This window comes from Neofelis nebulosa, chromosome 6 (assembly GCF_028018385.1).
Source record: "Neofelis nebulosa isolate mNeoNeb1 chromosome 6, mNeoNeb1.pri, whole genome shotgun sequence".
NCBI lineage: Eukaryota > Metazoa > Chordata > Mammalia > Carnivora > Felidae > Neofelis > Neofelis nebulosa.
Genome location: NC_080787.1, coordinates 127,424,856 through 127,496,944, shown reverse-complemented (window position 1 = coordinate 127,496,944; position 72,089 = coordinate 127,424,856). Strand labels below are relative to the sequence as shown.

At 41.2% G+C, this 72,089-nt stretch overlaps 1 protein-coding gene and 2 long non-coding RNA genes across 8 annotated transcripts; 2 read left to right on the top strand and 1 right to left on the bottom strand.

The window, feature by feature from the left end:
• Positions 1–35,379: 35,379 nt before the first annotated feature.
• LOC131514925 (uncharacterized) lies at positions 35,380–36,650 on the top strand. Its single transcript, XR_009263345.1, has 2 exons — positions 35,380–35,565; positions 36,260–36,650. It is a non-coding gene; the product is annotated as an uncharacterized LOC131514925 (long non-coding RNA).
• On the bottom strand, positions 35,930–45,028 carry LOC131514924 (uncharacterized). Of its 6 annotated transcripts, XR_009263343.1 has the most exons (4): positions 40,422–45,028; positions 38,292–38,353; positions 38,062–38,147; positions 35,930–37,107 (listed from the first exon to the last, which is right to left on the bottom strand). It is a non-coding gene; the product is annotated as an uncharacterized LOC131514924 (long non-coding RNA). The 6 variants fall into 6 exon arrangements; XR_009263340.1 differs by having other exon boundaries at positions 35,930–38,147; XR_009263342.1 differs by lacking the exon at positions 38,062–38,147.
• Positions 45,029–45,176: 148 nt separating this feature from the next.
• On the top strand, positions 45,177–67,182 carry IFNGR1 (interferon gamma receptor 1). Its single transcript, XM_058735414.1, has 7 exons — positions 45,177–45,723; positions 56,235–56,349; positions 57,052–57,215; positions 58,999–59,168; positions 61,298–61,484; positions 64,005–64,132; positions 66,046–67,182. The coding sequence occupies exons 1-7, from the start codon at positions 45,192–45,194 to the stop codon at positions 66,604–66,606; spliced, it is 1,857 nt and encodes a 618-aa protein (XP_058591397.1). The 5' UTR covers positions 45,177–45,191; the 3' UTR covers positions 66,607–67,182.
• The last annotated feature ends 4,907 nt before the right edge of the window (positions 67,183–72,089 follow it).

The following is a 72,089-nucleotide window of genomic DNA, read 5'->3' as shown; positions in this document are numbered from 1 at the left end:
AAATTCATCCCATTAAAATGTAAAACTCCATGGTTTTCGTAGATTCAGTGTTATGTAACCATCAAATTCCAGAAGGTCTGATTTCAGAGCACTTCCATAACCACCAAGAGACAGCTTGTACTCATTAGGTCTTTTTTTTCCTGATGATTTTTTGACAAATCTAATTCTTGACAACTTCTTCTTTTTTCACATTAGTAAAACCACCACTCTGTCTTGAGTTATATGCTTATTCAAAACTAAAGTGCGTTCAGGCAACTCATTATGATTCACCTTGTCTCTAGAGAAATCTTAAAACTTTTTCAGGGAAGTGGTCAATTATTTTCATAGAACTGAAAAGTCTGTGCTTCTCAGCATTTGAAACACAAGGTTCTCCTGTATCTTAAGATTGCCCAGGCTACATTGCAAACCTATAATTGTGGCTCTGTATTTGAACATCTACATTTCTGAAGAGTTTGGGAAATAAAACAATTTGACGTGGGTCTGTATTCTTTTTTGTCTCTCTTTTACGTAAGAATTCCATTAACAAATGATTCCCAAGTGTATTGTGAGAAAAACGAATAAAAGTAATGTAAGCAAAGTGTATCTGTACTCAATTCTACATCAGTAATGAATAAGCCTCTTACTCATCTCGTTTGAAAACACTGCTTGGAACTTGGCTGTAGAAGCTTCTGACTTGCATCAGTGGAAGCTTTGCCAAGAACAAACAAAACAATGAGCTCAAAATTAGGGAATGTCCTACTTTCCAATTATTTTCAAAGCTATCAGAAGAACTCTGAATCTCATCATCACATGGAAGTATAATAGCAAAACTTCAGGATTTGAAGTTAAACAGATCTGGCTTAGAATTCCACCAAGCAGCTCTGTTACCTTGGACAATACCAAAAAACAAACAAACAAACAAACAAACAAAAAAACACAAAAAAACCCCGAAAAAAACCAAAAACCAAAAAACAACAAAAAAAAAGAAAAAACAGACCTATAGTCTGTGACCCTCAGCTTCCTCATCTATGCTTGTAACCTGATTTCATCCAGGCCTCCCCAGTTAGACATGCAGATGAGTTCACATCAACAGTAATGATACATACTTCCTTGGCGATCGTCCCCTCCAGCTCACGCAGGATTTCTGGTTCCCTGTAAAGTTCATCTTCCTCATGTATTTCACATGTGCTTACTTGAAAAACAGTTCCACTCACACCCTCAAGAGCACTGTCCCTTCTCCACATTGTACTATGGGTGCCAACCTGTTCTTCTGCTCCCCTGGGTCCAGAACGGGCCCTGCTGATGCTTCACCAGTGAATACAGGATTGCCTAACAGGGTGAGGGTTGCCAGGTACCTGAAATTATTCTCATACTTGAGTCTCAAAATCTCTACCCGGATCTGAGTTTCTATCTGGAATCACTACCCTATCTGAGTTCTAAGGGCAGGAAGTCCGGGCAAAGCATCTCTAGATATGTGCGTTTCCACCCCCAAGGTGCGTAAGAAATCAGCTGATGAATTGTTGAAAATGCAAACTCCTAACCCCACGCTCGGTCTCAGTTGAATTTCTGTGTGGAAGGTCCACAGACCACTTGGAAAACATGCCTCTGTGTATTGCTGATTTGAATAATGGCAGTCCCTCTGAAATGTCCACAACATGTCTTCAAAGTCGTTTCTGCCTCTTCCCTCTTGCAACAGGGTGCTGTCCACAATCCAGCTGAGTCTGTGAAGAAATGTAAATCTGTCACCCCATTTCTCAATCCCCTAAAGCATTCATCCCCCCAAACTGCATCCAAGATCCCAATATATTTAACCGTTAAAACCGAAGCCACTCAGCTGAAGGAGACTCCTATGATGGGTTGATGGGAGCAGGCTTCCATGTACCCACTCTGCCTCCCTGTATCTACCCCACCTCTACAACCAGCATTGGCAGTAGCTCTGAGTTATCTTCATGGAACCACTGGCCTCCACAGAGCACAATTTGAAAAATTCACCTCTAAAGGATAAATTTATAATTTCTTGCATGGCAAAAAAACGCCTCTAGGAATCTTACCCCCACTCCTAGCCCCATCTCCTCCCATGATTCCCTCAGAAATAACCCCACGCTCTGTAGCTGTGCTGATGATGTTGGTAATCACTGGTCACATGGAACTCTTTGAATTCAGGTTAAGTAAAATTAAATCACATTAAAAATTTAGTCCCGTTGTCAATTAGCCACATCTGGAGTACTCAAGAACCACACGTGGCCAGTGGCAGCCATGATGGACATTGCAGATATGGAACATCTCCACCATCGCAGAAAGTTGGATTGGACACTGCTACTCTTTGGATAGCAAACAAATTTCAGTTCCCCAAACTCTGCACGTTTTCTCACAGTCTAGAACTTCTGTACATGCTGCCCTCTCTACCTAACATTTTCTCTTCTTTCTTGTCTATTTGGTCAATTCCACGCATTTTCTTTAAGATTCTGTCTGGGGAAGCCTCCCCTATGGAACCTTCCCCTACCTGTACAATTTCCTGTCTCATTCAGGGACAGTTTGACACTGTTTCCTCATTGATCTCTTTGGACCCAGAAATTCTTTTAACACAACACTTTCACGTGGTTTTGTAATTATTTGCTTGGCTGTATATATTTTATATTAGGCTGTAAGCAGCAATATTTTAACTCGTCTTTGCAACCAAAGCAATCAATATAATGAATGAGTTGATAAAAAATGGAGAATAATCAGATTGCTGTATACATCTGGGTGAAAAATGGTAGTTGTGGTAGGCCAGCATAGTGCCCCTCCCCGAGAAAAGTTGTCCACATCCTGATGTCAGAATCGGTGAATATGTTACACGCAAGAGGGGCTTTGCAGATGCTGATAAAGTTAAGAACTTCCAGATAAGGAGGTTAAAATGGATTATTCAGGTGGGTCAATGTAATCGTGATGTATTCCTTAAAAGTAGAAGAGGGAGGGAGATCAGAGTAATTCAATCGGAAATCATGAATTTATCCACCAACCCTGTGGTTGGTGCCCTTGAAAAGGCAGAAGAAAGCCATACACTAAGGACTGTGTGTGGCTGTCAGCCGCTGGAAAGGCAAGGGAACTAATTCTCCCCTGGAGCCTTCCAAAAGGAGCAGAGCCTGCCTCTACCCCTTGCTTTTAACCCATTGAAACCCACTTTAGACTTCTGACCTCCAGAACTACAAAATCTGTGCTGTTTTAAGCCACGGTGTTTGTAGTAATTTGTTAGAACACCAAAAGAAAATGAATACTGTGGAGTTGGACAGGGAAGGGGGTTAGTACAGAAAGAAAATATGTTTACCTGGGGTGACTTCCCAGCCCCAGGGCCCTGGAGCCCAATGGAAAGAGAAGGGCCCACCGCACCAGAGTAAGGACATCATCACTGACCCCAAGGCAGCAGAGAGGATGTGTCCCAGATTCTGGCTTTTATCTGAGGAGTATAGTCAGGTGTGGGAGGGTTTTAATGGGAACTCGGAGTTAGTAATTTAGCACAGGCAGGAAGATAGATTCTGTAGCCAGGCCCAGTGGTGATACCATTTAGTCCAGACTTTATCCTCTTTGAGAGTGTAGAAAATGACAAAATATTTCTTTAATCCCTGTGGCTTATCTATTTTATAACTGGAAGTTTGTATCTCTTAATCTTTTTCACCGATACTTCACCAAATATACTTTTTAAAAGCCCACAAGTGTATAGGCCATTACATCAATACAACAAATATTTACACAATGACATATAAAAGACACTGCACACGCACAGTGGAAATTTTATTTTATACCAAGTAAACAGAAGAAGTTGCATTATATCTACACAAGCAATGGAGAACCTTCTATTCAGAGAAACTATAAATATTTACTATCTATTTCGCAATTAGTTTCGGTATGAATTGAATAGTTTTCAGTGTTTGTATTTTGTTTTTGAAAAAGCACTTATCCAACAAATATGCTTATTCCAGGAAGCATTCCCTTGGACACAGGAATGAAAAACCTGGTCAGAGGCTAGCAGGTGAGGACAAGGCCGCAAAGTATTGGCCGAAGTCTTGAAGTGTTGAGGGCATGCTGATCACCATGTCATACGTACCCCCGGGGAGAGGTTTACGAAAGGAGGTGGTGATTAAACCATATCTTGAGGGATAAGGAAGTATCTGCCAGGCAAAGAAGGCAGGGTGGGGTGGCTCTGGGAGCATAAGGGAGGAGGGTGGCATTGGGGCCAGATATTAGCCTGAGCCATGATTGCAGGCGTGGCTGATTCAGGAAACTGCAGCCATTCTACTCTGCAGGATCACAGTGTGAATGCAGGGAGAGGAGGAAGTGAGAAGAATGTTTTTAGAAGGAAGGTGAGGAGTCCTGTCTTCCCCCAGCCCCCCCCCCAGATCGTTTTAAGCAAGGAAGCAACGCAATCAGATATGTACCCTAGAAAAGACAAGCTGACGGCCATGCACCCGACAGAATGCTGGGTGGTATTATGAGGAAACCATGTGAATGATGTCAGAATTTATAAGAGATGGAGGGAAGAAGTCATATGCCCAAGACGTTAGCGAGGCATGGCTAGATGGGTAAAAGCTCCAGAACTTGGTTATCAGTTTGCTTAGGGAGAGTAATGGAAAGGTTTTCCATCTGAATGACAGGAGCATGGGGGATGCCATGGAAGGAACTTGATTGTAGACAGGCTGGGCCACAGATAGATTCATGTCTGGGCATCCTAGCAGAGCGTAGCACTGGCGGTCAGATATCTGTGCTGGAAGTTCAGCAGAGAGCCCTGAATTAGAGCTGTTGACTGGGGAGGTACCAACAAAAAGGCGTCACTCACGCTCTATGCTGTATAATAACTTCTACCAGTTATTACCTTCCTAAGTACCAGAAACTATGAGGAAGCCTTTATGTCCACTGTTGAGTGTCATCTTCATAACAGTCATGCAATGTGCATGCTGCTATCACATTTCACAGCTAAGAAATCTAATGTTTAGAGAGTTTAAATCACCTAACCTACCCAAGTCACAATGCTTGCAAATGATAGAGCTGGAATTCAAGTCTAGAAGCGTATTCACTTCAATGTTAGACAGCATTGTCTATTATAATTGTCATCATCATCGTCGTCGTCATCATTATTATTCTATTTTAAAGATATATATTCTTTGTTTTTAAAATTCATCCAAGGGGTGCCTGGGTGGCTCAGTTGGTTAAGGGTCTGACTCTTGATTTGGGCTCAGGTCAGGATCCCAGGGTCATGGAATCGAGCCCCACGTTGGGCTCTGCACCGAGCGCGGAGTCTGCTTAAGATTCTCTCTCACCCTGTGCCCCTCTCCCTCACTCATGCTCTCTCTCTCTCAAAAAAAAAAAAAAAAAAAATCATCCAAAATGCAGATTTCAAATCAAGTAATTAAACATTGGAAGTAAATAAGACTTCCAAAGAGCATGGAAAATGAAAATTGTAATGGGCCATAACAGTAAGTAAAGAATAAAATAATGGGGCGCCTGGGTGGCTCAGTCGGTTAAGCATCCGACTTCAGCTCAGGTCATGATCTCACAGTCTGTGAGTTCAAGCCCCGCGTCGGGCTCTGTGCTCACAGCTTGGAGCCTAAAGCCTGCTTCAGATTCTGCGTCTTCCTCTCTCTGACCCTCCCCCGTTCACGGTCTGTCTTTCTCTGTCTCAAAAATAAATAAACATTTAAAAACATTTTTCAAAAGAATAAAATAATGAAGAGGAAGAAGACGAGCTTACAAAAGATTCTAAGAATGAACAGTTAGAGATGCAAGAGAAGAAGAGAGACATCCCTCCAAGTCTGATACCCTCCTAAAATTATTCAATTAAAAAATCCAAAATTAAAATTATATTAGACTATCTAGAGTAAGAATTCCACCTGCTCACTTGAAATTGTTCTTTCCTAGAGATTGCTCATTCACTGTGCAGTTAAATCACAATGAAAAGACTTAAATACGGAAAAATGACAAGATAAAAACAAAAGGAAACAAGTCCTGGGGATATAATATACAAAATGGTTACTATAGTTAATATTTTATTGTATATTTGAATGTTGTTACAAGAGTAGATTTATTTTACACATTTTGCTGGATTCTTTTTAAAGTTTATTTATTTTTGAGAGAGAGAGACAGAGTGTGAGCTGGAGAGGGACAGAGAGAGGGAGACACAGAATCGGAAGCAGGCTCCGGGCTCTGAGCTGTCAGCACAGAGCCTGATGCGGGGCTCTAACTCACAAACCGTGAGATCATGACCTGAGCCGAAGTTGGGCACTTAACTGACTGACCATGCAGGTGCCCCAAGAGAGTAGATCTTAAAAGTTCTCATCACAGGAAAAAAAGTTAACTATGTGTGATGATGAATGTTACCTAGACTTATTGTGGTGATCCTCTTGCAATATATACAAATATCAAATCACCATATTGTACACTTGAAACTAATATAATGTTCTATGTCAATTATATCTCAATTGAAAGAAAAAAAACTGACCTTGCATCTAATGCAAATGCTGTCTTAGATAACTGACAGTTGAGTTTCCAAAGGTAGTTTTTGAAATACATCTTTCATCCTTAACTCAAAAGCTTCATCCCTAAATTTTTTCTACTCCTGCCACCTGGAAGCGATTTCTCCCCTAAACAGGGTCTGAACTCCCAAAGCTGTATGTGTAACTTCCAGCTGGGTAGCACATTTCTTTTTTTTCTTACTATACAATAAACTATTTAAGGCAGAGGATCTTTTTCATAGATTTTTTTAGCTTTCCATAGTGCCTTTCACAAAGCACCTAGTAGTTGCTCAATAAGTATTTGTTGAGTTCATTTATTCATTCACTCAACAAATAGATGTTAAAGTGCCTCCTCTATGTGGGGCATTGCATAGACAGCAGGAATACAACTGCAGGCCAAATATGCATGAACCGCACCTTCATGGAACTTCCAGGTCACTGGCAGCACAGACATTAATCAAAACATCACAGATGCAAATATAATTAGAGTGTGATTTGTAATGAAAAGTCAAGGTGTGGTGCTATGAGTGCCTAAAAGGGGCATTTCCCAGCCAGAGAGATTTGGGAAGATGTCCCTGAGTGAGTTATTCTTTAAGCTGAGGTCTGAAGGAAGAACGGGGGTTAACGAAGTGAGGGCCATGAGGAAGCATACCAGACAAAAGGAACAGCATGCAAAGCCCTGAGCGAGATGGAACAGGAAGGAAACATGACTGACTTCCTCTCCTAGAGCAGGTTGGCCCATAGGGAAGAAGGTCAGGCCTTGTTCCTCTGCACTTTCCATCACCACTTCCCCACTCTTTCGCAACCTTGGTATATCACCTATTAGATGGCAAATATCCCTACGTTAAAATAGCATAGAAAGTTTGGATTCTTTAAAACATTTATTTCAAAATTTCTCATCCACAATTCATGAATTTATATTGCAGATATAAATCAAGAAACAATCAATGCCCCAAGAATCTGCTAAAAAGAAACAGTTCCAAAATGGAGTCATCTGTGCCAAACCCACATCACCAAACCAGGGCTAAATACCTAACTTAAATTGCTATTTCAAGAATGGAATGCAATCTTAACTGGTCAGTCTAGAATTTCCTGGTCAGCACCAGTGAGGTAATCTACCTAATAAGACTCTGTTAGGACTTGCCAGAAAATAATCCTTTTTGCTTGTTTGTTTAGGAGTTCTTTGTCCTGCCTTTAAAAACCTTTCTCTTTCTGTGGCGCCCTAGAGCTCCTTTTTACTTGCTGGATAGGTTGCTGCCTAATTCATGAATCATTCAATGAAGCCAATTAGATTTTTAAATTTTACTCAGTTGAATTTTGTGAGGTTTTTTTTTTTTTTAACAAATCAAAAGATCTAGGTTCTAACTGCTGTGTGATCTTGGTTACTCACTTCACTTCTCTGGGTCTTGATTTCTTTCTTTTTTTTTTAATGCTTATTTATTTTTGAGACAGAGAGAATCAGAGTGGGGGAGGGGCAGAGAGAGAGAGAGAGACAGACAGACAGACAGACAGACAGAATCCAAAGCAGGGTCCAGGCTCTGAGCTGTCAGCACAGAGCCCGATGCTAGGCTCAAACTCACCAACTGTGAGATCATGACCTGAGCTGAAGTCAGACACTTAACCAACTGAGCCACCCAGGCACCCCATTGGGTCTTGATTTCTTAAGACTGCATGCTGTGTATGCTAAGATTAGACAATAGACTGCTGCTTCCTGCTCTAAGTCTTATACATTTATGTGGGTTTAGGTATTTAAGGCTCAAAGGGGCACTGGCACATTATAATAAGAAATAGAACACATTATGACATTGTTCACACCCCAAGTGTACTACTGAATAGCTGTGTTACATTGGGCAAATGACTTAACCTTTCTAATCCACATTTTATGAATATAATAATATCTACCCTGCAGAGTTATAAAATACACACACACACACACACACACACACACACACACACATACACACATGTATATATAGCAACTGGCTCACAAAAGTTGCTAGTACAACTAAGATCCACTATTTTAATACTGTGATAGGTCCTATGTCCTCTTTTTAAAGGAAATTATAAAATAATACACAAGAGTCTCAAGAAAAATGAAACTTTGTTTCAGAGTTTTTCCAAAGACAGTAATAATGGTTCATCCAAAGATGTAGGGTGGTATTATTCATTAGTGTCACTAACTTAGACACACCCAGTTAGGTAGGAAATTATATTAAGTACGCATTTGGCCTTTAGCCGAAAAGACCATTGAACTTGAAGACTTGGGAGGCCTTTTTTTTTCATCAAATAAGGGGCAAAAAGAGAAAAGAATTACTACCAATAGGGAATTTACATCTGCAATTTAATATTTTTTGTTTGTTCCAGCTTCCATCCTAAGAGGCATTGTCATTAAGATTAAGGAAACAAAAATGTGGGAAGTAAACCCATCAACATGACAGGCTGTGAGAATGCTCACTTCGGAGAGTTTTGCTATTAATTCAGTGCAGTTTTAGAAAAATTGCATAAGGGAAATAATTTTCCCCAATGTTGTATCCACAGGACCTGGCCCTGAAATTCCATGAAAGTATAAACCCTCCCTCTTTTCTGAATAATTGACATTATAAGGCTATGTCTTCTAAGATAGGTAAATTGGGTTTTTGAAGACATAGTCTTTGTTCATTACAAAACAATGGTTAAAGTTATTTTAAATTTTTAAATCAAAATATTTAAACCAAAATTTTTCATTTCTTTAGTTCATTGCTTTTACTGAAGTTTTTGAAATATCATAATATTTTTCCACCTCCATTTTTGGCCAAATAGCATATTACCTTTTATAAAAGAGGAAAAATAATTTTCCCTCTACCTTCCTAGGTTCTTGACTAAAACACTCCAGTAATAAAAGACAGATTAATAGGAGAAAAACAAACAGAAGTTTAATAACATGTATACAGGAAAAAAACTAAGTAACTCCCCCCAATGTCACAAGCCATCAACACCTTAAATACCATCTCCAGATAGAGACAAAAGAAGATTGGAGGGAGGTGAGCTGGGAACAGGTAATGGGAGGTTATCAAGAAAAGTTCAATAAACAAAGACACAGGTTTTTATGCAGATTTAAGTCCCTGTTTTCTCATTGGTGATTTTGTAGAGCTGTAATCATCTATCCTCTTCCTAGTACATAGAGGAAGACACACTTACAAATGGAGATTTCCCTTTTAAATGCAAATTTCTCTTACAAAAAGGAAACTTGTGTTTTTAGAGTTTTTCCTGTTTCTTTTTTTTTTTTCCTGTCTCTGTTTTTTCTTAGAAATTATCTTAAGATACTAGGATAATCCTTATGCCAAAGAGGCATATTTGGGGGTAGTATATTCTGCTCCCCTTCACTATATAGAAGAGAAAAAAATTCCCAGTGCAAAACAGTTATATTAAAATTACACTAAAAACATTTATTCATTTATTTTAACTGTATATTTTTCTAAGTTTTATTTTACTTATTTGAGAGAGACAGAGACAGGGCGAGTGGGGGAGGGGCAGAGAGAAGGAAAGAGAGATTCCCAAGCAGGCTCCACACCGACAGCTCAGAGCCTGACTCAGGGCTTGAACCCATGAACCATGAGATCACAACCTGAGCCAAAACCAAGAGTCAGATGCTTAAACAACTGAGCCACCCAGTCGCCCCTAAAAACATTTTTTTTAAATGAATGGTTGTGATGGGGTTTTGGAGTGGTGGAGGTCCAGAGCTGATGGCCAAGAAAGAATTCTTGAGACATCTTTGGTGCAAAAAGGTGATTTTATTAAAACACAGGGACAGGAGCCTTGGGCAGAAAGAGCTACCTCGGACCTTGAGGAGAGACTGATTATATACTTAGGATTTGGGGTGGGGGAGGGTGGCGGGTAAAGGCTAGAGGAAATTTCCAAAGGTATTTTCACATGCTGAAGAAGACTCACAGGGTCCTAGAGGCCTTGCTATTGTCAAACTAAGGTTGTTGTTCCCTCTAGCAAAACATTAACATCAAAATAGTAGGGGTTCCTGGAGAAATGTTATAGTCTACCTGCCTCCAGTATTTATCAATGGGCTGAAGGTTATAAGGAAATTTAATGTTATCTGCCATTTCCTTCCACCTTTGTTTCCCACATCAGTTGGACTTGTGGGACAGTAACACAGTCCTTACAGCCCCCAAACAATGGAGTTAAGGTGGTATTTATGCTGAGAGTATATTGCTAATCCTGGTGGCCCAGGGCATATAGTCTGGGGTTCAAATTAATCAGATTGAAGCCCCCAGCATAAAGCATAAAGGGAGGCTAACTGGGGGGAAAAACCATTCTGCAGAGCTAGATGCTAGGGCTAATTGCCACTTATAGCTGTGGAGCAGGAAGGAGAAGGAAGGAAGGAAGAAGGAAGGAAGGAAGGAAGGAAGGAAGGAAGGAAGGAAGGAAGGAAGGAAGGAAAGATGGAAGGAAGGGAGGGAGGGAGGGATAGAAAGCTTAAAGATATAGGAAAAGAAAGAGGATGTAAGGAGAAAAGAAGAAATGAGAAAGGAAAGAGGAAGAGAAGGGAAGGGAAAATAAAGAGGGAAAAGTCTCTTTGGAAAATTCCTACCCTGATACTTACATGAGTTTGAGAATTAAAATTCAAATATTTCCAGTAACCCAAGCAGAAAATTTAGTTAAAAATCTCTAGGTTGGTAGAATACTAAGGTTCTTGGCAGAGCTAAGGATAAATATGCTCTCAGAGACTGCACTTTAAATCACGACATCAAGGAATTTCCACAAAAAACTTTCCAGTGGGCATGATTCAACAGTCCTGACTGATGCGGAAATGTTGGGGTTCAGAGCCAACAGCCAAGAAAGGGTTCTTGAGCCACCTTGGGTGCAAAAAGGTGGTTTTATTTAAGCACAAAGACAGGACCAGTGAGAAGAAAGAGTTGCACTGGGGTTGTGGTGGGTGACTGATTATATACCTTAAAGTTGGGAAGGGGGACGGGATAGTGTAAGTCTCTAAGGAATTTTGGAAACAAGCTTTCCAGGACTTTGAAGGAGCTCGTTGCTATTAGGAAAACGTCATTTATTATTGTCTAATAAAACCTTAGTCATGAGACAGCTTCAGATGTATATCAGTGGGCCATATGCTTGGAGGATGATTGCTAACCTATTTGGGGGATAGAGATAAAGGAAGTTTCAAAAGGAATTTTTGCACATTACAGTAGACTTACAGGATCCTGGAATGTAGGGCTAAGATTGACTTTTGCCCTTAGCAAAGTCAACATTGAGGCAGCTGAGTTCCTACAGTAATGTCACTCTGCCTGTTTCAAAAACTTGTCAATATGCTGTAGGCAGTAAGGAAATTTAATTTTTTTGTTTGCCTTTGTCTCCCACATCACTGACCCCAGGCCATCAAGAAACCAAGCTACTGTATGCAAGAGTCAGCAGGACTAGAACACAAAATGTCTGGTAATAATGGCATTATTGAATACAAGAGAGCAAATAAGTATGTTCACTATGTTATAAGGAAATAATAGAAGGAATTAAAAATAAGATGAAGAAATACAAAGTTATGAAAAATGAGCAAGCAAATTTGAGAATAACCAAATAGAAAATGTAAAATTTTAAAGGTAATATTTGAAGTTAGAAACTCAATGGATGGACTGAACAGTGGATTAGACACAGCTAAAAAAGATTACCTGAACACAGCCAGAAAATGATGGAATGGAAATTATGAGAGAGAGGTTGAAAGTTTCAGGTCATAGATGAGAAAATATAAAGTATATTGAATCAGTTTTGCAGAATGAGTCAATAGTTGAGAAAAAAAAGAAGAGATATTGGCTAAGAAATCTTTGGAACTGATAGAGAAGAACAATTCTTGGATTGAGTGAGTTTAAGGAACTTTCAGCAGGATAAATAAAAAGAAATCTATATCTGTAGAAAATGTACTGAGGGGTGCCTGGGTGGTTTAGTCAGTTAAGCTTCCAACTTCAGCTCAGTTCGTGATCTCACAGTTCATGGGTTCTGGTCCAGTGTCCAGCTCTACACTGACAGTGCAGAGCCTGCTTTAGATTCTCTCTCTCTCCCTCTCTCTCTGCAACTTCTCCACTCTCTTTCTCTCTCTCTCCATCTCTCTTTCCCAAATAGATAAATAAAAACTTAAAAAAAAAAAACTAAAAAAAATATTGAAACAAAAGAACACCAAAAATATCCAAAAGTAGTGAACAAAAAGGTATTTACCTATATCTTAATAATACTAAAAAATTTTATACCCAGTTAAACTATCTTTCAAGAACAAGGGTTAAAAAATTACACAGACAAGCACAGATCGACTTTACTAATAATAGAACTTCACTAAAGAATTTCTGAAGTATGGGGGCACCTGGATGGTTCAGTCAGTTGAGTGTCTGACTCTTGATTTCAGCTCAGGTCATGATCTCACAGTTCATGAGTTTAAGCCCCACAATGGGCTCAGTGCTGGCAGTGTGGAGCCTACTTGGAGTCTCCCTCTCTCTCTGCCCCTCACTGCTCATGCCCTCTCTCTCTCAAAAATAAATAAATATTAAAAAAAAAAAAAAGAATTTCTGAAGTATGTTCTTTCAGAAGGAAAATGACCCTGTTTCTAGGTGAAATGGAAAGACCTTAGGACCTGAGGCCTCAACCTAGCTGGTTCCAAACACATTGCCAAAGGTTATTGGTCTTTACTTGAGAAAAACATGACACAGTATACAAGTGAGAGATTTCAGGGGTGCCTGGGTGGCTCAGTCAGTTAAGTGTCCAACTTCAGCTCAGGTCATGATCTCATGTTTCATGAGGTCAAGGCCTGCATGGAGCTCTGCACTGATAGTGAGGAACCTGCCTGGGATTCTGTCTCCCTGTCTCTCTGCCCCTCCCCTGCTCGTTCTCTCACTCTCTCAAAATAAATAATAAATAAACTTTAAAAAAAGAAAAACAAGTGAGAGATTAAAGTGAAAGTGAAAGTATACTCTTGAGATGTAAGAGCTGGTGAGTTCAAGAGAGAAAGCTGTGCATTCTGGGGCATGGGTTGCTATCTTTTATTGACAGTAGGTAACTAGGGGGTGGAATGTTCAGTACTTGGGGTAGGGATTTCTTGGAAGCAGGGTTTTGTGCCTTTTCTTTTTCATTTGATCAGGGATTTCCTGTCATGGCACCTACCATCTTGGGCTTGTCTGATTCAACGTGGCTTCATGTGGAATGCTGCCAGGACGGGTTTCTGACTTTCCCAATAGCTGGCCATGACTTCCTTGTCCTTGGCCTCCAGGTATTCTGTTAGAAACTAACTAGCTGCTTACTCTAACAATTCCAGAGGAAAGATCTCAGATGCATGATGGAATGGTGAGTGAGGAAAATAACATATGGCTAAATCTAGAGACTTATTTATTACATAAAATAATAAAATCGACAATGTATACTTTCTCCAAGTATAAAAATAAGACAGAACCAAAATACTGGATAAAAATAGCATTGAAATTGGGAAAACAGTAATCAGGGGCCAAGCATTCTAAGATACTGGTGTTTAAAAGGAAGGTAAAGGTCTAAGTTGACTAGTCAACTAATTGACTAGTTAACTAACTTTGTGAAATTAAATATGAATGTTAAAATTTATAGAATAGCTACCAAACACATAAAAATAGGATGTATAAAAAAGAAAATGGCCCTAACTGGAGTCACTTATGTTAAGTCCCACCAAGACATAATGCCTAATCTAATTGTACTTTCAGCCTCTTTCAAATGTGGAATATTAAACCAATGAACCTCGAATTTCCTATGAGCACTAATAAGATAACCTGCATGATAAGATCCCCTGCTTTTCCCCCAGGAAAGTGACCTTGCCTGAAATAATCTTTGCTTTTCTTTTTCGCTAATAACTTTCTTGTTTCACCCCACTTTTGCCTATAAAGTCCTTCCAATTTGCACCACTCCTTGGAATTCCTTTCTAGTTCCTAGACAAGTACGCTGCCTGATCCATAAATTTTTGAATAAAGCCAATTAGACCTTTAAATTTACTCTGTTGAATTTTGTTCTCTAACAAATTTATGATTTCCAAATTAGCAAAGAGCAAAAATGGAACATGGTAGAGGGAGACCTTAAATCAATACATTTCCATAAGTTAAAAAGGCAAAACTAAACTACATATATATATATATATATATATATATATATATATATATAAGTTTATTTATTTATTTTGAGAGAGATGGAGACAGCACAAGTGGAGGAGGGGCAGAGAAAGAGGGAGAGAGAATCCCAAGCAGGCTTTGCACCGTCAGTGGATGTGGGGCTCAGACCCACAAACCCACAAAGCATGAGATCATGACCTGAGCCAAAACCAAGAGTTGGAAGCTTAACCACTGAGCCATCCAGGCACCCCTAAACAATATATTTTAGCCTATATACATGGCAAAACTGCATCTTTAAAAGGCAAGGAAATGGTGAACACAAGAGCTGGTTGGCCTTAAAGGAAATAGACGACACACTCAAGTTAATTTGAGGGGAAGTTACTAATGGGACTACTTAGAAGGTAGAAGCGGTGTGTAGAAAAATAAGTTAATGCAATGTCCATTGGCCAAAACCAACTGGAACTTGGAAGGCAATAGAGACTATAGGTGGAGGTCATGCAAGTCAGCTAGAGCACAGAGCATGTGGGACAGAGTGAAGCAAGGTCAAGGTGAAGGGCAAATTGAAGATACCCATTCAGTAAAGCTTATTTCATCCTCCTTTTAAATCCATATTTATACCAAGTTGTGTACATGATACATTTTAGAACTTAAAAGTAGGGGGAAAATACAACAAAAATAATGTTGTTGTTGTTGTTGTTTCCCAACCAAGGATTATTTTAAAGATGTCTTAAAAGTAGAAATGAAGAGGGGCGCCTGGGTGGCGCAGTCGGTTAAGCATCCGACTTCAGTCAGGTCACGATCTCGCGGTCTGTGAGTTCGAGCCCCGCGTCAGGCTCTGGGCTGATGGCTCGGAGCCTGGAGCCTGTTTCCGATTCTGTGTCTCCCTCTCTCTCTGCCCCTCCCCCGTTCATGCTCTGTCTCTCTCTGTCCCAAAAATAAATAAAAAACGTTGAAAAAAAAATTTAAAAAAAAAAAAAAAAAGTAGAAATGAAGAGCAAGGAAAGTAAGAAATGTTGAAATGACTAGTAATAGGCATTATTTTCCCTTTGCTGTTAGCTAGCTCCTTGACTGCTATTTTTCCTCATTTGCAGAGAAGACAGTAAAATATTTTAAGTTGTCACTATCTCAGTTATCAGATCATCTACCCAAGAAATAAAGGCAATTTCCAAGTTTCTTACTGGGAAGAGTCAGGGATAACTCTTGTCATTTTCAGGGAGGGCAATATATTGGCTCAAAAGTAGCAGATAGGGAAAAAATTAGATGCCATTTACTGTGAAAATGACATATAATATAAATAAAAATTAAATACACAGAAAAAGTTTAAACATGAAAAAGATCAGCCATCACAGAGATGGTGATTTTTTTTTTTTAGTTTTAGCTCTCTGATTATTACAAAATTATGTACAAAAGCATGATTAAGCAATAGTAATAGCCAACCATTACTGAATGCTTATTCTTTGTCAGGGAGTGTTATAAGTGCTGTGCACATATTAAGTCATTCAATCATTACTGGCAACCCACAGGGTAAGATTATTAGTACCTTTTCACCGATGAGGATACTGATAAAAACTTTATTTTGTTAGAAAAATCAAATCACTGGACAGTGGAGTTGAGCTCATGTACACTGTGTCTGTGTCTCCAGAGCTGCCCCAGTTGAGTTATGAGAATGTGCAGCCACAGTTTCATTCCTTCCATTTTCTCTCCTAGCATCGGGGCACCCTTTGCAAGGGTGTGGAGAACTCCAAGTACTACAGGAGACAGTCTGAAACTTACCTACCAACTTAAAGAGTGGGAAGCACATAAGATTATTTGAGGGCATGTCAGAATTTAGTCTTTCTTTCTTTCTTTCTTTCTTTCTTTCTTTCTTTCTTTCTTTCTTTCTAATGCTTATTTAGTTTTTAGAGAGAGTCAGAGACAAGCAAGGGAGGGGCAGAGAGAGAGGGAGACACAGAATCTGAAGCAGGCTCCAGGCTCTGAGCTGTCAGCACAGAGCCTGACACAGGCCTCGAACCCATGAACCATGAGATCATGACCTGAGACGAAGTGGGACGCTTAACTGACTGTGCCACCCAAGCACCCCTTTGAGTGTTTCATTTGATTCGAGATTTCCTTAAAGTCATAAAAACTGGGAAATAACAAGGCTTACACTGGGAGTTCTTGACCTGTGGTTCATTGCGAGCTCTGAAATCAAAGGTTAACTGTTGCACATGCGCGTCACCTAAATGTCCCAGACATGGGACACGAAATCAAGTTTCCCTTGAACTTCCCAGTCAGGAATAGTTGAGTCCCCAGCCAGTCTTTTTCTGGCTTCCTGGCAAAAGGATTCTTGGAATTACCAGGCAAGCTTACATGTGTCACAAGTACATCCCAGTTGTACCTTGTCACCTCATGTAAACTCCTGGCTCTAGAGTGTTTTTCGTCCCTTCTGCAGATCACCTCTAGCCAATTTACAAGAATAGCTGATTCCTGGAACCTTTGCCTTAGGGAGACTAAGAAGCGTAAAACATTGCAAAACAAAGATTAAGGACATAGACTTCAAGATCAAACAGGCCTGGGTTTGAATCTTGTGTCAAGCACTTAATAGCTGTGGGCAAATTGCTTAAATTGGCCTTGTTTCCTCAACTACACAGGGAGAATTATAATATCCACTCAGCAAGTTTATAGTGAGAATTAAATCCAGTAAAGCACGCACCTAGAACATGCAGTGTGCTCTTTGAATGGTAGCTCTTGCTAGATTATTAATCTCTTGCAACAGAGACTTCTAAAAGCGTGCAGAAATCTGAACTCCCTAGGACCATTTCTCATATCAACAGTCAAGAATGCCAAAGACAGCAATATTAAGTTATATTAGTAAAGGCAACTTTACACAGAATTACATTAATTCAGACCGGATATTTAATTTCTAGTGATCTAACTGGATAAAAGGCTAGAACTGAAACCTTACAAAGGATAAATTGTCAATATTTTCCTTAAACTGGTATGTTTTCACGTATCAGGTACCTGAATGACATTTTTTTGCCTGAGTTAACTAGCTCAACTCAAAACTGAGCTTTCTGGTGAAATCATAGGATACAGACATTCTCTGTTGTTAACTGAGAATAGATCCACAGATTTAAGGTAGCAGATGTGTACAGGGCAAATCTTACTCCTTATTGGGAAGTTAGGGAGTACGGTTTGTGTGCCAAATAAATGAAGACTTGGTCCACTCTCTCAAGGAGGTGGAAAACAAGGGTAAAGAAAATTCACCCCCAGAGAGCACTTCTCCTTTTTCTTCCTAGAATATAACCAAGAAGGTCATGTGAATTTTCTTTAAAACAGGGTGAGCGAGTTTTTGCCTCATGATCAAAACTTCTGCATTCAATATTACAAAGCTCACTCAAAAACAATCCGTGTATTTTGGTCCAAACTGAGAAGTTAAAATGTCTTTTTTTAAAAACATTTTTATTTATTTTTGAGACACAGAGAGAGACAGAGCACAAGCAGGGGGAGGGGCAGAGAGAGAGGGAGATAGAGAATTCGAAGCAGGCTCCAGGCTCCAGCTGTCAACACAGAGCCCGACGCGGGGCTCAAACCCACAAACTGTGAGATCATGACCTGAGCTGAAGTCAGATGATCAACCGACTGAGCCACCCAGGCGCCCCAGAAGTTAAAATGTTTTTACAATAACAAATCCCAAACTACAACCAAGTGTGCTAAAGGATTTGGTCAAAATTCACCTGAATTTGATATGAGGTTTCTTTTCTCTAAACAAAGCACAACAGCTATGGTGTTAGGAAATAGTTCTGTAATAGTGGCATGCAACTTACTCATATTACTCATCTAAATTAATATTTAGGGGTTATTTACAAAGTAGTTATTATGTGCTAAATCATACTAATTTAAGTACAGTGTATTATATATAATATATATAATGTATAATGTGTATATATAATATATAATACATACATTATATGTATGTAAATATATATATATTTACATACATTTATTTTTGAGAGACAGAATGAGACAGAGCATGAGCGGAGGAGGGGCAGAGAGAGAAGGAGACACAGAATTTGAAGCAGTCTCTAGGCTCTGAGTAAGTGGTCAGCACAGAACTTGATGGAGGCTGGAACCCATGAACCGTGAGATCATGACCTGAGCCAAAGTTGGACACTTAACCCACTGAGCCACCCAGGCGCCCCCATTTTTTAAATATTTTTGAAACATACTTGGTCCTCATAATGAACTTGGGAGTTAGGTGAAACAGTGCAGGTCAATATTGCTGCAAACATATCTTAAGCAGTTGCGTACTATCTGTAAGGAATTAAAGATGTCTCAGGAATTCTAGTTCCTCAGAAGATGATGAACTAATGTTGAATGCCATCACTCCACTCCAGACCGAGCCCAGAAGGGCCCTAGTGAAAAGAGAGATGAGATGAGAACAGAAAAGACTTGGGAAAATCTCAGGCAATACAGAAGAGGAAGGATCCTAGCTTTGGAGCAGAAGAGACCATGGGCCACAGAGCAGGGAACAGGCTGCTGAGACCTTCCCTGTGGCCCCTGTTCTCTGCCCCTCCACCCTTGGCTGCATCATTACTAGTCAGCGTCCACAGCAATTGTCAGGAGCTGTGGTGTCACATCAGGGCAGCCGGTGTGAGATAAATGGCAGCAGGCACAGGCAGACAAGCTGCCTCCAGATCATTTATCTTTCAGCCCTGCCCCAACATTCTTGGAGGAAAGGAGATGACAGCCCAGAGGAGGCAGCTCTGGGAAAAGGGCAGTGCTGGTCTGAGGCTCAGGGAAGTCCCCCAAAATATGGGGTAATGGGAGTTGGGGACACAATAAATGAGACCTCACACAAGAACTCCCCAGGCTGAGGAAAGTGAGTGTGTGGGCACTCACCCTTTAAATGTGCTTGGAAGGGGAGGGGTTCCTGGGGGGCTCGGTCAGTTTGAGGTTCAACTTCAGCTCAGGTCATGATCTGGCAGACCGTTGGCTCAAGCCCCATGTCTGGCTCTGTGCAAACAGCTCAGAACCTGGAGCCTGCTTCGGATTCTGTGTCTCCCTCTCTCTCTGCCCCTCCCCCACTTGCACTCTCTCAAAAATAAATAAACATTTAAAAAAATAAAAATAAAAATAATGCACTTAGAAGGGCAAAAGCTAAGGGCTGAGCCTTTGTCCCTTCCCCCAGGTACGCCAACCAGCTAAGGGCAATATGTTAGCTTCCTGGGCAAATAATAAGACGGTAAGCTCTAAGCTCTTCTCCCAAATTGATCTATTGTTCCCTTATATATCTTGACATTAAATTGATTGGTGCATGTATGACTGTCACATCTTCTTGATCTAAGGTTTCTTTTTCCCATATTAATGTCTCTGGCCCTCAGGATGTTTGTTGTCTTAAATTCTGCCTCAACCCAAGATGGTTACCTCAGCTTCCTTTAAGTTCATGTTTTCCTGGTGTATCTCTTTCCATTTACACCTTTCAACCTTTCTGTATCCTTCTTACCAGAAAATGTGTCAGTTTTGACCCATCAGTTTGACTCTTTTAAGTGTATTGTAGTTATTGTATTATTGTATTTCTGTGTTGTATTTCACACTTCCTATTGGCCATACTTTTTATTTCCTTTTTTTCCCCTTTTATGCTTTTTCCTTAGTATTTCAAACTTCCTTGTTCTAAAATGTGTACATTTTTTTGTCTACCCAGGGAGCACCCCTTATATTCTAAGGTGCATATTTGTGTTTCTGTTTATTTTTCCGCATTCAACTATTTTGTCAAGATCCATTTGTTTCCCTTGAACAAGGCATCCTTAACCTTCTTCGGGTTCTACTCCTTACATCCTACTATGTCTCACCACATTGGTTTTACCTAATATTTTAGTCAAGGATTGTTAGAGATTTATTTGTCCAGGGAAGGGGCAGTCTCTGTTGTTTTCTTTTAAGACCTCAGCTATATTTAAGGGGATTAATCACGATATATTGGTCATCACTTCATACACGACCCCCTTCAATTTTTAAAAACATGTATATGAAAAAAAATAAATAAATAAAAAAAATAAAAAAAATAAATAAAAACATGTATATGTCTTCATATATACATTTTTAAAAATATAATGAATGCCCATGAACCCATCATCCACAAATTAGAACATGTAGATTATGTAAATCATCTACATCTTCCAGTTTGCTCTTGCCATATCTTATCTCTATCTTCCCCCCGAGGGAATAGCTAAGGCTGCACAAGGCTGAACCACGGAGAACCGTTTCTGGAGTCATGGAGCTAGAGGGAGCACAGGTATCCGTTACTGGTGGAATGGATGGATACGATACGCTGGATGAGTGTGAGGGAAGGTTACACGGCAGAGGTGAAACAGATGAATTTTAAACATTCCGTACCTACCTACTATTTTTTAAGAAATCTCAGAAAACTGAGAAGATAGAGAATTTCCTTAAGTGAAAAAAAAAAGATTATCTAGCAAAAACCTTTAACATATATCCTACTTAGTGGAGAAATTTTGGGTGCTTTCATGTTTGAGGTCAGGAGCAACACCCTCTATCACAGCTTCTATTGGACCTAGTATCAAAGGCCTCGGCAAACATCCCAGGATAAGGAACACAAGTTTAAAGACTAGAAGGAGGATGGTGAAACTGTCATTACTTGCAAGTGATATCATAAAAATATTCAAAAACCTACAGAGTCAATAAATGGGGGCGCCTGGGTGGCTCAGGTGGTTGACTGTCTGACTCTCGATTTTGGCTCAGGTCATGATCATGGTTTGTGAGATCGAGCTGGGCAAGGAGCCTGCTTAAGATTCTCTCTCTCCCTCTACCTTTGCCCCTGCCACACTTGTGCTCATACGTGCACACTCTTTCTCTCTCAAAAAAATTTTAAAAGATAATCAGCAAATGAATTCTAGGGAAGAACAAGGTTTAGTAAGCTTGCCAGCAATGAGGTCAATTTACATCCCTCAACATGAGCCATTACCCAAGAGAAATATAATTGAAAATAACAGAGCAATAAAAATAGCAAAGGAAGTTTTATTTGGAAAAAAAAATAGAATTCTATAAAGGAGATCACAGATAAGACAATTTAACATTATCGAGATGTCATTTCTCCTCGAATTGATCTAATGCAACTCCAAGCAAAGGTCCAGCTGGATATTTTTGAAGAACACAAACAAAATGGTTTCAAGACACATATAAAAGAGTAAAAGATGGTGCATATCTTGAAATAGTTTTGAAAAAGTAGAGCAAAGTAAGGGGCTTCTCCCTGAGAGATAATGAGCATATTACAAAGCCGTGATAATAACATTTTAAAAATAGTACAGCAACAGAACAAAGTTCAGGAACAGACCTTCGTATATATTTAAATATAATCATAAGGGAAATCACGGATTGTTTAGTAGATAATTTTGGTAAAATTGGCTTTTTATAAGAAGAAAAATAGATTCCTATTGTACATCCTACCTAAGGTTAGCTCTAGATGTTTTAAAGAATTGAATATGAAGGGAAACTATAAAGGGAACAGAAAAATAGAGGAAAGGGACTCCAAGGTCGCTCAGTCAGTTGAGTGTCCAGCTTTTAATTTCGGCTCAGGTCATGAGCTCACATTTTGTGGGATCGAGCGAGCTCCGTGTTGGGCTCCCTGCTGATGGTGTGGAGTCTGCTTGGGATTCTCTCTCTTCTTCCCTCTCTGTCCCTACCCTGTTCACTCTCTTTCTCCCTCTCTCAAAATAAATAAAACCTAAAAAATATATATATATGAGAATATTTTTGCAGACTCAAAGTCAGAAGAAATATTTTATTTTTTAAAATTTATTTATTTATTTTGAGAGAGAGAGAGAGAACACGCAAGCAGGGGAAGGGCAGAGAGAGAGGGAGAGAGAGAGAATCCCAAGCAGGATCTGCACTGCCAGCACTAAAGCCTAATATGAGACTCAAACCCACATACCATGAGATCAAGACCTGAGCCAAAGTCAAAGAGCCAGATGTTTAACCAACTGAGCCACCCAGGCACCCTAAAATAACAATAAATTCAGAAGAAACATTTCAAATGAGACCCACATACTATAAGTCATAAGGTAAAATAAAAAATTGATAACTTATGTCAAAATTAAGGATTTTTTTTCCAACAAAGAGTACCACAGGCAAGATAAAGTCATTGGTGATAGAAAAGGAGAAAACATTTGTGATGTCTAAAGTCTAAAAGGGAGTTATGTCTAGGACAGAGAAGAAATCTGTGCAGATCAGCAAAAGACAAGAAACAAAATAAGAACAAAGGATACGATGTAATTTACAGAAGGGGACATACGAGGCTAACAAGTATATAGACGCCCAACCCTACTATTCCTTGCAGACATGTAAACTAAAGAAGATCAAGCTTTCAGGTAATCAGAAAATGTTAAGTTTTAGTAAAAACAGAGGAAAACGGGAATGATTACGCCTTACAGGTGGAAATGCAGTGTTATAGCCGTCCAGGAGAGCACAGGGCAGTACTCAGCAGGCCCCTGAACAGGCAATCCTACTCCTGGCTGTAGCCCTAGAGGAGCCCCCACACAGGTCCACAGACACGGGGCCTGCACACAGGAGCAGCTCTGCAGAGCAGAAAATTAAAAGCATCACAGACGCCCAATACTGAGGGAACAGATGAGTAAAATCTGGGATGCTTTCTGTTATGAATGTCATGCTACAGTGAGAAGGGAAATGGAATATTGAGTTTTAAATGTAAGGAATAAAGATCACTAGCACAATACTATTTAAATAAATTTCAAAAACTGACCTATACGCAATCAGCAAGATATCATCTGCAGGATATATGTAACTACATTTATATTTATGTGTTTAAAAAAAAAAAACAAAAACAAACTTTGGGACTAGTGAGCCTAACTTGAGCTGCTATAATTAAGAATCATGGTCTCACATCCGGGTCCCAGATCTGAGCCAGTTATAGGGACAGAGTTCCTTCAGTGCGAAAATGGAGTCCATTATTAGATTGGATCTGAGCAGATCCCAATCACCGTGGAACCAGAATCCTTCTCTGGACCGTCTATGGAAGAGGTCAAAGAGGGAGATGAAAATGAAGTCTTGGCCTGAATTTGTCTGTGAAACTGTGACTGCTTCTCCAGTTCATGAGTACATAGTTGAAAGAGTTGTAATCAACTCTTTGACCAACTTTTGACCAAACTTTGTAATCAACTCAATGACCATGGAATAAAGTATATTATGGTAGAAAAGACTAAACTAAGTGGGAACCCCTCTGCCTCTTCCTTCCAAAATAGCAACTGAAAACAATAACATGCCCCTAAGGAAATTACAGAGATCACCCACCATGAAACACTTGGAAAATGTTGGGGTTGGAATGTGACTACTGTGATATTCCCACTTGATTCACTTGCCTGGCTTGTAACAGAGATACATGGGTCCTAGAGAATGACTGTTAATTACCATAAATGTGATCACATATGGGATGACTCTAAGTTAAGGTATTTTTACAAATGTGGTCTCCTTCCTGGAGTACATCAACTCAACTCAACCCCAGCAAATTATTTGGGGGCACGGAACAACTGTCAGGATTTTCCTATTCAGTGACAAATTTTGTGAAAGACCAGAATAGCTCAATAGAGGTAGAACCACTAAGGGCTCAGACCCTTTAGGAACAATGGTAAAAAAAAAAAAAAAAAAAAAAAAAAAAACCTCAACCAAATAAAATCATTCAACCATACAAAGAATTCCAACCAGCTAAAGTGCTGGCTAAAAGCAAACAGAACATGAGAACATGAGTGGGTAGAGGATGAAGAAAAATATAAATATCAAATATGATAATTTGCAGAAAGAAGTATTAGACTTCTCAGAATTTACTAGTTGCATGGTTGAGGAGGAGACTACTTCTCAACTCTAAGCATCAGTTATCTGATCTATATGATGTAGGCTGAGGATAATCATTATCTACTGTGCAAGGTTGTTTTCAGGATTACAGTCAATATATTAGTATTTGGCACTTGGTAGGTATTCAGCGTCTTTTACAGAGGCAGTAGGGTCTAGTGTAAGGTAAGGAAGAACAGAGACTTTGGTGTCAAAGTAGAGGTTGGAATCCCAGATGTTTACAGATCTGGGGCATGTTGATTAAGTTCTCAAAGTTTTAAACATTTTTCTTCTATAAAATGGAATTAGCTATACCTATTTAATGGCTCTCTTAAAAATATTCAATTAGGCAGGGGAGCCGGGGTGGCTCAATGGGTTGAGCATCCAGCTTCAGCTCAGGTCATGATCACACGGTTCATGGATTTGAGCTCCACATCGGGCTCACTGCTGTTGGCAAGGAACCTTCTTCAGATCCTCTGTTCCCCCTCTCTCTGCCTCTGCCCCACTCACGCTCTCTCTCAAAAATAAACATTTAAAAAATATTCAATTAGTAGGATAGGACACTTAACAGTACTAAAAAGTAGTAGCTATTATTTTTATAGGGTAGAGTCCAAGTTTCTTAAATCTCGTGGGAAGAACATGCATAAGTAGATCTCTTCAATATAATGTGGTGCATGGGGAGACACATAGATGCATTCACCAGGGTTCAATAAGAACATGACAAAGTGAAGATAATGGAGATATTTAATAGTCTGGCGGACACTGTTAATGGGTCTAAGTCCAGAAAAGTAAAAATAAATTTGCTCACGGTACGAGACATAATTAAGGAGAAGGAGAGAGCTGGTCCTAGAGCCCAGAATTTCTAACTCTTGTACAAATTTATTTTTTGTGACTAAATGTTATATTTGTATGACATATAAAATAAATATACCTTCTTAAGTTTTCCTGTGTGGAATTCTCAGAACATAAGATGCATCTATCACATAATTGTGTCTTTTTGTTAGCAATAGTTAAAGTATATAGGTCTCTTATTTGGAACGTCTTACCTCTCGTTAAAACACATCTTTTAAACGTAATACAATATGGTATGACCATTAATATCTTTATAAGGTACAAAGGAAGGAAAAGATATTAATTCACTCACTCAATTATTTTGTATCGTGTTTTAGGTATCAGGTACTACTCTAGGTGGTGAGAATATGGAAGTTAACAAAAACAGACAAAACTGGAAGGGAGTAAGATAATAAATACTCAAGCAAAATGTGGAATACTGCATCTGCCTTTATGTGATAAAATGGGCCAATATGGTGATATCCCTTATATATATTTTCAAATATTGCTGTTTATAAAAGTCGTGCTTAAATTTAACTATGTTTTCAAATTTAACCTCTGAGAGATGTGGCTGGAGAGACTATTCAATGTACATTAGGAAAATAATAAAGCAGAGGCTGAGGTTAAGAGAAAAGAGAAAGTATTTCCTGATTAGACATTATCAATAAGATTTTATCCAGGCAACTTTAAAGCTTTTCATAGGCAGATACAATCTCTCTTTTACTTCCCTATGGAACAAAGAGAAACAGAAGTTTCCATAATAGGGAATGAGAACCTCTGAGAATTACCTTAGAAGTCAGCTTTGAGGGAGGGCCGAAAAAACAGGCAAAAATTTTAATCTTCAGCAGTCAGAACGTTGTAAGAAAAATGTTAGGGATTTTGCCTCAAGGATTGGGTAGAATTCTCAAAGCCCGAAATTGCATAACATGTGAGAGTTGGGGGCATAAAGTCTTGGGATTTAGAAAGAAATTTCAAAAGTTTTTTTTTTTCCATGAAGAATGAATGAAAAACCAGTATTTATGAAACAGGGAAGAAAATGTTAATTTTATTTAATTATTCATATTTCTTTGATTTTTCTTCTAATTATGTTTTTCGATCATAGAAATTAAATAGCTGTGCTCATGCTTAAAGCTTTATGATTTCCTTAGACACGTATAACAAGAAAAAGGCAGAGCTCTTATCTGAATCATAGCTCGAATATGGTGACTGTTTGGACCTTAAACCAAACCACAGTGGGTTCTGGCATAGCTTCCTCTCAATATACATTCCCAACACTGAGCTGGCAAATTTTAGCCAACACATAGTGATAGCAATTATCACAGCCACTCAAGAAAGTCCACATGTCAAAAGAACTTCCAAGAAATCAACATAGTTCTGTGATGTGTTCCCTCAAATATTTGACCGTGCATACCAGGCTTTTTAAGACTTTAAGACTTTAAGACAGTCCCACTCTCTCATCTCCAGGGACATGTGGAGCTCTTTTCATTGCCACTTAGCATCACTGTTAGTATCTAGTTTGTGTCCCGCATTCTGATCAGCCTCTTCTAAAGGCAGTCAATTTTCACAAGGATTACCAAGAAAAAGGTTGGGGTAGTGAACATTTAAAAATTTTTTTCTTTCCTAATGTTTATTTATTTTTGTGAGAGACAGAGCATGAGCGGGGGAGGGGTAGAGACAGAGAGGGAGACACAGAATCTGAAGCAGGCTCCAGGCCCTGAGCTGTCAGCACAGAGCCTGGTGTGGGGCTCGAACTCAGAATGGTGAGATCATGACCTGAGCCGAAGTTGGATGCTCAACCGACAGAGCCACCCAGGTGTCCCATCTTTTTTTTTTTTTTAAATCATGACGAGAAACATACTCCATATCCTAGAATAAGTCAATAAAGACTTTTTTAGTAGCTAACAGAAAATTTATGTTGGACATCTTTCCAAACTCTACACCTCATATCTTCTGAAATGAAATGGTTAAGGAAGTTTGAATAAGAGCATTTATAGTCTCTCTTTCTTGATAACAATAGCTAATTAAAAAAAAAGTTCTCCCTATATAGGTCTTTCTATCAAATAAAAGATAACAAAATAATTCTCTAATTTTTAATAAAGGATCATGCAGTGCAAGGATTAGAGGCCTCAATTTAGAGGCAAGGGAGACAAGAAATATTGCGTGTTCTAGTGTCTGAAATCAGAGGAATGGAGTGCCAACCCAAAGAATTTCTTATTCTATTCTAAACAAAAAGAACAGCTCAACAATTCAGAAACATGCTAACTCTTCTCAACGCCCAGAAATTCCTGTTTTTAAGCCATACTTTAGGTTATTCAGATATAATGTTTGACTCCTCGTAACAACTTAGAAATTTCTTAAATGGTCAGCACAAATAAAGTACGTTGTGCAACTTCCCCTTAAACAAACCACAATTACAGAATAAACGGTCACATCCTTAAAAGGAGCAACTAAAAAATAATAGATCCAACTTTGGGACTATGGAATAGGGAAAATCTTTTTGAAATGTAACTTTACATAGCTTTTTTTGATAAGGAATACCTCTTTCTATCAGTGATAGAAATAATAAATAACTTTAATTTACTAGGTACAAGATGCTATACTATACTACAGGGGTTATCTCATTTATTCTTCATACAATTCTATGAAAAAGATATTATTATTATCATCATCATCATCATTAGTAATTATTATCCCCTTTCTACAGGTGAGAAAAATAAAGCTTCTAGAGTTGGTGACTCAGCCCATGATGGCAGCAATAGAAGCAGATAGAAATGGTCAGGTTCTGAGCATAGGAAAGCCAACAACATATGCTAATGAGTATGACGTAGATCTGAGAGGAAGAGAAGTCAAGACTGATCTCATGATTTGGGACCTGAGCATTTGGAATAAAAGAGGACAAGTGTAGGAGACATGGGTATGGGATTATGAAGACCAGGAGACTTAGGAGATATGCTAAGTTTGAGGTACCTACTAAACACCAGAGCAGAGGTATTCAGTAGGTAAATATGCAAGTCAAGGCCAAGGAAAAGGTTCAGGCTAAGGACACAAAACTTGAGAGGTGGAGGGGATGAGGAGGAACCAACAAAGGAGAAGCAAAGGAGCAGGCAATGTTAAATGTTAAATGTTTAAGAGGGAGGAGTATCCCAAGGTTACGAAAAGAACAAAAAAAGCATCTGATGTGTCCATTGGCGCATGTCTATTTTGCTGAGAAGTCAGTAAAATGCATCTGGAGAACTGCCTGACCATTGGATTTAGCAAGACGGAGACTTTGTGAAATGCTATTCCACTTTGCTATTGGGATCCTTCCCCTTATCACTTAAATGTAAAACTCCAAGCACTCCAACTCATTTATTTGCCCTCACACCAATATTCAGCTACTAATTTAGATTATCCTTTTATCATATCCATCCCTAATCATTTTGTTGTTGTGGTTTGGTTTGGTTTTAGTCATATTCAGCCTTTACCAATACTACAACCTAGTTCTGATCTCTGTTAGCTCAGGACTGGATTCCCACGCACCCTCCTAAACTGTCTCCTGGTTTCTAGTCTCCTCACCAGCAATGCATCCTGATTAGTCACCCTAGAACAAAGCTTTTCTCGGGGATTCCCTAGGCCCTTTGGTTATCAGCAGAAACATACTAAGAGGCTTTTCTCACCTACTTCCCCAGCTCAGTGCATGAGTATGCCCTCCTAAAACATAGCATACCCAACCCTAAGTGTTTGTGAACAGCAAAGTTCTGCCTAAATTTCACAGAAGAGAATCCACAATGAGAACCATCAATCAGAATGATTGGGGTCCTCTATTTGTCATAACCCGATGGACTGATTCCATCTCTTCCAATCTAAGAAGAAATATGGGAGATTGAGAAATACCACACTGATGAACTGGGCAAAAGATTGGTGCTTTCCAATAAAATATAAGCTCACACACCTATTAGAATGGTTACAGTAAAATTAAACAAACAAAGAAACTTACACTGGCAAAGGCACTGGTGTGAATAAGGAAGGAGCAGCTGGAACTCTCATTTACCGCTAGTGGGAATGCAAAAGAGTTTGGCCAACTTGAAAACTAGTTTGGCAGTTTCTTATAAAGTTAAACAAATACTGTATGTCCTCATGCTCCCATTCTTAGGTTCTTACCCAAAAGAAACTAAAACCTGCGTGCACACAAAATAACCTGTCAGTGAATGTTTCCAGCAGCTTTAGCCATAATAAACCCAAACTGGAAACAACATAAATGACCATCAAACGGTGAACAGATAAATGTCTTGTGCATCCATGAAATGGAATCCTACTCAGGAATAAAAAGAACAAAGTCCTGATGGATGCAACAACATGGATGAATCTCAAAAGCATTATGCTACGTGAAAAAAAGCCAGACACAAAATGCTACATAGTAAATGATTGCATTTATATGGCATTCAGGAAAAGGCTAAATTATAGAGACAAAAACCAGATCAGTGCTTATGAAGGGCTAGGGGTGGATAGAGGGTATGAGTATAAAGGGGCTTTTGATTTTGGTGATGGAAAATATACTATATCTGGATTGTCGTGGCAGTTACATAATTCTATAGGTTCGTCAAAATCATAGAACTGTACTCCTGAAAATGGCAGATTTTACGGCATGTAAATGATACTTCAATCAACCTCATTTAGAAAGAACGTTCCATGGGGGCATGTACTTTGTTTTATTTGCTTTATCCCTAGCAGCCAGAACAGTAATTGGCACATAACAAGTATATATAGGAAGGAAGGGAAAAAGGAAGGAAGAGAGAGGGAGAGAGGGAAAGAAGGAGGGAGGGAGGGAGAGAGGGAGGAGGGAAGGAAGGATATCACTTCTCTTGGATATCTTGGAATTTTTCAATGCCCAATCTTAGAATCACTTGTTATTACCAGTCTTAGTCTTTCAATGTCAACCACTGACAACCACTTCAAAGATTGTCACTTTGAAGTTTAGCCACCTCTGTCCCTGGGGAGTTACTCATTGTCTCCTAGGCCAAACCCTTTCCCCCAGTCTCTAAGTGGAGACAGAAACCCCCTCCTTTCTGAGATGAAGTAGTGAGAAATAATACAAACAGATAAATCACGGTTAACAAATCATGCAACGGGACAAAGGAAATGAATTGATTTTGCAATGGAAAAAATACAGATGGCAAGAACACATGTGAGACACTATTCAACCTCACTTGAAGGTTGATCCGATTCAACTTTTTTTCCCATTAAACCAGAAACCTTTCCTTGTTTTCTTTTTTTAAATGTTTTTTCTTAAACTTTTTAACTTTATTTATTTTGAGAGAGAGAGAGCGTGAGTAGGGGAGGGACACAGAGAGAGGGAGAGAGAATCCCAAGCAGACTCTGCGCTATCAGCACAGAACCCAACGCAGGGCTCACACTCACAAACCGTGAGATCATGACCTGAGCCAAAACCCAGAGTTGGATGCTTAGCTGAGCAAGCCCCCCATGTGTCCCCAGAAACCTTTCTTGGTGACACAAGAAGCAGTGCTAATAAGGATACACAGCAGAGACGCTTTCATACGTTGCTACTAGGAGTATAAACTGGTATAATACTCCTGAAATATTCTGGGAAATAATTATCGAGCACACCTAAGGCATTCAGATGGTTTGGCAGGTAACGTTACATCTAGATACCTCCCTGTAATCATAAGTGCAGGAAAAGATTTATGTATTAAAAAACTAACTGTTTGGCAATTAAAAATGTAAAGATTCCCTCAGAAGAATGAGTAAGTACGTGATGGTTCATTTATGAAATGAGAATATCCAGTTTTTAAATATGATATTCATGGGGCATTCACTTCCGAATGTCCCCTCTCTGCAGTGAGAGGTTTCCTACTATTCTTCCTTTCTAATCTTATACTCCAATAGACTTTTGCCTGCTGCTCCAAAAAAAATGATATTTATGAAGAATATTTAATGAAAAAGAAAATGTTAAAATACAATATTAAGCCAAAAGAAGGAAAAATTCAAAGTTGACTACTCAGCTCATCCTCGCTATGTAAATTTGTAAAACATTTCATACAGGTGCCTGGGTGGCTCAGGTTAGGCATCTGACTTCAGGGATTTGAGCCTCACATCAGGCTCTCTGCTGTCAGTGCAGAACCCACTTCAGACCCTCTGTCCCCTTTTCTCTCTGCCCCTCCCCCACTTGCACACTTTCTCTGTCTCAAAATAAGTAATCTTTAAAAAAAATTTCATACAAAGAGGATTGGAAAAAATACCCGAAAGTCTTAATTAATAGTAGTTCTCTATAGATGGTGAGATTATGCATATTATTTTTTTGGTTCTTTATGCATCTTTGTACATTTTAGGCTTTCTACATGAGAATGTACTGAAAAAAAATCAAAAAACTTTTTTTTTCTTAAATGCTTATTCATTTTTGAGAGAGAGAGAGAGAGAGAGAGAGAGTGAGCATGCACGGTGAGGGGCAGGGAGACAGAGAGGGACAGAAGATCCGAAGTGGGCTTACAAAATGATTGATGGTTAGTGAAAGAACCTAGACACAAAAGAGTACATACAATCCAATTCCATTCATGTAAAGTACAAACACAGGCAACTCATCTCTGGCATCCAAAGTCGGGACAGTGGTTCGTCTTGGCTAAAGAGAGGGAAAATTGAGACCCAGAGACTGCATGAAGGGGTTTGGCATAGGAGACTTAGTAACTGCCAAGGAACAGAGGTGGCTAGACTTTACAGTGACAATCTGTAGCTGACATTTTAAGATTAAGGCTGATAATAACAAGTGATTCCAAGATTGAGCATTTAGAAATTCCAAGATACCTAAAACATCTGAAAGATAAGTGAATCAGGGGAAGTGAACACCATTTTTAACCAAAGACTTACTCTATAATGATACAGCCTTGCATATCTTGGAAGCTACCATTTCTAAGCTCATTTCTAAACCTTTTTTTTTTCCTTTCTCTTTCAGGCAGGGAGCAATAGGAAGAATTCTAGGGTGCTATAATGTTCTGTTTCTTCTGGGTGGTGGTTACTTAGTATACTCAGGTTTTGAAAATGAGTAATATTTTCTTATGTATGCTTTTCTCTGTGTATAATTCATGAAAATATTTTAAGTTTATTTTTATTTATTTTGAGAGAGAGAGAGAGAGCAAGCAGGGGAAGGCAGAGAGAGAGGACAAGAGAGAATCCCAAGCATGCCCCATTGCTGTCAGCACAGAGCCCGATTCGGGGCTCAATCTCATGAACCACTGGGTCATGACCTGGGCTGAAATCCAGAGTCAGATGCTCAACCCACTGAACCACCCAGATGCCCCTAAAAGTTTTTTGAAGTAAAAATATTATAGTTCTCTTCCAGAAGGAGGCAAAATTGGATATTTTAAAGAGCCTAGAAACCTTCATAAAACTATACTCGAACATAACATTCATCGTCCAATTACTCTGGTTTCCCAATACAGAACTTAATTCATCCCACTACAGCAAGCAACCAAGTAAAATAACGGTTCAGAATGTCAGGGGTGAGGTCTGCACTGTGTGAATGGAGGTCTTGGCCCTTGTATTTCCCACGAGACTTACGTGGGGATCTGCACTTGAATAAAGCCAGGCAGAAGGAAAGTAGCACAAAGCAGTTTATTAAAACGAAAGTGCACTCTCATGGTGGGAGAACAAGTAGGTTCCAGGTGGAACAGGTGTTTTGGGATTGGATATTATTGGGTCTCTCTGGGCTGGAAGGAGATGGGACAGTGGGGTGGTCTCTAACAGAGGCTGCTTCCAACCATTTGGGAGACTCCTGCCACAGGTTGGGAGGGGGAGTTTTTGACTCTAGAACGTTTGTACCAGAACCATCACGGCAGCCTTCCTCAATGTGGGGGGAGGGGTGACTGTGCCTGCAATGCCAACATATATAATGAGTCTAGGTGTAACCTGGGGCAGAGGTGGAAGAGGAGAGTGTATATGCACTCTCTAGGTCTCTAGAGAGTGACTCTAGGTCTGTCAGGCTGAAGGTCTTAGAAGCCACAGGGTCAGGATGTTGTGTCCTCTGGCTTGTAATGTGTAATCTATTTATCACTCTCCTTGCTTCCAGCTTATCTCTGTCGTTCCCTTCAAGGACTTGGGACACTGCCTCTATCTACTGCTCCTATCGAGCTTCTATCCAACAAGACCTTAATACTAACTAGTTCTCCAGATTCTCACAGATAATACTAAATACCCCCCAAAACTTTTAAAGGCTGGCAAGAGAATGTTTAAGGAGAATACATGCGCAGAAAAAAGTTACGCTATGACTGTGACTCATCCACAAGTGTCTCCTGCTGAGAAGATTCATTGTTCTTTCCTTCCCGGCCAGGAAATAAGGACACCAACCAGAATGCTTTCTTGCAAATGGGTGGAGTATTTGAGAAGAATCAGAACAGCCAAGCAGAAAAGGAAGAAAAATGTGATAAACCTCAGCGAGGCTTATTCAATTAAGCGCAGACCTGAATGTTAGTAGGAAAAGAGTTGAAAACCTGCCTTGTGGGGCACCTGAGTGGCTCAGTTGGTTGAGCGTCTGACTCTTGATTGTGGCTCAGGTCATAATCCCAGGGTCGTGAAATCAGTCCCCACATAGGGTTCTGGGCTGAACGTGAAGGCTGCTTAACATTCTCTCTCTCTCTCTCTCTCTCTCTCTCTCTCTCTCTCTCTCTCCCACTGCTTCTCTCCCCAGCAGGTGCATGCTTCCTCTCTCTCTCTCTCTCTCAAATTAAAAGAAAGAAAGAGAAAAAGAAAGAAAGACTGCCTTGTAAAGCATATGTACAAACACCTCTCCAGAGGTTGTCAATTAATGTCAATTTCTATAATGCTATAGAAAGTAAGTAAATTACAACAACACCGGGCATTTTAACAAGAAATTGTTAAGATCAGTAAGAAATGTGCAGGTGAGAAATGTAATAAGAAGAATGTGCATCAAAAGGAAAAAGGGAAAATAAAAACCTGAAGTCTGTTTTCCTCTTTTCCTTCACTTGTTTGTTTTTAACGTCAAGAAACTCACCATCCTCCTGAAAAGTCCCCAAGATACAAATCTTGGCTTCCTCAATCTTGAGACAATGACTCATCTATTTAGTACAGCTCACCACTTTCCTCCTCCCACATCCAAAGTACCTTTGATAAAAAGCAGATGATGTCTGACAACTTCTGACACGCTTTCTGCAAGGTCAGAGCCAAGGGGGTTTTCCTGAGGAAAGAGAGTAGCAAGAAGCATGCAAGGGTGGAAAGGGTCCCAGACATGTGGCCAAGAGCCCAGCCTTCAGGATGAGCCAACCAAATCACCTGGCTTGGGACCTTGGGAAAGTCAGTTCATTGATCTGCACTTCTGTTGGTATGTCTACAGAATGATAATAAACAGCTTGCAGTTGTGAGAATTCAGGAATATAACGGCTATTTACAAGTGTTTTCTAAAAGGTAAAGCAAACAACAATTTCCTGTTACTACTGTGATATCAGTCAGTGAGTACAGAGACAGCCTGTATGCTCAGGCCAACTGCAATGTGAAAAATTAAAAGGAATATTAGATACAGTATTAGACCAGGGCCCCCAAGCTGGACATCTCCACTTTAGAATCAGAATGTGACAAGTGTCATTCTACCAGTAGCTGAAACAGCCTCATAGGTAAAAATCAGAGGCCAACCGGTAGCCTTTTTAACCACGAGCGTGGGAACAGGACAGCAATGAAATAACTCTCCTGAATTAGCCCATGGTGCTCTCCTTATCCCTGCCTCCTTTCCCAAGGCCCAGTCTTTGGACCTCCTGAAATGCCCTGGTATCCTTTCCAACAAATTCTATTGTTTGGACTAAAACAAGAGTTAATTTCAAAGCTTATTGGTAATGCAAAGGATGACCAGGCAGAAGACCTGAAACCTTACACTTAGCAGGATGGAGTCATTGTCAGTCTCTAGCAGGGAAATGCTGACTGAGGAAGATCTCAGCAGCAAGCAGAAAGTGAGGAAGTGAGGAAGGAGTTGCAGATAGCAGGATCCAAGCAGAAGAGCCTGAGACCAGCGTGGTGTCCACACATATGCAAAGAAAACGACAGAAATAAATGATTTTCGTGTTTAGTCTGGTAGATTTTTTCTTTTTCTTTTTTTTAAGTTTTATTTTTATTTATTTTGAGAGAGAGAAAGAGAGAGAGAGAGAGAGAGAGAGAGGGAGAGAGAGAGGAGGGGCAGAGGGAATGGGAGAGAGAGAGAATCCCAAGCAGGATCTGCAATGTCAGCACAGAGCTAGATGCAGGGCTCAATCTCAGGGACCGACCCTTAGATCGTGACCTGAGCCCAAACCAAGAGTCAGACGCTTAACCAACTGAATCACCCAGGTGCTGCTAGTCAGGTAGATTTTAGTGTGAGCCGTATGTGTGTGTGTGTGTGTGTGTGTGTGTGTGTGTGTGTGTGTGTGTGTGTGTGTGATTTTAAATTTTCATACTTAAATAAGTATGAAAAGGTGTAAGGTAAGTAAACAGGTGTAAATTTTTTTAAGTTTATTTATTTATTTTGAGACAGAGAGAGAGAAAATGGGGGAGGGGCAGAGAGAGAGGGAGAAAGAGAGAATCCCAAGCAGGCTCTGCATTGTCAGTGTAGAGTCCAACAAAGGGCTCGAATTCAGGAACTCACTAGTGAGATCATGACCTGAACCTAAATAAGAGTCGGACATTTAACCGACCGAGCCACCCAGGTGCCCCAAGAAACAGGTATAGTTAATTTTGAGAACCCTTTTTTAACTCGCTATATTCCAGGCATGATCATTCAGCGTGTAATCCGTACGTTTAAAATATTAATTATATGTTTTACTTTTTCCTTTTGTACTGAGTCGTCCGTATCCAGAATTCGTGCCTGAATCCGAGCACATTAAAAGTGCTCGGTAGCCACAGGTAGCTATTGGCAAGTCTAGACTCTTAAAACGTCTTCTGGCCTTTTTCTCCTTCTTGTTCCCTAACCTGAAAAAGGGACTGGGTTTACAGATTTTTTAAATCCAAATCTTCATCACTTAAAAATGGATCATATGCCCAGTCTCTTTTGTGTTTCAGGCTCGTACATTGAAAAGAGAAGAGTCTGCTGACATTCATTCGGACTCAAGCAATGCGAGGATTCTCCCGAGTATTCTCGCTAAAAACCACAATTACAGTTCAGCGAACTCCCCAGCTCCTTTTCACTGCTGACAAATTTAACACACACATTTTAAACCACAAAGTTGAAAGAACAAACCTTTTGAAGTGATAATGACGTAATGATTACAATGTAACACTTTCTAAAAAGGAAATTCATTGCTAGTAGCTGTTTAAACTTCTGGGCTCTGATTTAAAACCCCCGCAATTCTTCCACAGAGAAGATGAGAACAATTTTTACCATCAACAGATTATTCTTTCTGAATTTTCATCCCTTTCCCTAAAAGAAATATAAATTTAATACAGTCATCATTACGGTCGCCATTTTGTAATGAAACTAGGGAGTTGCCGAAAATTTTGAGGCACTAATAAGAGAGAAGTTCGAAATCTTGTTTCCCGTGAGGTTGAGCCCTGCCAACAAGGGCTTTGTCTTCATCCTCGCTCAGTCAGACATGGGGCCCATTCACCTCCTGAATGTCTCCTCTGATTTCCAGTTTTCCTGAGGCGCTGTGCCTAGAACGTGTACAAAAACTGTGCTGGACACCAACTGTCCTCTTCCTGAAGCGGATTTTCCTAATTTGCCTTTTTGCTTCCCAGAGGCGTGGCTAGGTCGTCAGATCTCTTACTCTCCCAGGCCTGCTTCTGGGAATTCCGTTTTGGGCCAGTCCTTACCTCCTTTCTCAGCCTGCTCAGTGCCAAGTACCCCCAAAATGGCCACAGGAAGGCCTAGTTCTGCCTGCATCACATGCCAACGCCTGGGTGCCCTGGGACTGCGGGCCAGAGAAAAGAGGAGGAAACGGTAACTAGTTGATGCCGGGAAAAGAAAGGTGGACTGTAATTTCTCATGTGCCCTCTCAGGACCAGGCCCTGTGCTACCCTCTCATGTATTCGCTCAACTCTCACATCTGCCCTGTTGAGGTGAGTATCACTATTATCCACATTTCCCTGAGGAGGAAAGTGAGGCACACAGAGGTATAATAACTTCCCCAGGATCACGGGGCTACTACACGGGACTGGGATTTGAACCCAGGCAGTCTGCTTTCCCACCCCTGTATTCTCTGGCAAAGGGGCTGAATGTGAGCATAACCAGGAATGGACATTCTCTCTGGGGCTCTGCTGGGGACACACTGAACCATTTTGCCTCTCAGGACTCTGCAGTTTTTTCTGTTTCCATCATTACTGTTCCTCTCAGATTGATGCAATTTTTTAAAACTATTCTATTGTCTCCAGTTAGGTCATGATTAAACTGTTCCTCCCACTTTTAGCCTAAGGGTTAGTGTTGGCTTCATTGTATTTTAATTTTAATAGACAAGCTTCTTTGTAGATGCAGACAACAGATTGGTAGTCGCAGGGGGTGGGTGGGCAGAAGGAGTGAAATGAGTGGAGGGAGTCAAAGTACAAACTTCCAGCTATAAAATAAATGTCATGGGGATGTAATATACAGCACAGTGACTATAGTTAATAATACTGTATTCAAAAGTTGCTGAGAGGGTAAATCTTCAAGGTTCTTACAAGGAAAAAAACCTGTAACTCGGTATGCTGACAGATACTAGCTAGATTTATTGTGGTGATTATTTCACAATATATACAAATATGGAATCATTATGCTGTATACCTGTAACATAAAGTTGATTAACCTGTAACTGATATAATTGATAGACAGCATATATCAACTCTATCTCAATTTAGAAAAAAGCAAATTCTTGTTATGATCTTCTACCAACCTGTTGATGTACTTACACCTGATGTGAATGAGTAAGGAATGGGGCATAGGGGAGGTGCAGAATTTGGGGGTCTGTAGGTACAGGAGCTATAAAGGCAAAAACAGGGGAAATGCAAGCTGATGATGCTAACAGATTTATTATTTGCAATCATTGAAATGTACATTGAACTGTTTACTGCAATCAATGAAAGATACAGTCATTTTATTTTAGTTGATAGGAAAAGTACATACCTGTTGGGAAGAAAGAATTTCTTGTCCCCTTCAAGGTCCTTCCAGCCAGACTAAGAATCAAGCTGACATGAGAAGATTAACAGGAGAAAATTAATTTTAATTTAAGGCATATGAGGAATCCACACAGACATAGACATTCCAAAGACAGTCAGGCAGGATGAGGTATGGATGTCATTCTGAACTAAGGAGAAGTGGGTAGGGGTCTTCAAAGGGAAAGAATTCAATTCACAGGAAGATGAAAAAGAGCAAATGTTGGGAAACAGGTGTTTGCTCAGCTTCTCAGAAGCAACTGGGCCACAGAGGAGTTTGATCAAACAGGCCTTGCGAGGTTCCTTCCTGTCTGCCAGTCTAGCTCATGTCATGACATCATTATCTACGGGGAGAACTGTCTTCCTGGAGCAGATCCATCTCACTTCGCGTAGGCACTTGTGGGGAAGCAAAGAGTGGTTCCCGAATCTCCTGGCTTTTCATATTTTTTTGGTTAATATTTATTTTGAGAGAGAGCAGGGTGGGGTTGGGTCAGAGAGAGGAGAGAATCTCCCGCAGGCTCAGGCTCCACGCTGTCAGCACAGAGTCCGACGTGGGGGTCCATCTCACGAACAGTGAGATCGTGACCTGAGCTCATATCAAGACACGTAACCAACTGAGCCACCCGGGCGCCCAAGGCGTTTCATTGCTTTTTAACTCAAAAATAATTTTCATGCCAAAGCGGCCCATTTTGGCCCCCACACGTTGATAAAGTTTTCTATTTTATTTTCTTCACCACTAGTCGGTAGTGGCTAGGACCCCCAGGTGAGACTAGAAACTGGATTCAAGGTTTAGTTCAAAGGTCCCCTCCTCTCGGAAGGAATTTCCGGATTGCTCTTTGAACAGAACATCCCTGCTGTGTTCCCACACCGCTAACAGGAACTTCTATGACAAGACAAATCTGTAACACGATTTTTGTTTACAATCCTCTGTCTCATAGAGTAAGTCCCTTCCGAGAAGTAATTATACCTTATTCTTCTTTACATCCCTATGGCAGAGGGGATCTGGCATATAATAATACACAGCTAATGTTTATCTACTTACCTGTCAGGCATGGGGCTAAGCACTGTTCATAATGATCTCGTTTAACCTTCACGATAATCCTGTGTGGTACACTCTATTCTATCTCCACTTTACAGGTAACAACACTGAGGCACAGAGAGGTGAAGCAACTTGCCCATGGTCACATGGCTAATTAACGGTGACAGATGCATTGAAGCCAGGTAGCCCCGTGTCAAGACACTTCACACTGGGCACATTGCACTGTACAGTCTCTCTTAAAAAACATCTGATGATGTGTTGACTCAAGAAAAAGACAACAGTCTTGCAAATCCATTGTTTTGCTAGTTAGGGAATGTTATAATGCTAAAATACCTAAGGGTACCAACGCTAGAATAGTTACCAAATGCTGATGTCTATCAGCTGTTTATCCATCTTTACTCAAAGCCAGCTAAGAGCATGTGCCTACAGATTATAAAACAGTTTACCTAAATGTTGGTTAAAGATCAAGGTACAGAGAAGCCTTAAGCTGAAGCCTTGTGAGCCAGGGCAGTTCTAGGTACTCTCAATGTAGGAGAACTCTTGGTATCTAAAAAGCAGCAAGATGTGGAGTCGTTAAGCATCTGACTTTGGCTCAGGTCATGATCTCATAGTTCGGGAGTTCAAGTCCCACAGCAGGTGACCTTGAGCCCTGCTTTGGGTGAAACACGCGCCCCGCTTCGGATGAGCCCCACTTCTCTCTCTTTCTCTCTCTCTGTCTCTGTCCCTCGTTCACTTGAGCCCTCTCTGTCTCAAAAAATAAAAAAAATAAAAGAGTAAAAAGCAGCAAGAGGGCACTGGACATTCGTGTGGTGAGAGGAAGCACTCAGGGAGGCAGAAGCACTGAAAGAGGAAGTCAGAGGCCCTGGGGACAAGCTGCAGCTTCTTTACGTCGCTTGGGTTTTTTTCAGCAGTAGTCATCCAGCAGCTCGGTGTTTTGTCTGACATTGAGAAACGGTTTCTGAAAGAATATGGTAGCTGTTCTTTAAGAGACTGACCACAATGGCTAGAAATTAGGTTAAGTGAGCTTTTTTTAGTTGCCACGGACACAGACACTCAGGTTACCTTTAGTGACCAGGGATTTGGATGAAGATGTGCCAGAAAGTCAGAAGAGGAAACAGTCACCAGTGCACCGGTCCTCAGGGGCCACAGGGAAGGAGCACTGGTCAGGGTACACAGCAGGGCCAGCAAGCTTCTGGAGACTGTTGCAGTCCCAACACTGGGGCCTCCTGTTCCCCCTCAATGACAGATCACCTTTGCTTTGTATGCTGAAGTTCTACTTCTTGCGGCGCCTGGGTGGCTCAGTCAAGTGGCTGACTTCAGCTCAGGTCATGATCTCACAGTTCGTGAGTTCGAGCCCTGCGTCAGGCTCTGTGCTGACAGCTCAGAGCCTGGAGCCTGCTTCGGATTCCGTGTCTCGCTCTCTCTCTGTCCTTCCCTGCTTGCACTCTGTCTGTCTCTCAAAAATAAGCATTTTAAAAAAATTGTTTAAAGTTCTACTTTCTGTCCTTGAGTTGGCTGCTTTCTTTTTCTTTTTTTTTCTTTTCTTTCTTTCTTTCCTTTTTTTTTAAAAAAAAATTTATTTATTTATTTTGAGAGAGAGAGAGAGGGAGCATGCGGGGAACAGGGAGGGACAGGGAGACTGGGAGAGAGAGAGAATCCTAAGCAGTCTCCACGCTGTTGGCAAAGAGCCTGACTCAGGGCTTGACCTCACCAACCATGAGATCATGACCCGAGCCGAGACCAAGAGTCAGACGCTTAACCCGCTGAGCCACCCAGGTGTCCCAGTTGCTTCTCTCTCGCTCTCTCTTTTTTTTTTCTTTCCCACTTAACCCCATCCATTCTTGTGGTTTACATTCCAGCTCTCTGAATGAGAATTTATTTAGGGTGTCCTAACAAGGAGTGTGAAAAAAATCTCAGGTCAACTAACAGAAAACCAAACTGGCAGTACCTTAAATCAATAGGGTTTTGTTATTTTTTTCCTAAAACAAGAGTCCAGAGGTTGGTGGTTGCAGACATTGGTCCAGCCGCTTGATGCTAACATTGACTCCTCAGGCTTTCTTTTTATTCTTCCATTTTTAGCTGTTGGCTTTTTTATCCTCAATCATGTTGCTTCACGGTTGCAGGAGGACTGCTGTATCATGAATCTACAGTTCAGGCAGGAAGACTGGAGAAGGGTCAAGGCTAGCAAGTTCTCCTTTCGCATCCACCACATGCTCACACGCACACACACAGGCTTCTGCTTACGTCTTATTGACCGGAACCGTGTCACGTGACTACACGTAGCTGCCATGAAGGTTGGGAAGGTGAGTATTGAGTTTTATAGCCTCTGTGAGAAGACAGAAAGGTAGAAGGATCCTGAGAAACGTTATTAGCACTCAGCTAGTGAACAATTTCTGCCACAGTCACCATCTTACATATGGCGTCTCTTAGGCAATGCTTCAGGACAAGCTATCTACTAAAAGACTTTGCAGTCTATGGACAATTGCCTTTGAGTCAGGGGTTGATATGATAGGATTAGATGTAGCATGACAGCCTTCCTTGGAAGGGGGCTGTGTTCTGGGCAAGAACAAATGGTCTAAATTCTCATCAGTGACCCAATTATAGCTTCATCAACCATAAATTTAACTGTATCTGTTCTAATCCCACATCTATTCACAAGCTTGCTTTGTCATTCATATATTTATTCAATAAATATTCGTGTAGTGATAGGTGCTTCTCAAGGTATAGCAGTGAAGAAAATAAGGCGCTTACTTTCTAGTGGAAGAGAGAGAGAATCTATGCTCTAATAACCTCGTTGCTCTCTTTGGTAATGATTACCACCATTTCAGTACTTATATATCTGGAGATATATATATTTACACACATATGGATGGTAATAAGTGCTGTGGTGAAAATGTAGGTAAGGGGCAGGATAGAGGCGATGGTAAAGTATGAGAGGGTGGGGAAGTGTTAGCCATAGTTCCTAGAATAATTAGAATTGGAAATAGAATAGAATAGTTCATAGAATAATTGGAAAGTTTGTGGCCTTTAAAGGGAAACTGGCAGACCTTTCTGCTCCAGAGGAAAAAGGAAGGAAATACACAATGCCTGCCAGGAGCCCAAAGTGCATAGCTTGTGCTGCACACTCACTCTCTGTTCTCATTACATCATAGTTCTAGCATCTTAAATTATTTTATTTGGGCTATTAATTTCCTGTTTTGACCTATAAAATGCAGCCTTAGCTTCTGAGTGCCACTTCGGTTCACACTTGGCTTTGGACTTATTCACCCCTTACCCTACATTGGGTTTGTTTTCTTTTGTTTTGTTTTTTGGCTTTAAAAACTCACCAGAGGACATAGTGGGGACCAACATATACTTGGATGTTCAAGGATATACTTGGATAGGCACAAGATTTTTACCAAGGAAACTGGCACTGCTCATTTGCTTTCTGTGTGGCTATGTAAGATTTATATACTGGGTTTTAAAATATATTTTACTGATCATCCTCTTACCTCTCATACTAGCCTGTGAGTCCCCATGCCCCAGTTTTGTCCAAATGAATTCCCTCTTATCTTGCAGGTCATGATTATAACTTCCTTAAGAGAGAATTTCCTTCAAACTTAGACTAAACTAAGTTTCTGTTTACTCACCTGTAAATCCACTGGTCTCCTTGATAAGGATGACCACAATTTTAGTACTTAGTTATGTGATAGTTTGATCAATGCTTGTTTAATCGCTCATAGACTGTAAGCACCATGGGCGGGGGGCATATCGGTCTTATTCAGGTCTGTACCCTGTTGCATAACAGGGTTGCATAGACATAATGGCACTCAATAATATTTAGTGAATTAATAAACGTCTTTAGTCTCCAAGCGGCTAGCAAGGTGCCTCAGAAGGATAGGTACTATGGTGGATGCTGACTTTGAAGCTCTGATCATATCCCCCTTTAGGAACAGAAGACTTAGCCCCATCCCTCCTTGCTGCTGGGAGTAGTGCTAGCAAAACCCTTTAACTGTCAGCCCTCTTTGGATAATGCCTCAGTTAAAGAAATGGACAAGCTCAAATCAAGTCTCCTTCCAGGGGTGGTGTGTATCCAACGACCAATCAATGTTGGGAGGTGAAGGCCTAGCCACTCATATCAACTCATGATCCTTCCCTCTCAAAGGCCATCCCAGCTCCCAGAGGTCCCCTGAAGCCTTTGTTAGGATGATATCACAGATCAATCTCTCCCTCTGCTCAATCCTGTTTCCTCCCCCTCCCTTTCACAGAGGTTGATCCCAAGAGCACACAACAGCGTGTTTTGCATGCCAATCTCCCCTGCTGGGTCCATTTCATGGATAGCCCAACCAGTGATGGCTACTAAAAAATAGTTACTGAACTGGACTATGTTTTGTCCTACTCCATAAACCCCTACACAGCAAAGATCAGTTCTTATTCATCCTTGCATGCTTGCAATGACTAGGTGCCTTTCATATAGTAGTGATAATGTTTGAATGTCTGCGCCCCCCCCCCCCCCCCGCCAAAATTCAGATGTGGAAATTCTAACTCCCAAAGGGGATGGTATTAGGAGATGTGGCCTTTGGGAGGTGCCTAAGTCACGATGGAAACATCATGAATGGGATTAGCACCCTTATAAATGAGGCTCCAGAGAGTTCTCTCCCTCTCCCAACATGGGAGGGCACAACTAGAAGTCTCTAACCCAGAAGAGTGCCTGATAATGCTGGCACTTTGATCTTTGACTTCAAGCCTCCATAATGTGAGAAGTAAAATTCTGTTGTTTATAAGCTATTCAGTCTGTGGTTTTTTGTTAAAGCAGCCCAAACAGACTAAGACAGCGGGCATCATAAATACCAAGCAAAATATTCCCCCAAACTTGGTCTAGATGGAGCTGAAGCATTCCTATTCAAAGTATGGTCTCAGAGTCAGAGGCCCCGGGCATTCTCTGTGTATTCTGTTACAAATGCAGAAATCTCCAGACCCAGCTGAATCAGACCAGTTAAATCAACCTGCATTTTAACAAGATCCACAAGTGGTTCATATGTTCATTGAAGTTTCAGAAGTCTCAGAGCTAAGGCATTTATTAATGTAAATAAAATGATCCTGTTAATAATTCCTCTCTAGTTTGTAGAGCATCTTTTTTTTCTCTCTAAAATATTGCTTAATGCTAGCATAATCAGGCATTCTTTCACTCAACAAATACCAACCAAGTGCCAGACTTCAGGCAGACGGACCTTACATTCTAAGAGGAGAAAATAAACATCAATATAGGAGAAATGCCCAGTAATAGGTGATGTGGTCAGGGAGGAAAGAGGGCGGATCACACGATGAGAGGTTGCTTAAGAAATCGCTATGTGATATTTAATTGCTGAAAAGATAACACAAGTTGTTTTTCCTCCAAAGATAAAGTAGTTCTCGGCCAAGTCAATTCGATAACGGCTGTCTACACAAACCATTTCACCACTGAAGCTTTAGCTTCCTCGAATAGAAATGCAGGGATTAGAGAAGGCCTTTAAGGCTCTTCGCGTTCTAAACTCTCAGGCTTCCAGACGCCTTGATGGTGAAGTCTAACAGGGTAAGGTTAGGATTGTGGCTGGGTTGTGGCCTCAGGAAAAGCTCTGCAACCCCAGAACACTGCAAAAACAGGAAGAATAATCGCGGAAGGTGGTGCCGAATCGAAAGAACGTAACCTTTGGACTCAAGTTCCTCACAAACCTGTGGGCCGTTATCAGGACCACAGACTTCCATGCCCTTAAGGCCGAGCGTCCTTGGAACCGGCCTCTTCCTGCCTTCCGGTCCTAGGCTTGCCTACTAGCCAACGCCCGGTTCGGCACTAGGGGTCCTACCTTCCCTCTCATGTCCTGGTCCTCAGCCCCCCAGGCCGCATCCTGGCCCCGCCCCCCGGCCTCTCTTCCCCCCGCCTCCCGCTTCCCCACCCTGCCTCCTACTCCCCGCCCTAGCCCCCACTGCCCCGCCCACGCCCGGCTTCCCCGCTCTATCCCGCTGCCCAGTCCACTCCTGGCATCCCCTCCCTGGCTCCGCCTCCCTTCCCAAGGCCCAGTTTCCCCGCCCCAGTCCCGCCTTCCCGCCCTATCCCGCTGCCTGGCCCACTCCTGGTCTCCCCGCCCCCCGGGGCCCCGCCTTCGTGCTCTGGCCCCGCCTCTCCACTCTGTCTCCTCCACTGCTTGCGGGTCCGGCCTCCCCTTGGAGTGTTGGTCCTCTGGTCCGGAAGTGACGTGGGGGTCGGCTTGCAGGCTGGACGCCCTATTCTCAGGGCCGCACCTCGAGGCACCCCCGGGCAGCATGGCTCTCCTCCTTCTGCTCGTCCTCGTCTTCCAGGTCGGGAGTAGGGCTGAGATTAACGCCGCGGATCTGGAGCTGTCTTCGGGTATGTAGCTCTCGGCAGGGCGGCGGCCGGTGGGGGGGGGGGCGCGGCGGAGGGGACCGGACTAAGGAATCTGGAAGCACGCCCCGCGCGGCCGCGTCCTACTTAGCCTCAGACCTCGCACCGGGTTCCCGGTCGCCCCGGAACGTCTTCGCGACCGCCGGGAAGGCCACGCAGGTCTGCGCCGTCCGCGGACTTAAGTTCCCTTTTTCTCTCCTCTTCCGTTGTTGCCGAAATGACAAAACTCGCCTCTCGGTCCTCCAGTTCTTTTAAGTCATTTTCAAATAAGTGAGTTTCCCGATCAACATTTTGTAGACGGTGGCCAGCGCCCATGACTTAAATATTCTTAGGGTGGACCCAAAATCCTTAAGAGAGAATTGTTCTCTCTCCAACTGAGAATCATTAAGTGGCAGTGACTGGCCATCTTACATCTAAGTCTGCAAGTCGTGTAGTGCGTGAATTCAGGAGCCGATTTGTCAGGCTATGCGTCTCTTCACTTAGCTTAGTTCCTCCGAGCATTTTTTTTTTTCCTCCTGCTCGCTGGGATTTCTCCGGAAATAAGTGCTGGGAATACGCTTTCCAAAGCTCGGTGTAATGGTGATTAGGAACTCCAGTGAAATCAGCGAATCTTTCCTGCAACAGGGTTAAACCTAAAATATCAGAAACCCCATCAGTCTTGAGTGTCTGTTCAGTGCCCACAGTTAGCAGCTGCCTGGAAGGGGTCAAGGAGACCCACCCTCCTGCACCGTTGGCCAACTTTGGGTCCGAACCTCTGTGTTATGACTTCCTCTGTGAGCTCCTGTTAGGTGTGCTGTATTCGTATCCAGCTGTCCTTTGGACTGCTCTATAAGAGTCACACAAACAAGCAATTAGTCATTCCTTGGGACAGGTATTGTTCCAGACGTTGTCAATACAAAAATGGGAGTTACTCGGTTTCTATTTTCGAGGATCATGATTAGATAGCTAACAGTAAGTGCTGGGTACACACTGTTAACTTCTCATCCCATCCCGTTTTCACAACAACCATATGAAGTAGGTGCTATTGGCATCTCCATTTATGGATGAGAAATCAAGGCACAAAGAGGCCTGCCCCACTTGTAGAGAGGTCACTGGTACTCAGTAGGGAGCTTGGCAGCTGGGCTCCAGAGTCCAAGTTTTTAACCACTCTGCAAACTGCCATTACCTAGGGCAGCTTCGTTGTCTACAAGGACAGTTGCCATATATTGTGGTAAGAGCCTGGACTTTCACACAAGCTACTGGAAAGCAAGATAGAGGTACCTGACTCTGACGAGGGGACTTAGGGAGGACTTCCCAGAGAAACATCACCCCAGAGTTGGAGCTGGAGCTGGAGGTAGAGAGAGACTTGTGTGTGCAGAGGGAGAAGTGTGAAACAGCATGTTGAATTAGTGGAATACTAAGGGTTATCACTGTAGAATAGGTGTGTGAGGATACAAGGGAAGTTAAGATAGGGAGAGAGGTAGGAACCAGTTAATGAAGTGCATTGTCACGTGTAAGAGACAGCAACATAGCATTGGCTAACCTAGGCAAAAAGAAGAATTTATTGGCGTAGAGAATCCAAGCAACAGTTAGAAAGGCTAGATGCCATCTGGGCCTCAGAGAGCTGAACCAGTCAGTCAAAAGTGCCAAGACACTCTTTTGCTTATTATTGACTCTGGATGTGGATACCTTTTCCTACTTGGCAGGAACCATGGATGTTGACAGCTTTTGGGTTCTGACATCTTGCAGCCTCCACCGTTCTGACAGAATCCCAGGGGAAGGCTGATTTGCCCAACTTGGTTGGGTCAGCCACCAGCTGGCATGGGAAGGACCATGTTACAGAGGCTGGTGGTAGGGGAGTTCCCAGAAGACAAATAATGTTCCTGAAGGGAGTACTGGTGCTGAGCCAACAGAATAATATGCTCACTCACTATACCTTGCTCAAGTTGGTGGGCAGTCACTGGATTTTAAGAAGACAAATGATTTTATGCAGGATCAGTGAAGCCATTTAGAAAGACCGTTCATCTTACACAGTAGGTTGGGGGTAGACCCAAAAGAGGGAGGCCAGTTATGCCGCTGCTTAAGTCGGGAGGAATTGATGAAAAGGGCAGTTTCAATGGAGAAGAGATGACAGCTTGAAAAACATTTAAAAGTCAGAGTCAGCAGGAGCTGGTGTTTGGGTGTGGAAAGAGAGGAAGAGGGTATCTAGGGTTCCTGATGTAGGTGGAGCATTAAACTATGTGCCACGCCTGTCTGAGTATGGCCCCTCCCCAGCCAGGCTATCTTGCTTTCCAGTAGCTTGTGTGAAAGTCCAGGCTCTTACCACAATATATGGCAACTGTCCTTGCAGGCAAGGAAGCTGCCCTAGGTAATGGCAGTTTGCAGAGTGGTTAATTAAGAACTTGGACTCTGGAGCCCAGCTGCCAAGCTCCCTACTGAGCACCAGTGAGCTCTCTACAAGTGGGGCAGACTTCTTTTGTGCCTTGATTTCTCTTCCATAAATGGAGATGCCAATCGCACCCACATCATATGGTTGTCGTGAAAACGGGATGGGATGAGAAGTTAACAACCGTGCCTAGCACTTGCTGTTAGCTGTATAATCATGATCCTCAAAAGCAGAAACCGAGTAACCCCCATTTTGTGTATTCCAACACCTAGAACAATGTGGGCCCCCTTGTGATTACACAATTTGCATATCCTTGAAGCCAGCCCTGGGAGTGTCGCCTGTCTGCTCCCATAGGAACATCTACTCCTATGGCCTTCTATACCCCAGCGTTTTGCAAACACAAGAGCTAGTGACCCCCCCACCCCCACCCAACCCTCCTTTTTTCAGTGCATTTTCAATACATTTGCCTAGATTTTTACAGTGTATTTCTCTAGTTTGTGCTGTGTTCCCTAGGCTTTTAAAGTTAGTTTAAAATGTAAAGTCTCAAAAAAAATAAAAATAAAAAAAAATAAAATAAAATGTAAAGTCTCCAGAGATTAGGAGGAAAACCCATTAGGACAACCTACTTCTGGCTCTTGGCTAGCTTTCTTGGCTCACCAGTGCCTGACACTTAATACACACTCAGTGTGTATCTTATAGCGTTGAGTTTCACTGGTATATTTAGTAGTTCATCTCAGATGAGGGAATCTGGCAGGAACAGGGAGGCAGGCAAGAGAATATAGCCAGTCTCTGCAAAATCTAAGTGGTTGGGAATGTATTGTGTTACAGTTATGGGCTTTTGTTAATATTTCTTAGGGAATGGATAGGGAGAATGAACCATGTGTGCTGTCTAATAATCAGTGGTGTTTTGCTTTTCATACAGTTTTACCTATAAAAGTAGTATATATATTTTGAAGTGAATCAGTGTCTCCCTTCTTAGAGTTTTGTCTTCCACTCTGGGTATTACCTAAAGAGCACACTGTACTTTCGCACAGATATGGGGCTCTTAATTTACCTTCTCCACTGATAAAGTAGAGAAAGCCTCTTTTCTGACTTGAGGATAATGTTCTGGGTGTGCTTGAATTTTTCCTGATTTTCTTTGGATCCTATTTTTACTTATTTCAGAAATTCAGAATACTTATGACAGTGCATTCTAATTATATTTATTGAACAGGCTAATAGTTTTCTTTTTCAGCTTATTCTGAAACATGATCCGTATGGACTTTGAAAGGTCCACAGTTTGGTTCTATATCTAGGAAAACCTCAAGCTATCTAATACAATGTAGCAGCACCTTGTTATTATAGGAACTAGACCAATGCTTTAATGGTTCCATTTTAAGTGGACAGAGAAACAGAAGGAGAATTGAACCAGAATTAAATGAATTCTCGACAGGAAGGAATCCGTTTCCTTACAGTTTTCTTACTACGGGAGTCCCTTTATTTTGGGTTATCCCAACACATAGTAATCAGAATGGTAAATACCCATTCAGTCGTGTCCATTCCAAAGAAATCATTTCCTTTCATACATGGTTCAGATTTCACAGTGGCCGTCATATAATTGTGGTAGTATGATAAATCAGGTAAAACTACTTGAATTAGATGCTTGTGAAGTCATCAGCAAATAATCATCTCCAATTCCAGTTCATATATGGAGGTCATTTTCTTATTTTTTTCAACTATGACAAAAATGATGCTTCAGTAGCTTTTCTTAACTAAAACCAGCAAAACTTTACAGACTGTCTTGCCTTTAAGTAGCTTCTCTAAGCCTTTGTTCTTTCATTGGTAAAAATACGTGTAATAATCTCAACTCCCTCGTACAATGGTTTGTGTGGGTTAACTAAGACAATGCATAATAAAGTGGAGCACATCCGACTCTTGATCTCAGCTCAGGTTTTGATCTCAGGGTCATGGGTTCAAGCCCTGTGTTGGGCTCTGGACTGGGTGTAAAGCCTACCTTAAAAAAAAAAAAAAAAAAAAAAAAAATATATATATATATATATATATATATATAAATATATATATATATATATATATTTATAAATAAATATATATATATAAATATATATATAAATATATATATAAATATATATATAAATATATATATAAATATATATATAAATATATATATATATAAATATATATAATTAAATTTAAAAAATAAAGAAATCAAACTTATCCATTTCAACTATGAGAAATTTAAAATAGGCTCAGCTGCTCACTTGTTCTAGATGAAACTGAATAAATGGGAGCCTGTGTAAAATCCTGCATTTCAGGTCAGAAAGTGGCTGAGCAGATGTTTATTGGATAAGCACTAACTGGGTGGTGGTTTGAGTAAAAGATCTGGGGGGATTTGGGGTAATTATAAATTCAGCACAAGCCACTAGTTGATATGTCCATCTGTTTAAGAAGAAGAGGAAGAATAGTATTTCATTCATGTCTGTCATATTCTGGGTTCCACAGCTTAAGAAAGAGTGAATGCTAAAACCAGATCCGGAAGACACACAGGAAGACGAGCAGACTGCAGAGATATTAAGAGTATTGATCGTATTGATCCAGCTGAGGAACTATTTTGTAGAGAGTAATAATTTTATTATGGACAATAATTATTTTATTATTTGAACCCTTAGCTCTGGCACTTTTTTTCCGAAGGTATAAGAAAGCAACAGAAGCAGAAAACAGACTGTTTTTGTATTTGTTTCACAAAGTGATGGATGATTGAAAGCCTGAAAAGACTGAAATGTTTGAATTAAAAAAATGTATTTTCATGTACAAAACTTTTATGAACACTTGAAACATGTGCAAGAAACATGTGCAAGAATTCTTAAAATGTCTTTATTTTTAAATCTAGAGGTTGCTGCTTGGGCAGCTGGGTGGCTCAGTCGGTTAGGTGTCCGACTTCGGCCCAGGTCCTGATCTCACAGCTCATGGGTTCGAGCCCCGCATCGGGCTCTGTGCTGACAGCTCACAGCCTGAAGCCTGCTTTGGATTCTGTGTCTCCCTCTCTCGCTGCCCCTCCCCCACTCATGCTCGCTCCCTCTCTCTCTCTCTCTCTCTCTCTCCCGGAAATAAATAAGCATTAAAAGAAAATTTAAAAAAAAATCTAGAGGATGCTGTTATTTGCTAAGAGAAAAATTTGAAAGGCATTAAGAAAATAGCCATTTTGGGGTGCCTGGGCGGCTTCATTGGTTGAGGGTCTGATTCTTGATTTCTACTCAGGTTCTGATCCTGGGGTCCTGGGATTGAGCCCCGCATCGGGTTCCATGCTCGGCATGGAGCCTGCTTAAGATTCTGCCTCTCCCTCTGCCCCTTTCCCCTGCTTGTGTGTACTCTCTCTCTCAAAAAAAGGAAAAAATTTAAAAAGAAAAACAAAATAGCTATTTTGTCAGCTCTATACAAGCTTTCAGGAGGTCATCATAATATATTCTGGAAAAGAAATGCATAAGTCTTGATTTGGTATTTTTCACTTTTTTCCCCTGAATTTCTCATGTCATTTTTCAGTTTGCAATGAAAGAAGAACCCTTTGTAAAAACATCTTACATGTGTATAAGACCCCCAGCATGTAAAAACATGCAGGTGGCCCTGCATCTTTCATTTGGGGAAAGTGTTAGAACTTTTCTCTGACAGTTGTTCATTCACAGAAGGGTCTGGATGCTTTCATCTGGAGCATTTGTGTTTGACCTGTAGTGTCAGATGGCGTAGAATCCCCCAAAACAATTTAATTCCCGACCCCTGTATCTTTCTTTATGCTTCTCAGCGTGTCCTTCCCGTAGGGAGGTTGGCAGGCAGATTGTCAAACGGATGTCTTCAGACTGCAGAGCTCTGTTCTGCCTTAGATGTGCCCGTCTTTTATAGTCTTTGCTGCTGTGTTCACATTGGTGAAGAGCTCCTGTGGCTGTCGCTTTTTCAGTCACGGTGCAGATGCTGTTGGTGGTTATGGAATGGGGGGGGGGGCAGGTGCAGCCTGTACTCTGGTTAGCATCCACGCAGAAGAGACCTGGAGATGTCTGTAGTTCCCTGCTTCCCCTCTGCTGCTGTCCCCAGCAATTAGAACAGAGCCGTTCTGGCTTTTGGTCTTCGGTGACATCCCCATTGCCCTGTTTTGTGGCGCTGCTCCCTCACCTGCTGATCTCCGTCAGTTTTTCTGTCCTCCTCTTGCTCTTTTTCCATATCCTGTCTCTCCCAGTTTATCAAGAGGAAACAGTTGATTATAACCAGAACTCTCCCTTCCCCCCCCCCCCCCCCCCCAGCGTGATAAAGAACTGATTCTTCTTTCCTCTGTTTAGTTTTGTTAAATCCCCTAAGAGGCATCCTGGGAAGCAGATTTTAAAACAGCTGAAGTTCATTCTGGGTCGTTTGTAGACACAATGTATCAAATAACTGAATCCATTTCCAAAAACAACCGGAGTCCCAGAAAGCTAGTTGGGCATTTTCCAGAGAGGGAGAAATCCGTAACATTGTTCAATTTTATTAGATACTCTAGTAGGATCTTTCCCTAAACTCTATAGATAATCCTCATGCTGTTTCTCCTCACATTTTTATTGATAGAAGGTAAATTTCTTATGAATAGAAATTTGCTGTAAGCCTTCATTATTTTAATTTGAATGTATAACAGTTTAAACTTTAGGTCACAAAATTCTGAAACAACGAGAAAACTACTCATGGCTGTTTACTGTACGAGTTTGGCAAATAATGACAAAGGCAGATGTGTAATAACCACACAGTTTCTCTTCTGGTAGCATTAAAACCACAGGTTACTTCCGAGTTTCTCCTTTACTATAATGGTAATGCTTGTCTGTTACAATCCATTGGACCCTCCTCCTTCCACTACCTGCCTGTCTTGATTGCTTTGAAAGCTGTGACTTAAGCCCTTGTTCTAGTCTAACCAGGGCAAGCTTCTGCTTAAATTATGGGAAACCCCATTTGATTCACATTAAAAACTAATCTGATATACACATCCACTGTTCTGTGTGGTTTTATAATTATGATTCAGTAACTTCTTAAATATAAATGCACTTTACTTAATACTCTTATATAGGTTGGCTTCTATATGCATGTTTCTCAAATACAGGAATCTCAGTTGGAGTCTATACAATTTAAAAGTCATTCCTATTGGGCATATATATATATATATATTTAAAGAGATTCAAAAGGCAGTGAAGAACTCACTTTTACTGGAAACTGGAGGAAGTCAGGTCCTAGTTACCAGAGGCAGAAAGCTTAGCCACGCTGTGGGCTTTCAGGAACAGGAAAGGGAGTCTGTAGAATAGGAAATGTGCCTGGTGCCCGGCACAACCTGGCGGGGAGGTCTCTGAGCAGTGCTGAAGGTGCCACATGGTTTCTTCTTGCTTCTTAGAGTAAAATGCAGGACTAGAGAGAGTACTCAGGAGAATGACTGTTATATAAGAACCAGAACCTGGTGGTTTGAAAATTCTCAGCCTCTGGAGAGGCAAAAGAGGCGGAAATTAAGAAATGGCTTCTGAGAGAATTTCAGATTCATTATGAGTTTTCTTAGCATCCAGTACCTATCTTAGGTTGAAAATTAGGTGTATATGTGTGGATATTATTTGATATTAATGTTGAACTGAACCTGGGGCGGGGAGTGCCTTGTATTTCCTTCTCAACCACAGATTATACACTGTTTGAGACTAGGTCGTTTCATGAATTAAGGTGCAAGCATATAAAAACATTTCTAAAAACCTAGAAAAAGAAAGCTTCGGTACCCCCTGCTAAGTAGGGTCATGGTTGCTCTACCAAAAAGCAAAAGAAAAGAACCAGGGCTAAATCTGGCAAGGCCAGTGCTTTCTGGCCCACCTGCAAGGAAATTGCTTAGAGAACCAAAGATGATAGGTACCAACAGCTGTCAGCTGTATTTCAGGAAGAGCAAATGGAAAACTTGCAGGTGTCTGATCACAGGCTGCAGAAAGCGCATACGCAGGATAGGTATGTAGTATCTGAATCTGTGAGACATCCTCCCAGCTTCATAATCTCGACCTTTTGGCACAGATTGTCACACTGTTTAATAAGTAATATGGAAGTTAGACATTTTGGCAGTAATCAAAGCTATTCATTGCGGGAGAAGCCATGAAAAATATATTGGAGTATCAAAAAAATTCTGTTTTTAAATTAGTTTTTCCTCCTAAATAATAAAAAAAAAATTACGAGTACCCTACCACTACACCCAGTAGTGAGAACCAAAAATGTCTCCTGACAGTGCCAAATGACCCTCCGGGGACAAAAAAAATCATCTCTTGTTGAAAACCACTGATATCAAGGAAGAAAATAGCCAGAAAACGGGGGGGGGGGGGGGGGGGGAGGAAAGACCTTAGAATTTAATTGCCCATAAGTCTGTATTTTTTACCTAAATAATTCTTGATCCGTGTTCTGCTTTAAAAAGGTAATACAGTGTGAGGGGCGCCTGGGTGGCTTGGTCGGTTGGGCATCTGACTGGCTCAGGTCATGATCTTGGGGTTCGTGGGTTCAAGCCCCACGTCGGGCTCTGTGCTGCCAGCTCAGGGCCTGGAGCCTGCTTTGGATTCTGTGTCTCCCTCTCTCTCTCTGCTCATCCCCTGCTCACACTCTGTCTCTCTATGAAAAATAAATAAAGATTTTAAAAAAAGATAATACAAGTGTGAAATAATTGAAAATTAAAGCAATGCACCAGCTTGGATTTGAATATTGGAATTTTTGCTTTGGGAAAAAATCTAGGAGGTGTTTCCTTTAATAGTAAGGAAATACCTTATATATGTGAAATTAACACCTCACGTGACAGATCAGGAAATCTGAAATGACTAGCAGTATAGCGAAGAAAGAACCCACACTTCCTAATGTCCAGCCCAGGGAGTATTTTTCTTATTGGAGCCCATCCACGTTATACAACCCTAAGTAATCATCATTATCAGCTGGAGTACCTTTAAAAAAAAAAAAAAAAACACTTTAGCTCTCTTTTTTTTTTTTTTTTTATAAGTAGGCTCCATGCTCAACGCAGAGCCCAGTGCAGGGCTTGAACTCATGACCCTGAGATCAAGACCTGAGCTGTTATCAGGAGTTGGACGCTTAATTGACTGGGTCACCCAGGCTCCCCTCTCTTAGAATTTTTGAGGCTGATGATGACTTATGTTTGTAAGCCACTGCACTGACCACATTGCTATTCATTTATTTTAATTGTAATTATATTATGTTTAATGGTTTTCAGATAGGTAGGATTGAATAATCTTAAAATTGAGGTCATATCACCAACTCTGTATCTTCATGTTCGCTCATAAAGAAGGGAAGCGTGGGAGAGAAGGAAGGAGAAAGAAAAGGAGGAAGGGAGGAGATGTATGTGTATGTTTGTTTTCCAAGGGGTGGTAGACAACAGCCGTCTACACTGAGCAGGGGAATACGTGGCTGCTTTTCATAAATAGTAACAAGATGTTAAAGTGACTTCTGCCTGTTCTCTCATGGGACTCCCATGTTAGCAAACCCTTTCTAAAATGGTTTAAAAGAGCAAAAGGGAGAAGAAATATTGGGCGTGTTTTGTGAAAAGCCCTGCACACCCCAGAGAGCAAAATGTTAGTGAAACTCAAGTGGTGGATGGCTCCTTCAGGCCATTATTAGGCTGCTATTCCTGGGCTAGAGACGAGGTGCTGAACGTGTGTAATGATACCGAGTAGAGAGTTGAGAGCCCGGATGGTATTTTAGACTGAAATTGGCCATCGCTTGGGGTAGCCAGCTCTCTAGACGTTGAAGGCAATCTGTGGTATCAAATATAGGAAATGCTAGTGATTAAACGAATTCAGGATTATTATTACAACAGGTAGTGCATCTGTTCATAAAAACTCCCGAAACATGAGAGGAATTTATGGCCTTTACGATACTTGTATTTCCCGTGTATCCCAGGGTTGTTTCAGTAATTTAAACTGAATCAGAACTCTATACATTTTCCAATAAAATTAATTTTTATACATCTCAATTAAATAATTGTATAGTCTGTTCTGGCAAATTCTCCCTTTCTTCAAAATACGTATTCGGCTACCATGGCTCTTTGTGAGGTTTTCTAATGTTAATGTTAGTTTCTTACAATTGCCCATTTTACTTTTTGAATCTCTTACAGTGCCAAAACCAACGAATATTGAAATTAAGGCCTATAACTTTAATACTGTCCTATCTTGGGACTACCCGACCATGTCACAGACCCCTGTTTTTATCGTACAGGTAAAGAACTATGGGTAAGTGTTAACTCTTTTCATCCTTTTTATTCTTCTTTGCCTAGGTCTTTGTACTTTCCATGACTGTGTTTTGCCCCATCATCTTCCTTTCCCATGTGGCAGAACTTCCTAAGCTGCTTGTAGACTTCCAGAAGCTCTAAGGACGCAAATTAGTTATTTTCACAAGACTTCCTGCCTTTTAGTTCTTCTTCCTGTCAAATTCAAGTAGAGGAGTCTCAGCAACTTTCAGAATTTTTTTAAGGCATGACAAATAAAGCTTAGAATTCGTTTTAAAAGTGAGGTCATCTTACTTGCCATAGTGAATGTGTTGTTTAGCAGAAAGATGAGAATTTCAGAACAATTTTAGGAGTTCCTGTTAAGAGTCTTTGTAATGTGTTAGGTTCTGCAATCAAGTAATGATTATCGATGTTAATAGAATCTAGAATTGTTTAAAGACCAGATTTTTTACAATTACATATGGAATGTACTTTGTTCAAGTGTTGTATTTTGAATTGAGCCTCTTTATAGTAAAGGAGTTTATAGGACTTCTAACCAGAGTAAGAGCTTCCTCCTTTGTCTGGCTTCTCCATCCTGTTCTTACTTAGCTCTTTCGACCAGCTACCAGCTCCATGCTGTGAGTGAAAAGCAAAGCACAGACAGAGATGATTGAAGTGTACAGATTAACAAACGTTACCCTTGTTTCTTTACTCGTCTTCATTTTAGGGAGGCAATCTGGGTTGATGCCTGCAATACCTCTCATCATTCTTGTAATATCTTTTCCGCAATTACCGATCCATCACTTTCTCTCTGGGCCAGAATTAAAGCTAGACTTGGACAAAAAGAATCAGCCTATGCAGAGTCCAAAGAATTTATTTTGTGTAAACAAGGTGAGTAGAATTTTGAAATTTGAAAATACTGACACACATCTTCTGTATGTATTTACTTTTATTAGCACTTGTTAAAAATTATCGCAATGCCCAGGAAACCTTTGGAAGAATTTAGGGAGTTTGTATCTTCCTCTTTCCCTGAGCTCCACAAAATAGGGCTGAGAGGTGCCCATCACTTTGCCCCGTCTAAACCATTGCATTTCTACTCCCTGTAAACACGGATCGGTGCTACCCTGCTGGGCTCTGCACCGGCCTCCCCCGCTCCCCTCCTCCAATGCTCCTTGCTCGGTTACACTTACCGAGGCCAGGGGCACCTGCTCTCGTTCTTCCTCCGTGTGCCCAGTCCCCAAGGCCCTTGGGAATTTTATATACCAACTTAATACATTAAGAAATTTTAGATTTCTGCAGTCTCCTCAACCCCAGTGATTGTCAGCCCTTTCTCCTGCCAGCATCACATCCCCATGGCATAGTTATGACTTTAAGCTCCAGAATCTTCAGCACCAATTCCTCTTTTCTGATTGAAATCCTACCTGTAGCTCTCCTACCCTCACTTGAGGGTAAAGAAGTGATTAATCATGTGACTCCTCCCTAGTCTTCTAGGCCCTTGTGCCTTGCCATTCAACTTCTCTCCCTTCTTCAGTTGCCACATGTCTTCCCTTCCACTATGGCCTTGATTCTGCTCCTACGCTTCAGCTGTGCCTACCCAGTCTCTTCCATTGGCCCTTCCTCCACTTACCCTTGAAATAATTTTATTCCCTCGAGTCCATGCCTTTGTCATCTGTGAACTGTGCCCATCTGTATATCAGATTTTTCCCACACAGATTTATCAATGGCACACTATGTGCTAGAAAATATGCCAGGCCCTGAAGATAAAAATAAACCTGCCTGGTACATGGTAAGTGTGCAATAAATATGTGAAGAATAGGTAAATGGCTCACCAGCAAAGTCTCGAGCATCAGGGACACATAATAAATATTTGTCAAGTGAATAAATATCTGGTTTTGATTTTCACTATAAAAATTGAATCTATTTAGCAAACTTTTATAAGAGCCTCATGCCAGACATCTATAGGTGTTGGAGGTACAAAGAGTTTCAGTGAGTGTTCAAAGGTAACTAAAATGCCTTTTCTGAAACATTTTTTAGAGAACAGGTTTCCTTTTTAATCTACCAGAACCAAAGGAAAAGGAAAAATAACAGAGCTTCTATTATGGTAAGGTTTTTTTGTTTTGTTTTGTTTTTTTACCAGAACTCAGGACCAGAGCTCATGACCCAACTGTTTGTTTTCCTTTAGGACTAGAATTTAAACTGCTAAAGAGAAGTTTAGGTTAGATAAGAATACTTCCTGCTTGAGATTAATTAAACATTTATTAAGAACATTCATTTTTTTTAATTATTTTTTAAAAGTGTTTATTTATTTTAGAGAGAACAAGCAGGGGAGGGGCAGAGAGAGAAGGAGACACAGAATTCGAAGCAGGCTCCAGGCTCTGAGCTGTCAGCACAGAGCCTGACATGGGGCTTGAACCCACAGACTGTGAGATACCATGACCTGAGCCAAGATCAGATGCTTAACTGACTGAGCCACCCAGGCGCCCCTTTATTAAGAACATACAGAATATCATCTAGATCTTTGTGGAATGGTTTAAACATGATCCTGCTTTAGAACAACAACAGAAAGACTAGGTTGATTGATTTTGGCAGTTTTATGCAATGTACTATAAAGTTCCAGGGGAATACTAATTCTGCATTTTTTTTTTTGTCCCTGCCCCCCCTCCCCCAACCACAGGGAAAATTGGACCACCTGAACTGGGCATCAGAAACATGGAAAAACACGTCATTATTGACATATTTCACCCTTTAGCTATTATAAGTGGAAGGGAGCCAGTAGCCATATATGGTGAAGAAAATTGTTACTCATTCAAGTACGAGGTGCATCTGAGAATAAATGGAAATGAGGTATGTGTTTCTATTTCGTCTTTTCCAAAATGGCAGGTTTTCTGTTGCTCACGTGAAGTTGTTTCCACATGTGGTGTAACAATAGTAGAATGCTTATGAACATTCAGACAAGACTTACAGATCATAGACCTTACCATAGGTTTTGTTAAGAAACACGACCTAGGGGCGCCTGCGTGGCTCAGTCGGTTGAGCATCTGACTTCGGCTCAGGTCATGATCTCACAGTTTATGAGTTCAAGCCCCACATCAGGCTCTGTGCTGACAGCTCGGAGCCTGGAACCTGCTTCGGATTCTGTGTTTCCTTCTCCCTCTGCCCATCCCCCTCTTGTGCTCTGTCTCTCTCTCTCTCAAAAATAAATAAATAGATGTTAAAAAAAAGAAAAGAAAAGAAACACGACCTAAACGAGTGCTGGTGGAGGGAACTGGCTTGGAGTTCATCACTAGCACTGGTGTCTTTGCCTCACTTAACAGCATGGTTCTGTTTGAGGATCTTAAACCTGTTTATTTCTGCCCTGGCAAAGTGAGGATCATTTTAATCTTTCCCTCCGCATTGGTAGTGATGTAACGTAACATGAAGCTGTGATCGGAAATCATTGTTTTGGAAACAAAAAGTGGCAGTACTGCGGTGGGGATGTACTTGCATTCTGGCACCGGTGTGCAGCCCACGCCTGGACTGGAATTGTGCTAGTCCATCCATTCTCCACGGCACTGCCGCTGCTTTATTTAATAGTGTTTGTCAAGCACATGTTCTGCGTGTTCTAGACAAACCTCCGGTGATGCGCGAAGCAGGGAAACAAAGCAGGGAGGGGGGAGATGGGCAGCAGCGTTGGGGGCGCTTGTGGTCTTCGGTAGGGTGGTTGGAGCAGGGAAGGTGTTACTGCGGCCAGTGCTGGGGAAGGTTAGGAGGTGAGCTCCACGGGCACGTCTGGGGAGAATGTTTCAGGCAGAGAATCTGGCAAAAGCACACTGGGCACGTGAAGAGCAGCGGGACTCAGCAGAGCCCGGGAGCGGATGAGGTCAGAGGTCACTGGGGGGGCCACATCCGGTGGGGCACTGGAAGGATTTGACTTTTATTCTGACTGAGGTGTTGTGCCTCTGGGAAGATTTAAGCGGGAGGAGTGACATCTGACTTAGATTTTTAAAACTTGGCTCTAGATGCTTAGCAGAGTTGTCCTCTTGACGTGCACATCTAACCATAGTACTTCACCGCCTGAAACCCTGTAGCAAATCCCCACCAGCTACACAGTTAAGGCCTGAATTCCCTCTCGTGGAGTGGCCTGCGAGACCCTCGTGATTTGGCCTCTTGCGTCCTTTCCAGCTTTCTGTCTCCCCGTCCCTTCTCACCTGAATTGTATCTGTGCTTTGGCGAACTGCTGTTGTGTTCTTAGTTCCCTGCGGGTGCCGTGCTCTTTACGGAATGCCCTTCTCCGCCCACTCACCTTTGGCAAATTTCTACTCATTTTCCAGTGTTCAGCTGGCATTTCATCTCCCCTTTGAAGTCTTTTCTGACACGGAAGACTGTTTGCTCCTCTGTGGTTTGGATATTCCCAGTTCCATTAACGGTCCCCCTTGCTCTACTCATCACTCACATTTCTTTCGGCTCTGGCGGAAGTTGTTTGAGGTCAGGTACTGCTGTCCTACCTTCGTGTCTTCAGGCCCTACCTGGCACAGGTGGTGCACACACTTTGGCGGAATGAATGGTAAACTGCCAGAGACTGTCTCGGTCCTTTCTGTGTACCACGGCCAAGAGCTGCTACAGTCTTTGCGAAATACCTTTCTTATTCTTCCTACAGATGGGTTTATAGCTCTCCCCACCTGTTTCTAGCACTACTGGAATGGGACTAATGAACGTTTGCTGGTTTAACGATGACCAGTGAACATTCTTGCTATTTGAGTTTTAAAAGTTATGATACCTAAAAAGAACATTTTACTGGAGACATTTCATAATGCTGTATTGAAACAACAAAATTGACTTACTATTTGATATCCACAACGCTATTTTCAGACGTGGTTCAACTTTCATCCCATATATTCTCTTCAGGGGTTTGATCAGGTAAATGTAGGTGATTTTGTTTGTTTTTGCAGAATAAAAGAAGCCACACATTTTCACTGTCGTTTGTTCCCATGCAGACCTTATATAAAACGGATATAGAGGAAGATAATTGCAATGAGACTCAGTGCTATCTAACTGTCCCAGTGTCCTCGTTGGATTCTGAGTACTGTGCTTGGACAAAAGGATTCTCAGAAACATGGCTTGTTACAACTGAACAGTCCAAAGAACTTTGTGTTACCACTTTGGATGGCAAACACATGGAAGGCAAGTTTCTGCTGGTTTTGTCCTAAATACAGGGAGTGATGGGCGAGCTAGGTGTTGAAAAGAGGCAGTTTCAATAAATCTCTGTTCGTTTAAAAATATGCAATGGTTCCATTCCTCAGAGAAGTTCAAAAGTACAAATAAGCTCATTTCTCAGGCATTACAAGATATAAAACGGCCGATTAAAGAAAGCCACATGATGACCTTTTGACCTAGGAAAGAAAGAAATACAACACCTAAAACTCCGTGCACTTCAGGATTACACGTAGAGACAGAAGTCAGCTTAACTATTTCCACATGGCAAGGTGTTATGTACCCATTACAGTGTTCTTTGTGGGGGTGGCAAGTTTAAAAACTGAATAGCAAAAATATTCATTGGCTTATGTGATGTGAACTGGATAAATACTAGAAATTAATATCCAAAAATATTGATAAGTTTATTTAAAAATAAGTTTATTTCATCATACTTTCTTTGTGTGAGGGGGTACATATAATAGAACTTTAGGACTGACATTCTCAAGGGGCACCTACCTTAGCTGAAATTAGGGCCGTTCTTTGCAGTTATGAAATTTAAATGTTCATTACGGGTAATTTATAAAATCTAAAAAGCGAGAAGAAAACAAAATTATCGATAGTTCTATCATCCAAATATTCAGTTACAGTTTGGTGTTTTTTTTCCTCATCCTGTTCTCTTTTTCTACATAGCTGTGATCATATTGTATAGTGTATATAATTTTGTGTACTGCTTTAAGTATTTATTATAAGTATTTTTCCATTTTATTTCACATACTTTATTAATTCTATTTTATAATATCTTCAGACTGTTTTATCATGTAGAACGTGTATTCTATTTAATGTTCCCCAATTTTGGACTTTTAGATTACTTACAGATTTTTTTCTATGATAGATCATGCTTTGATAACTGTCTTTGTGTATATATGTTTTTTTCCAATTGTCAGCCTGTTTTTAGAACATATCTCCTGGGAACAAAAATTTTCTGTTACAAGTACCTTTTTGAAGAATGGGAATCTAGGCTGAAGAACTAGACCAAAGGCCTAAAATTTAATATTGATAACTTTTATTTATTTTTTTTTATTTATTTTTTTTAACATTTATTTATTTTTGAGACAGAGAGAGACAGAGCATGAATGGGAGAGGGGCAGAGAGAGAGGGAGACACAGAATCGGAAGCAGGCTCCAGGCTCTGAGCCATCAGCCCAGAGCCTGACGCGGGGCTCGAACTCACGGACCGCGAGATCATGACCTGAGCCGAAGTCGGACGCTCAACCGACTGAGCCACCCAGGCGCCCCTAATATTGATAACTTTTAGATCATTAGGACAAGGGTTTCACATAGGTGACTGAAAGCAATGCAGTGCATTTTACACTCTCTTGGATTGTGTTGTTTTGAAAAATAAAGTTCTTACTAACACACAAAATTCGAAGTAATGCAGATACCTTAGATTTAGTTTTCAAAAATGTGATTTATAAACTGGCTGGCACGGTGGCCACATGGTGGCACCACTGTGGCTCAGTTTCCCTGCCTGCCTGGACTGTGCTTCTAAACACAGCGCTGATGTTAGTTATGTCATTATCTGATCTTTACTGCCGTAATAACTTTGTTTTTTCCACATCCTATAAAATGTGTTATACAAGCATTCCCTTAGTAGCAATTTCCAGAGTCGCTGTTCCAAAAAGGTAACTTTGAAATCGAAATCAAAGGTAATAAGATGCCGGTAGAGAGGTCAAACACCACCGTGATCTGTAGAGGACTGTTCATTTGAAAGAGAGGACTGTGCAGCTAGAACGCGGAAGATTGTGCTTTGAAAAATAAAAAGCAGCATTAGAGCAGAATACACAGCAGTGATTATAAATGTGCTCTGAAACAAATCTTTCCCATTTTATGTTTCTTTTGCCTTGTTAATGGAGAGAAAACTGTAACTCTGGAAACACCCTATATTCAGGGCATGAAGAAAAACTGTTATAAGGGGCGCCTGGGTGGCTCAGTCGGTTAAGCGTCCGACTTCGGCTCAGGTCATGATCTCTCAGTTTGTGGGTTCAAGCCCCACGTTGGGCTCTGTGCTGACAGCTCAGAGCCTGGAGTCTGTTTCAAGAGCCTGGAGCCTGTTTCAAATTCTGTGTCTCCCTGTCTCTCTGCCCTCCCCCTGCTCACTCTCTGTGTCTGTCTGTCTGTCCGTCTCGCTCCAAAAAAAGTAAACGTGAAAAGAGATTAAAAAATAAAAAAGCAAGAAAACTGTTACGAAAAATCTGTTCTAGCCACTTTGCATCATGAAGGTATGGTGGCAGAAAGTGGAGAATCGCAGAGCTGGAAAGAATCACCTTGGTCTCTAGGACAGGCTCCTGAGTCTTTGGTCACCTCACCTGACTTCTACGGCAAGTGCTCTTTGCAGTCCGGACCATATTAATCACCTGACGGGCAAAGCACTAAGGCTTTATAACTATTTCACAGATACAGCAGCATTCCATCTTAATTCTAATTTGTGATTTTTCCCTTTTTTTTTTAGATTCTGTTTGGGTTCCAGTTGTTGCCGTTCTCTTCCTTTTTGTAGTTCTCGTCGTGGTATTTGTATGTTGTTACACTAAGAAGATTAATCCCTTTAAGAGAAAAACCATCATGTTACCAAAGTCCCTGGTAAAATATTTAAATATTTTTCTTTAATTGTATACACTAACACGTTAACTTGGACCTTTTTGATAGTTGTTTAATTTTTTAAGTAGAATGATGTTCAGCAGCGTATCCCCTATCATCAATCACTCAATCTACCACCCATCCAAAACCCCATAATTTTTACTACACATCGTGTGCTTTCATATATGCACAAAACAAGAACACGATTGGATAAGTCTGTTAAGGAGCTTCAAGAATAGTGGGAGAAAAAGATAAGTATCAGTGAGTGAACAGTGTTCAAACACAGAGCTTTCCACACAGGCCAGCAAGGACTTCATCCACCTTTGGAGGGTGCTGGTTAGTTGTGGCCTTTCTAGAGGCGGTGAGGCTTGAGCAATCTTGATGGAAAGACAGGAGTTTATGCAGGTACTGAGGGACAGTATGTGCCAAAGCCCAGCATCAAGAAAGCATGGCGTTTGAAAATCTCAAAATACAGCAACACTATTGTTATGGTTGGACTGTAGAAGAAAAGGCGGTCACACATGAGACTGGAAGTTTCACATTTTAATGTCTAGTATTTAAAAGCCTTTGTGTGGACGCCTGGATGCCCTGGGTGCAGTTGGTTGAACGTCCCGACTTTGGTTCAGGTCATGATTTCACGGTTCGTGGGTCTGAGCCCTGTGTCGGGCTCCGTGCAGACAGTGTGAAGCCTGCTTGGGATTCTCTGTCTCCCTCTCTCTCTCTGCCCTCCCCTCCTCATGGGAAATAAATAAACAAACATTCAAAAATAAACATGATTTATTTCTCTCAAAAATAAATAAACATTCCAAAAATAAATAAAAGCCTTTATGCAATGAAAAGCCCATTTACAGGTAACAGGATCGTAGCTACTTGGATGGAATATAACAGGAACAATATCCATGATACGCAAAGGAGACTTTTCAATTTGTATTGAAAACACCTTTCTCTCAACAGGAGAGAATTCACGTGTGAATTCTAGTATTTGTCCATACTAAGTAAGTAGTTAAGTAGAACGCAACCTTGCAGTCCACAACTTTACACGCACTAGAGAAGGAAAAATAAACCTGAATATTCAGTACTTCCACTAGTAGGAAACTGGTGTAAAGTGGGAAAAGTAATCCAGCGCTGGTGGGAAGGTAAACATATAATGGGTAGAGAGTGTAGGAGTGTCATAAACGTGCCACAGCCTTTGACTTAGTAATTCTACCTTTAAGAAATTATTATTATTTTTTTTAATGTTTAAAAGGCAGAGAGAGAGACAGAGGGAGAGAATCCCAAGCAGGCTCCTTGCTGTCAGTGCAGAGCCTAACGTGGGGCTCATTCCCATGAACCACGAGATCATGACTTGAGCCAAAAAATCAAGAGTCGGACACTGAACTGACTGAGCCACCCAGGCGCCCCAAGAATTTATTCTTATAAAGCCACTTCATAAATAAAAAGATGTGTAAAAATATTCACTTCAGCACGTTTCATAAATCATAAAAATAGGGAACACTTCAATATCTACGATTAGAGAAATTGCGTTAATCAATCAGGATAGAGGAATCAGGAGGCAGTGAAGATTATAATAAAAATTGTAATTATGAAGGCGAATGGTGAGAATATTCTATAAGTAGGTATTCTCCGGCTATAGATGTAATGTGCATACGTGTGAAGACACATAGAAAAAGCAACATGGACTAGTTGGATGGCGGATGACTTTTTAAAAATTCTAAAAACTTCTTCTTAATCTTAATATAGTATATTTTATTAAAAAGCAAGAAAAGGCAACCACCAGATGCCATTATATTATTACCATAAATATACCATTTGGTGGTATATTTCATTGACCATTATTCTTAGAGCATTTCTTTTTAAGGATGTGCACTTAAATTTAATAATTCATTATGTTTCATCATTTATTTTTCTTCCCTTAGCTCTCTGTGGTGAAAAATGCCTCTTCGGAGACAAAATCTGAATCGAAATGTGTATCACCCATCACCTACCAACCAATTGTCTCAGAAAATGAGAAGATGGTCTGGGAAGAGCAGTTGTCTCCAGCGACGATTTCAGATCTGCCTGCTGAAGACAGTCTGGAAAAAATGGGACACCACGAAGAACTACAAGTGGTGACCCCTGAAGGGACTATTTCTGACATGGCTCCTGATAGCCCTCAGACCCCGATAATGAGAGAGAATTCTGTCCGTTCAAATAGTAACCACTCTGAAACCTGTGTTGTCGCTTTAAACTCCTATCACTCCAGAAATGGTTCCGAGAGTGGCACTGTGGAATCGCAGAGCTTCTCGGACTCAGAATTTCCCCCAAGTAGTAAGCCTGAAATAAAGACCGAGGAACAGGAGTCCGTAATGCTGAGAAACACGACCACCTCCTTTGGTTATGACAAGCCGCACGTATTAGTGGATCTGCTGGTGGATGAAGGCGGTAAGGAATCCTTGATTGGTTACAGACTTACAGCAGATTCCAAAGAGTTTTCCTGAGATCAGAGAAGATGCGCCATCCCGGAAGGATCTACCTTTTTCCCCAGACGGTTTTTCTGCCTCGATTTCATGAAGAGATCATGATTTTAGAAGCCGTTTCTTTGTCGACATTCACCAAATACAGTAGTATCTTGGTTTACATAAAGGGCAAAGAGCCTCTGTGGCACTGTCAGATTTGGCCCGAAAACTGCAGAAGCTGTAAAGAAACAAACCGTTGTCACATAGGAACTTTTCCATCCAGCTTGCATTATCAGCGAACATGCTAAGAATCCTGCTTCCCACGACAGTGGGTGAGATGCTTCAGGTCCTTTCTTATCACTTCCAGTTGTAAACTAGTTTCGTTTTGTTTTGTTTTCCTTTTCTGTGCCCTAGCATGTTATTTGTTTTTGCAAGTCTGTGTCCATAGTATTTTTAAATGCTCACTTTGAGAAGAAATCGTGAAAGTTTTCCAAACGTGAATTCAAAATCTAATTCCAGTCAATAGACTTCATAAAGAATATGTAAATACACACATGTATATATTTTGTATGGAACGTTGTATTTAGATATTTGTAAATAAAGTATGTTTAAAATTCATTTTTGTACTCATTTATTCAAGCACTCAGGCAGTTAACCTGATTTTTTTTTATCCATTTGCTTGTTTCCACGTAGTAAGGCTATAGAATTGTTTCGTAATTATTCATATCTAATCTTCAAAGCAGTCCTAAAATAATCTAATCTTTAAGAATGGTCCTTTTATGTCTATTTCTTTTTTTTTTTTTTAATTTTTTTTTTAGTGTTTGAGAGACAAAGTGCAAGTGGAGGAGGGGCAGAGAGAGGGAGACACAGAATCTGAAGCAGGGCTCCAGGCCCTGAGCTGTCAGCACAGAGCCCAACATGGGGCTCGAACTCACCAACTGCGAGATCATGACCCGGAGCCGAAGTCGGACGCTTAACCAAGTGAACCACCCAGACGCCCCCTACGTCTGTATTTCAATATTTAGCATCCAATGTACAGGACACTGTCCCAAGCTCTTTGGGGAAGAAACAAAAAGGCAGATTTTTTTTGCAGAGTATTAAGATTGAGGGGTCTCTAGCATAACGATAGTGGTCAAAGCCATTGGGGTGGGTGGGAGCCCTGAAAAGCATGTAGTATGAAGAGAGAGTCCCAGCAAGAGGCAAACCAAGAGTTGATTTCTATATTACACAAGGAGTTCCTGGGAATTACTAAGAGGGTAGTAATTTTAAGATTCAAATGAATTAATTGACCCCCCCCCAAAATTTTTAAATACACCTCTCTGAGTAAGTTAACAAACCATGTAGAACTATTTCTCTTCACTTAAAAGTACAGATGAAGGGGTGCCTGGGTGGCTTAGTCAGTTAAGCATCTGACTCTTGATTTCAGCTCAGGCCATCATCCCAGGGTTGTGGGATCGAGCCCCACATCGGGCTCTGTTGAGCATGGAATTTGCTTGGGATTCTCTCCCTCTCTGTCCTTCCCCCTGCTCATGCTCTCTCAAACAAAGTATAAATGAAATCTATACTCTCACTATTCAGAGGCAGGGTGAGATTATTTCAGAAAGCTCTAGGGGAAGATCCTGCTTTGCCTCTTCCTAGCTCTCATGATTACTGGCAAACCTCAGCTTGCCTTAAATCTTAGCTGTATCATACCAGCCTCTGCCTCTTGTCACATGACGTTTGGAGCCGAGGAGCAAACAACAACTGACATTTACTGAGTCCTTACTGCGTGCCAGGCACGATGCGGAGTGTTTCACATGTGCTATGTCATTACTAAGATCCCATATTACCCATGTTTCATGAGCGAAGAAACAGGCTCAGAGAGGAAGAAGAACCTGTATCTTGTCACATAGCTACCCCATGCAAAGCCATCTTTTCAAAATAAGGGGAATGAGCATGAGATTACCAGACCAGAAGCTCCAGGAAAGAGAGGGAACCCTACCTGCTGGCGAGAGGCCAAGAACAGCATGTTACACACAATGGGCAGGGCTGAAGTGTGGGACCTGAGCAACAGGAGGCCCTGATGCCCACCCTGAGTTAGAAACGAGGGCTGGAGAAGGGTGCTCTAAATTCAAATCTCGGAGAAGGATCAATTTCAAATGAGGATGTGGTCTAAGAAACGTCTTCTTTCGGTCGATGTGTTTTCACCCACCGAGAGCCAAGCACGCACCGGTAGCCCCCAGGCTCAAATACGTGTTGGGGTAGTGGTTAATGAAGAGCAAAGGCTCCCAAGTCAGACCCTTGAGTTAGAACCCCGACTTTGCCACTCACCAAGTGATTTACAGCAAGTCCCTTGGCTTCTCTTTGCCCTGCTTTACTAGGTGCAGGTGCACAACATAGTCATGAAATCAGCTCAGAGAGCCGTTGGCGCGGTACTCGCAAGGGCTGTACGCAAGCACCCAATAAAGATCAGATGCCAAAGTGCGGGAAGGAAACCATAATTAAATCTTCAAATTCTTCCTCGCAAACAAACGGACAAATAAAATGAAGGAAAAGCACACGGTGCAACCACAGCATGACAAGGGGACCTAGCTGAGATCCAGCCTCTTGAGGAAGTGACATTTAAGTGTAATGATTCTGCCTGTGTTATGCCACCTATAGAGCTGTTTGTTCCCGTCAACTCCATTGTTCTCGGGTAGGGCTCACATGCAGCCAGTCTGACTTCCTCTCCCTGCTCTCCACAGCAGGATTCCTGCTTGACTCCTGCTTGAATGTTCAGGGAACATTGTGGCAGCCATCCCCCACTCACCAAGCCTGCAGGGAGGACTAATGTTTACCCTGCCTCTGCTACAGGCAGCTGTTTGGCCAATTTCTCTTAGCCCTCCCCACTAGCTGGTGGGGCAGGTATTACACAATTTTTTCCAAGTGAGGAAACCGGGGCACAGCAAAGTTGGTTTTGGATGAACTAGAAACCAAAGAGGTATATCTTGGGAATACAATATAGTAAGAAATCAGAATGCACCTAAAACATGGGGGGATGGCAGGACTGGGACCCTTTGGAGCTAGGGCAGTGGGGTGCAGGGGTGCCACAGAGCCTAGGCAAAGTGCCCCTCTGAGGCTGGGGCCCGGGAGCCTGGACCCTGCAGCCTTGCCCAGGAACCTCTGCTGGAGTCGTGTGTGGCTGAGGGAAGGAAACGAGGTGGGGAGAAGCTAGGGCACCCTCCGCAATATTAAGGTGGAGCCCTCCTTTGGGGAATACGGGTTTTTTAAAAACTGAAATGTAATTGACCTATCAGTTTCAGGTATACAACAGAATGATTTGCTGTTCGTACATATTGTGTAATAATCACCACAGTAAGTCTAGGGAACATCCATCACCACACATAGTTACAAATTTTTTCTTGTGAAAACTTTTAAGATCTACTCTCTTAGCAACTTTCACATATACAATACGGCATCATTAACTCTGGTCACTATGCTGTACATTAAGTCCCCAGGACTTATTTACCTTAAAACTCAAGGTTTGTACCTTTTGAATGTAGGATGTTTAAATGGGTTCAGGAAAAGAATTCAGAGACCCCAGAAATTAAGTGAATTGAGTCTGTGCTCAGGATTTGTCTGGGCATTTGGGGAGGGACAAGAAATGACATCCTCCGGGCCTTTGCGTACCAGGATGGGAAACTCATCACAAGTGGATGAAGCTGAGATAGATCTATTTGGAGGGATTCGAACTCAAGCTTTACTCAACTTCAAAGTGCAGCTTTTCCCACTGTGGTCTGATGTCTCTAGCTTCTGGCAAAAAAAAAAAAAAAAAGACACATTACGCCTTCCAGCTGTCTTTGAATATAAGTCATGCTTTAACTTTGATAACCCAGAGGCCATCTCCAGAAATAGCCTTAGGTGAAGCTGGAAATACACTCTAATAAGTTGCTTATGGTGGTTACTCACAACACTACAGTAAAATAAGACAAAGTCATTATTTTGAAATTCAAAAGGTATTTTAGTTAGTCTGAGGTTCATTAGGGTTTTTAAATTTTGTTTAGATGCTCAGTGTACATCTTGTTGAATGGATATTACACCTAAGCAGTTGTGTGGCCATATTTTATCTTTGCTCATGAATAATAATGAATACTAATCCAGCTTTCTGCCGTTCAACTTCCAGAAAGCAAAGCAATAAGAGGGGATTTCTGGGGGTCCCTGGGTGGCTCAGTCAGTTAAGCATCCAACCTCAGCTCAGGTCATGATCTCATGGTCCATGAGTTCGAGCACTGCATCAAGCTGTCTGCTGTCAGCACAGAGCCTGCTTTGGATCTCTGTCCTGCTCTGTTCCTGCCCCTCCCCCAGCTTGGGCGCTTTCTCTCTCTCGCTCTCTCTCTCTCCCTCCCTCAAAATAAATAAATAAACTTTTTAAAAAAGGGGGGATTTCCAAATTGCACGTGATTGCATAAGTCAGCATCTTCTTTTTCTCTGGAAATCATTAAAATTAAAACAATCTATGTTGCAGAATTGTTAAGAAAAAGAACACAAAGAATATATCCCACTTCAGAGCAAAAGAGGGAGCCTGCGGCATCCATTTCAGAGTAAATTCCTAGTGTAAATACTTGTACTGATATAAAAACAAAGGTCAGCAAAAAGGTCACAGGGCTGGAGCACTGTGGGTTAGGAGGTGAGATAAAGGAGATGTATTTAGAGATAACAGGGCCAGATTACCTAGAGTCTGGTAGGTGACTATAAGATTTTTGACTTGTATTCTGACAGAGATGAGAAGACATTAGAAGGTTTTGAACAAAGTTTCGTGTTTTAGAGAAACACTCCTGTTGCAGAGGACAGGGGCAGAGGTGGGGAGAATGGACAGGAGGCTGTGACCACAACCCAGGCAAGAGACGGTGGTGGCAGGGACCCAAGTGGCTGCAGCAGAGGGGTGCCAACTGGCTGGAATCTGGGTCCACCATGAAAATCTTTCCAGAGCTGAAACAAAGTCCAAGCACATGCTAGTGTATGGGTATAATGACACGTTATATCCAGTAGGATTTTCAGGGTCAGTAAAAGACCTTGGTCAAGAACAAAATCAGTAGCGTCTTTTATTCAGAGCAACAGGAGTGAAGAGTAGGAAAAGTTACCATAAGGAAGCCCTAAGTCTCACGAATGGAAATTTTAAATAATGTATTAGTGTTCATGGTCCAAAAAATTAACCAAAGTTGAACTTGATCAGATTGGTCATTGTGTTTACTGCATGTATTTCAACAATAGAGTTCCTTTTTTTTTTCCCTGAATTTAAGTCCATAAGCTATTTTGAAATTCATGCCAATTATTTCCAGAATGCAGAACTGCTTAAAGGTCATGGGCATTATTCAGAGTTATTGAGGGCCCAGCATGAGAAAGAACAAATAGTTCCCAGTTATTGGTACTACAAATATATGGTTCTCTGTGGGTCTGAGGAGAAGAGTGGATTTCAAGTTACTATTCTTTATTAACTTTAAAAAGAGGCCTTTCCGCTTACCAAATCATAGAAAGAGGGAAAGAACCTGGGGCAGAAACCCAGTCCA

What these genes read in the sequence shown, in the direction of transcription:
- IFNGR1 (XM_058735414.1), top strand. Translation starts at nt 45,192, where the DNA reads ATGTCCTGGTCCTCAGCCCCCCAGGCCGCATCCTGGCCCCGCCCCCCG. An exon ending in GGATGGCAAACACATGGAAG is followed by an intron (nt 61,485 to 64,004) that starts GCAAGTTTCTGC and finishes TTTTTTTTTTAG; the next exon opens with ATTCTGTTTGGGTTCCAGTT. An exon ending in TCATGTTACCAAAGTCCCTG is followed by an intron (nt 64,133 to 66,045) that starts GTAAAATATTTA and finishes TTCTTCCCTTAG; the next exon opens with CTCTCTGTGGTGAAAAATGC.